Raw genomic sequence first — 71,095 nt, 5'->3', positions numbered from 1 at the left:
TGTCGCATTTTTATCCATTTTTTACCGAATTCATACGCGCCTAGGCCGTGGGGGCAGGGCCGTAGCCAGACCGCAGAGCAAGGGGGGGGGGGCAACTTTTTTTAGGGTGGGAGAAAAAATTTAAATGGGCAAATTCAGTATAATTGTAGCTGTTGCTCGAGAATGTTGAGATTTTGCCAAGAAGGGGCAAAATTTTTTTCAGGGGGGGCGAGGCCCCTGGCCCCCGGCTGGCTACGGGCCTGCGTGGGGGCCAGGCCCCCACGCATATTTCTGTGTGGGGGCAACTTTTTATGATGTATTGATACTTAAAACAATAGATGAACTAGCAATCGGCAGCAGGAAAACACTTTTTGAATGCAAACCGCAACAGCTTCGCGATAAATAATCACGAGAACGAGTTGCGATGCTACAATCCAACACCAGACAACAAAATCTGTCATTTTTACATTGATTTAATGTCTGCAGATGTTGAATCAATGTAAAAATGACTGATTTTGCTGCCTGGGACATAGCAAAAATCTACCATTTTGTGTCGATTCAATGTCATCAGATGTTGAATGCACCCAAAAATAACATAATTTGCTACGTAGACATAGCGTGCGTTTAGCTTTATGCGCTTGAAAACATACTCGATGTCGCTTTCGAGTCAAAACCTCTGCACTCTGCAGTGAATCGCTCGCTGTGAAAATGAACTTGAAGTGTTTGGGAATCCCAACGACCTCGGCTCCAGCGGAGCAAAAGCTGGCCTGACCGTCACGAAGCTGAGATCCCGACTGACGGGTGACCATGTTGATCAGCTTGTGTTCATAAACACCAACATGGGGAGCAAGTCTTTTAGGCGCTGGTCTAATAGGCGCGCACACTGTGGCGTCTGGATATTTAGGTGCGGAGCACTATGGCGCCCGGTCATTTAAGTGCTATTCCTAGTAAAGTCTGTAGATTGTATCAGCTTGGCAGCTTGCCAGAAAATTATATCATGGCTTTCGTGAGTGAAGCTGCTTAAACTGGCAATGCTTTTCACACAAAATGTTATATTGAACAGAAAAATATGTTGTTGTTTTATTGATTTATTATTGTTTTATTTGTTGTTAGTCCAAGTTTGCGTTGGTGAAAGCTTTATCAATAAATTATTCAAGCTTCCGAACATTATTGAGTTCATTTTTAGTTAACTCTTTCGCGACCACGAACGTATACACACGTCTTGGGATTTTTGCCATGATGACCAAGGAAGTATCCCTACGTCCAAGGTTAAAAAGTAGCCTATTTCAAGCAAAAAAAATGTAAATGATGGCAGATCCATAGTCTTTGCCTGTCCTTTTTTGGCTAATTAAAAAAAAATATTTTGGCGGCGCAGTTATCAGATGAGGACTTCTTAAAGATGGGGACGCAGTGGATTTTTTTTCTTTCACTCATTGGAATTGGCAATCAAAACTGACTAGGCAACCCCTTACTTCGGAATTTCTCGATCAAAAAGACTGTAGGCTAAATTACGTAAACTTTTTGCTTAAAATTATAATATAACGTTTTGTGTGAAAAAGCATTGCCGGTTTAAGCAGCTTCACTCACTGAAGCCATGACCAACAACGCACACGCATTAACAAAACAACGTATTTTTCTGTTCAATATAACATTTTGTGTGAAAAAGCATTGCCGGTTTCGGAAAAAGCGTTCAAAAAAATAACATTTTGTGTGAAAAAGCATTGCCGGTTTAAGCAGCTTCACTCACTGAAGCCATGACCAACAACGCACACGCATTAACAAAACAATATATTTTCCTGTTCAATATAATATTTTGTGTGAAAAGCATTGTCCTACGCCCCTCCCTGCCAAGCTGATACAATCTACAGACTTCACTAGGAATAGCACTTAAATGACCGGACGCCACAGTGCTCCGCACCTAAATATCCAGACGCCACAGTGTGCGCGCCTATTAGACCAGCGTCTAACTGTCAGCGCCTAAAAGACGTGGACCCCCAACATGGGCCTGGAGCTGTAGACGTTATTTTGTGTTCTTTTTTCGCAAATTTTCATGGCTTTTGTTCGCGTTTTCTAGCGAATTTTCATGTCGTTTCTTTCAATAAAATCAAATTTTGTAGTGTGGTGAATAGTTGTGATATTCGAAATCGAAATTCGGAAATCGAAAATAAATTGAATTTCGAATATTCAAATAATTGAAATTGAACACCCCTAGCTCAGACCATTTGGATCAGCTCTTGTTGGATATTATGATTATAGAACATTGTTTAGGGATGCTTAACAAAACTGGAGTAATAACAAAACAAATTGTCAAAATTGAATGAAATGTAATTTTAAAATATTTAGATATTATGCTTGCCTAAACTACAATATTAAATCCCCAAACATTTTCTGTTTTCAGCACTTTAAAAAGCAAAAGCGATTGATCCCTGAAAGAACAGTGTGGAAGTACTTTGTACAGCTTGCATCTGCAGTTGCTCATATGCATTCAAGAAGGTAAGGATTAAAAACAATGAAAACTATTAATACTACAAAAAGTGCTCAATGCTTAGCAAAAAGGCAAAGCAGAGCGAATTAAATCAAATATAGTTATTACTATCTGAAGCCTTTACAAATTGTTTCACCTAACGAATCATCAGAAGGTCTTATTCAAATAGAATTCAAAAAGATTCTATTTGAATAAGACCTTCTGATGATCCGTTAGGTGAAACAATTTGTAAAGGCTTCAGATAGTAATATATATTTCTTAAATATTTAAGCAATTATTTTGTGCTGTTTACTTTTTTTCATAATTGTATGTTACTGTATACACTACAGTAAGTAGAGAGATTCTTTCACTGCATGGTTACTGGTTATATTGTACATAACGTTTGCACAGCAATCAATCCATCTTTAACAAAATTTTCATATATGTAATGGTTAATCTTAAATTTTATGTAACACAATCTACTTATAGTACTTAATAACTCTTTTTTGTTCTCTGCTGTAGAATGTAGATATATGACAAGTTGTTGCTAACTTCATTTCCAGGGTCATGCATCGTGACATCAAACCTGCCAATGTGTTCATCACAGCGCAGGGAATTGTTAAACTTGGAGATCTTGGACTGGGTCGATACTTTTCATCAAAGACCAGTTTTGCACAAAGTTTGGGTGAGTACAGATTTGAAGATCTTCTTTATATTATTGTTTCTTGGCTGCAGTTCTCTGGAAAACTATTTTTTCTCATTCAATAATGGTTGGCCGCTGCTGTTACAATATATCTAGATGCTTTTGAAGTTAGCAGGGCCAAATGACCGTCGCAATTTTCTCCCTCACTGAGCTTACCGTGATACATCAAAGTAGAAATGATTTACGTTTCTATTAAAATTTGTGTTGGAAAGATGAAGCGGTATCTCGACGTTAGGATATATCAATTCGAAACATTTTGATTGCTAATGTACTTTGCAATAAATATGAAAATAATTTGATTTTGATATTTTTAAAGTTATCGGTGTAACTTTATATCTTTAACAGTTGGCACTCCTTATTATATGTCTCCGGAACGGATCCATGAGAATGGTTACAATTTTCGCTCTGATATTTGGTCTCTGGGTTGCTTGCTCTATGAGATGGCTGCCCTTCAATCGCCTTTCTACGGAGACAAAATGAACCTGTACGCACTCTGCAAGAAGATTGAAAGTTGCGAGTACCCACCACTGCCAGCAGATATTTACTCGCAAGAGGTGAGTTTTTTCACTTGTGTATAGTTTGTGTTACACACGCTATACAAACCCATAATCAGAACAGAAGTGCAGTAGACAAGAACAGATCTACTGCCACCTTAGAATATATGAGAAAGTATGTTTACACGAACAACGCCAAATAAACAAAAAACCTTGGTCAAGCAGTTTGTTTTATTTCTCTTCAAACTGTAACTGAACCATTTTTTCTCAGCTTCGCAGCCTAGTGGCTATGTGCATCAACCCCGACCCTGAAAAACGGCCTGACATTCAGTACATACTTCACGTCGCTAACCAGATGTACGAAGCCACCAAGACACAAGCCCATTGATCTTGACAACTCGGCAACACTTTCTTCAACTTCTAAACTGTCTTTTTTTCCACTCAGCTCTCGTCATGCTTGTTTAGCTTTTTCTAACTAACAGGAATACTAATCACTTTTTTAAAGCAAGTATTATCGTTACTATATGTTTTTATTGAAGTGAAAGTAGCAGGCTCAGTGCTATAAAGAGCTTTTCAGTATAGACGATACTAAGCAATCCCCCTTCCATAGATCATGTTACAAAAGAAAAAAGCACTGAGAACGCTTTCGGCTATACGTTATCTGGCCATTATCAATTTTCTTTTATTGTTCGACAATACTAGTCCAGGATATTTCCCATATCCTGGACTAATTCGCAATGTTTTTACTTTCGTTAAATCTCTGTTGTTCCGAAGATAAGTTTACCCTATCAGCTTTTTTCGTGACAGAATCTGTGCATTCATCTTGCTTGTGCTCATATCCTCCCTCGATAGAAGTAATTTATCCCTTATCAATTATTGCACACTCCTGTTCCGAGTGAAAGACAAATATTTTTGTATCCCCCAGCCAGCAAATCAATCACTTTTTACCTTGATTCAACTTCTGCAGCCGTTGAAATGTTGAATTTATCTAAAAAGTCATTGATTATCTGACCCGGTCTGGGTTGTCTAATGTGGTGTCGTTAGTCACGTTATGTTGTTTTCTATAAATACGTTTTGTTGTGACAGTTTTTACACATATTTTTGTATCGTGCGACAGTTGATCGCTATTAGTACTATTTCTAGGGTATTAGCTCTTTAGAAGATTATTGTGTTGTCATAGTATTCCCCGACCTTGTTAACATTGTTCCTTTTACATTGATTTCACGTCGCCAGACATTGAATTTTTGTAAAAAGCGCAAACCTTGTTAGCTGGGATACCTGTTGGTGCTTTAATGAAATTTATGTCCGCGTAAATCCTATTTCAAGGTACCGGTAACGCATTGAATGGATGTTATAGCAACTGAACCAATTTAAATGATTGTTTCTGTTAGTATAACGTAATCGAGACGATGCCAGTGGTCGATTAGACTACACAGCACATTCAATTTATTGTGATTTTTACGACATATAGATTTTATTTTGTAACGCTCATATGCTTTTTTTACTTTCAATAGCGCTTGGATACGCTTTACTAGCTAATTACACCGATGTAATCCGCACGAGTTCTGTCTTTGAAGGAGAAGTCCTAGATGATAAAGCCAGTGCTTTTTCCATAAATTATTTGAATATTTGCATGCGTTGCATGAATTTAAAAAGACTTAGAGGGACCTACAAAAACGAATCCAGAAAATCTTATTAATTTTCCATAGTTCTTTTTCAACACACTTTCAAAGTTTTTTTGTAAAGTATCCTTTACGCCTATATTTCATTTCTCTGTTCTTATATTTTTTGTTTTCTTCAAATGAAATGATTTTTTCCCACGCAATTCATATCTTTCTGTTTTTAGACCATAATGTACAAGGATACATTTTCACTTAAGAAGGGGTTGAATGTTTTTTAAATGCAACGACAGTTGCTTAAAACGACATCGATAGTGTGTAGATTTCTACGTCTAGTCTAGAATGATGTACACTGCACATTTGATGACTACGTATCGATTTACTTACTTGAAGGATATGTCTGTTTATCCCAGTTTTGGGTCGGTTACCTTAGGTCGGTTACCTAAGAACATACATCTTCTTCTGGATTTGCCTGTCATTGTGGATGGTGCTGACTTGTTTTTATACTAATTCAATGTTCGTTACGTTCACGTATACATGTAAATAATTTAGATTGTATGGGAACCTATTATTGTCAGTGGTGCGTTTTCAAAACCTTCTCAAGCTTGATATTCAAACTCAAGTTGATGACGGTTTGGATTAAATTGCGCGATTCAACTTGCAAATAAATTGTTTCGCACTTGTCACAAACTACCTTTGTTTCAGTAAAATTTACCAATAAATCACAGCCCAGTCGGGTTTTTAATTGCAGACTTGAGCCAATCAACTACAATCTTTTGTCAACGAACCAGACACCATTTCAATTTGTAGCCTACTTTGAAAGCACAGCTGATTATTTTCTGTAAACAAGTACAGCATAGGCTAACAGTGAAGTGTCGTTGTCGGCTCTTGCTCGTGTGCGTGAATTAGTTTTGTCTTCAACATGGGTGGCTTTGGAGGCCCAGTCAGTGGCTAATGGTAATACTGTTATCGCCAGCAGTGGCCGAGTGGTTAGCGCGTTGGGCTCGCAGTCGAGAGCCTGCATGTTCGACTCCAGCCACCCGCACTTGCTGTTGTTTCTCTGGGCAAGAAACTTTACGATAATTGCCTCTACCCAGTGATCGATTTCGAGTAATGGGTAGTACCAAATTTAAGTCATAAGTAGAGTAGACAACAGGAAACAGACATTACAGTCGGCTGCAGCGTGGGTCAGGTGTACGTCGGAAGGCGTACACCGATGCATAGCGGTCAAGTCCGCTTTCCCGCAATGCAGGATAAAGATAATAAAACAAACAAACTGTGAATAGAATATTTTCTCGGCAACAACTATGGGATTTCACTATTTAACCGGCCCTGCGTCAGTGGTTTAAACTTTTTACAACGCGAAACCAGGAATAACTTATCAGAGGCTTTGTCAGTCCGAGGATAACGATTCGAAACATCGCATGGAACGTGTATTATTTGTCTTTTTCTTTCATAGCCTTTTGGTTTCGAAACCTTTTTGCCATCCCTAGTTTTCTTCCTCCAGAATAACTTATCACTGGCAAGTTGTTACTACGATGACAGATCAATAGTAGCTTCGTTTATGGGGATTTTTAATTGATTTTGATATCAGAGTTTTCGTCTTCCAAGCTGTCTTTTTCCAGCCACCAGTTTCCAGAAGAGCATTATTTGAGGAAGCCTTGATTCCCTTTCACCTTCCCTTCAACCACAAAGATAAGTTACTTTCATTACCTCTGAACTCGAATTTTTTTGGATTGAGTTTCAGTGGCGCATCTGTCTGTGATCCAGATTACAAAGAACATCAGTTCACCGCTCGAAGGCGTTTTTTTTTAACATTTTCAAACTGGGCTTCCTATAGTTAGATAGCAACGTCCGAATCAGAAATCGAAGACAGATTTATAAATTAGTTTATCAGAGCATATCATGAAAAGGACTGTCCAAAGAGAGGTATCCACGTAGCCTATAGCATAGTCTAATTAAAGTTTACAAAGTTAGAATTAATTAGCAATTACGATTTTAGCCAATTTCTGCTTTTAAACACGAGGGCTTCAATAAAGCAAATATATAAAAAATATGCAGGAAACAATTAGAATCAACACTGGATCTCTACATGTTGATAGGCAACCTACCAGGAGAACTTTGTAGGACCACGTTTAGCATTGTATCAACATTAACACTGGCAGCAGTGGCCGAGTGGTTAGCGCGTTGGGCTAGCAGTCGAGAGCCTGCATGTTCGACTCCAGCCACCCGCACTTGCTGTTGTTTCTCTGGGCAAGAAACTTTACGATAATTGCCTCTACCCAGTGATCGATTTCGAGCAATAGGTAGTACCAAAGTTAAGCCATAGCCTAAGTAGAGTAGACAACCGGAAACAGACATTACAGTCGGCTGCAGCGTGGGTCAGGTGTACGTCGGAAGGCGTACACCGATGCATAGCGGTCAAGTCCGCTTTCCCACAATGCAGGATAAAGATAATAAAACAAAACAAACAAAAATTTATGTGCGTAACAGTATCATTTGACAGAGTTTTCGCCACAGAGGTTTTAGCCCACATAAATTAATATTAATTTATACACTCAAGGGTCAAGGCAACTCTTAGAATGCTCAATTTCAAGAGTTTTTTTTTCGAGAAGTTACCAAGACATAACACGTTCCACAAACTCGCAAACAACATGTTGACGATACACCCAGCAGCATAAAAAAAAAACGAACAGTTGTCTCAGTAAAATAGGCTACGGTCACGGTACCCACCTTGGTGTTTCACATGAGTTGGTAGGCTAAAACATGGCCACTCCAACGCATTCCACCTCGCTGCGCTTCCTGCACAACATATTTTGAAATTGCATCGAAACAAGACCAGGCATGGAGGAACCACGTGGGCCTATGGACCCACCTACTGCTGTTAAATTTTCAGCTTAAACCCAATCCAAAGCCATACTAAGGCCTACTTAGGTTTAGCCAAAGATGTAAGTTACGTATACGCCGCAAACTCTACGCCGTAGACTCAGTGGCGTAGCTAGGGAATGTGCCAGAATGTGCCGCCAGGGGCATATTCAGATTTTGCCGCCCTCTCAAGAAGAAGCATGTGAAAATGAAATGCGTTTTTTTTTATCAGATTATAATCAAAATCAAAAATCGTAGTCTGAAAGTGCCGCCCCCAGACGTGCCGCCCGAAGCGGTCCGCCAACCCTCCCCCCCTAGCTACGCCACTGCGTAGGCTTGCGGCGTAGACTTTTTGTTTACGCTAACGCTTGCGGCCACATTTTTTTGGATAGTTGTCACTTGAGGCTACGCCGTAAAGTTTTTTCGGTTTTTTAGCGTATAGCGTCAATAACGCATACTTTTTAATGCCTTAGCTGTTGTTTGCATTATTTTTTTATCAAACTTTCCAAATTTTGAATAAGTTGAAAGAATGTTTTTAATGGGCAAAGACATATTGAAAGAATGCTTTCAATGGTCGTTGGTTAATTCTTGGTCGCTGGTTTGAATCTTCATCCTCGGCTTACTCAGTCTGAGAATGCATATTCAAACCAACAGCAGTTGTTTTTCAATCTCAGTGGCGAACCTTTTTTATTCAATGAAGTAGTGTGCCTGCCTCTGCACACTAGTGTGTATGAATGTGTAGTTAGATTTACTGTGATGGGGTGGTGGCTGACTAGATGACTGCTTATGGTCTTTCGCTACCATCCTGATTGCGCCATAATCTAACCAACAGTTGTACAATGCATTGTTTTGACAATTACATTTTACTCTGATTGTTTGTTAATATAGCCTATGGCGCTGTTAAAACAAAACAAATTGACTTGACTATTGAAACCAAAACGCAGCAAAATGTCAGATGAACAGTGTCAGATGCTTGTGTTTCTTCGTGGAAATTCAAAATAAAACTTGTTTGTTTCGAGTGGTTTATACCGTGTGAATGTTTGGCACCTAGCAAACAAAATAAGTTTACGCTATTGTAGCCTATGCGCTGACGCCGCCAATTTTTTTACAAGTTACGTTGACGCATACGGCGTAGGCTATGGTTTTTCGAACGTTTGCGTTTAAGCTGATGGCGTCAATATTTTTTGTATGCGCGTACATCACTGGGTTTAGCCTACTTAGGCCTAAGTGGTATCCTACAATTAAAGAAGTCATAAAATTTGCACATAGGCTACAAGATAAAAAAAATTCGAAATCGTACGCAAAGATTTCTATAAGGCGAGATTCACACCGAACATACAAAACCGTCTTCAGCATACAAAAACGTCGCACGAAAAATGGCGCAAGTTTGTGTCTTTTTTTAAGGGAAAGTGGTGTAACTTGGACCAGTGTGTAATTTGGACCAGTCCCCTAACTCAAAAAATAAAAATCGTTTTGTCAATATTTTTGAACAGCTTAAAAGAAAAAATAATAATAGCCCGGATGTAAAAAAACTCAGCGCATTTGGTTTAGAAACGTGGATGGGAGATTGAAATTTGTGGTTTTGGGTATGCTGATGTTATTTTGGGGAGTTGGTTGCTTAGCGCTCAGATGTTATTGGCATGACGTTTGAGACTGATATGATGTTGGTATTATCTTTAACCTATAAGGAGATGTTGTGATCAATTACAAGACTTATAAACAAGTATGGAAGTCATAGTTGGTAATTTTTAACAGTGCGTAATTTGGACCAGTCATCTCACCAATGCAGCATCGCGTCAGTTCAAAATTCCCAAAGCTACATTGTTAAGACATGTTGTTCCCGACAATTATTCACCAAATCAAACGTCATATAAAACCTATATGGTCTACTTAACCTAGCTGGCATCTTACGTCATGGAAATTGCTTGAAAATGTCCAAATATTGCACCATCGTTCGTAAGACCTGATGAAACATTGCATCACCACCTTTGAACACCTGTTTGAATTGCGTGACAATGTCTTTCATTATTGCGTCACAGTTACTGTTTAAGTGAGTTTGAGATATCGCAAATCATTCTAGTCATTCGTAAAATGGTTGCTTGGAAGTTGGAGGCATATTTAACTGTTTGCTTAGTGCTTGCCAGCTGGACGAAAATTCCGTCTTTTATCTAAGTAATTTGGATTGTAGTGACAAGTTTTTAGTGGTGTATCGCGTTGCTCCCCATTTTCGACAGCTTTGAGGCTATTTTTACAGAAATACACTTTTTGAATAGACGTTTCAAAGGAGTGTTTCTTTTTCGGTCATTACATACAGACGAACGGATCCGAGAATCTTATGTTACAATTTTCCCACGAAGAGATTATGGTTTACCGCTGTGACCACATGTCAATAATAGGCTAAAATAAATATGCTACACAAGGGTCAAAAAACATTGGTCGACAACTTGATCTTTCCGAAAATATTGAAGATCAACTGGTCAAACATGTTTTGGGAATGTAGTCAAGATTTTATGGTTTAAGGGCCACAGACTTAAGAAAGCTTGCGTATGACATTTCGTCTGCCAATAATATCACCTACCCGCTTCAACAGTGAAAAGAGTTTGGCTGGAAAAAGTTGGATGAGGGGATTCTTGAGAACCGCCATCCAAATATTTCATTGTGAAGACCTCAAGCAACTACTCGAATGGTCCAAAATACACATCCCAATGGTCCAAAATACACACCATATGTGTAATTTGGACCATTTTTGAATATTTTTTATTGCTTAATTATTCTGTATATTTTTTATTGTAGGGGAGATGTTCCACCAACGGACAGGGTACGACCAATGGACCACCCTTCTATTTCTTAAAATAAAAGTTAGAAGCACGAAAAATGTTATTGTGGTATCGAGATTAACCTTTTTGGTTTTAGAAATCTTCCTTGCGGGGACCTGTGATTTTTTTTCATATTGTTATGAAGGAAAGTATGTTTTACAAGGTAGAAAGTAAATTTTGAACATTTTTCTTCTGCAATTTTTTTCACTCATCGATTTATTTTTTCAAGACTATTTTTTGTTTGCTGATTGCTTATTCATTGATTAATGAAATTGCAATGAGATAAATGTTTAAATTTTATCCATCATTAAACTAGGCCATAAAATCCAAGAACTATCGTGTATCTGACCAACGGACCACCCACCTGTTTGACCAGTGGGTCACTAGCTAATTGTTAAACAATGTCTTCCTTTATGTATTCAGACTAAAGATGTCAGAAATTAAAACAACTAGCAATAAAACAGGGTTGTTTAGTTCTGAAAATCTCAACAAAGCTGTCGAAGATGTTTTGAAACAAAATATTTTTGTTCGAAACTCGGCGACCTATATGAAATAGGCTACCACGAACAACGTTGGCTCGTTATGTTAAAGAATGAATCAATGGATAGTGAGAAAACTACTGCACCAACAACCGTGGCATCTACAAAACACCTGTCTGGTATCTTAAAGTTTTCTGCAACTTTAGAAAAATATGAGATTTAAAAAGAGTATAGTAAACACCAAAAACACTTGAATCTCATATTATGAAATTGAATTGAATATGAAAATATGAAATGAAATTTCATAATAAAAGCATATTTATAGTGCTTGTTGCTTATGTTGTTGTGTTGTTTGTATGTTGTTCGTGTATTAAATAGTCCAAAATAAGCACTAGTGCATCAGCTTTTTGCCAAGTAGAAGTGACCCGTTGGTCGAGTAGCAGTGGCCCGTTGGTCGTATAGGGGTTTGACCAACGGGGCACTTTTTATTATCATTTAAAAGTTATTTTTCGGCAGTTAGTAGTTGGAAAATTAAAAAACTTTTTTGGCTGAATATACCAGGGTATGTGACCTACTGTTATGCCAAAAAAGAAGGACTCATAACCTTTGTATGGACAAAAAATAACAAATATTTGAAAAATGACCCGTTGGTGACACATCTCCCCTACGTAGTTTATATTTTCTACATTGGTTTGCAAGTACCTTGACTGTATCTGGGTGAAAAATAATACACATTGACCGGAAGTTGGCTGAGTTGTGCTTATTTTTCTTTAAGGGTTCAAAATACACACACCATTCAAACCAAGAATAGCCTACAGTTGTGAATCTCGCCTTATGGAATGAACAAAAACCTCAAGATGGAAAATGTAATGAACGTTTTTTATACCATCTCATTTTCATAAGCTACCATGCTGATTAAGCAGTCATCCCCTTACTCAAGCTTTATCATCATCATTATGTATTTTTTTTTAATTTCTGACCATCAAAGCAAAAATAAATATCACCTGCTATAGCATAGCAAGAGTCTGGAAAAAAAGTAGAAGCGGCAAAACGCGAAATTTAAAGCTTCAGTTCTGTTGTTTTTATTCATAAACATCACAGTGAAAACAATAAATGTCAACATAGCAAATGGGTAGGAAGAGGTAGAAGCAACAAAACGCAAACTCCATAATCAACACGCCACGTCGCAAAAGGGGATGAGAGCTTCATCAACACCATCAGGACATCATCATCTACCAGCTCATCCATTCCATCACCTACCAAGACAAGAATTCGGCTAAACAATAACTTATATTGGATCTCAAACCTCAATCGTCTTAGGCTACTGTGTGATGTGCAGTCTGACCATAGAAAGAGCTCAACACCTGCTCTCCTGGGCCCCAGCGAAACGAGCTTTTGCCTGAAGATGGGTTTCTTTTATGTCCCTTTTTTTTCTCCATCCTATTATTATTATTATTATGACTGCTCATCCACATCAGTATTGGAACTGTCAAATTCAATCCGTAGCGTAACACTTTTCGTTAGGCAGTCATTCATTACTACATGTGTGCTTCTCTCTGTTTTTGTTTTATTTTTTGCTATTTGTTTTTTTGGGGTCTTGTGGCCGTGCTGTAACTACTGATATATGGCCTACCAGCCTACATGATTTTCCATTCAGGCACATTTTACACTTTTCAAAGTTTTTCAACCTTTTCCCGTTCATTAACGTGCTAGTAGGTCTATATCGATTTTTGTAGTTGGTATCTTTTTCGTCCCGGAGGTATTAATGACGAAAAATAAAGTGATCGATTGATTGAAACTTTAAAAAGTGCTTAAGACCTAAATACGTTACCGGTACTAGGTTAAAAAAATGGCACGACCACAACACCTTCGGAAATATTTCAGATAAAAGAATTGAAAAAAGTTATAAAAAACACTGAACGGGCAATATAGGCAAGCCTATATATCGAAAACAAATATTTTCAAGATTTATGCGGTATAGATAGACTAGACACTTGCTGTGCAAATCGAGTGGTGATGGTCGTGAGGAGAAACACTAAAGATATGATTTGAAACACTTTTTGCTCAAATAAAAAGATAAAAAATCCAAAGATGATAAACTCACTTTCCCGCAAAAACATAGACTGTTTAATTTTTGTGCTATTAAATGAACTTGTATTAATTTATATTACATTTCTTTTTTGTTTAACTTTAAGAACTCTTGCTCCCTCTCAAAAACTAAACAATGAGACAGAAATTATGAGAAAAACATGCGGAAGTCATCCTGTTAAATTTTCATGAGTTTCTTTTCCAATGTTGGCCCCAAGACCGTAGCTACCTGTTAAGTTTAATCGTATGGTACGTCGAAATTCGACAAAATTATGGTACGTACTGAATGTGCTTGGTTATAGCTGTGTTTTTCGTTTGAACTCTTTATTTTTGCATGAGAAAATCATCCTTGAATTAGTCGATTAACTTGGATTTTTTTGTCAGCATCTGGAAAAACTTCCTTTTCACATCATAATCTTTGTGACAGATAAGCTCTCCTACACTAATCTTAACTTCATCTTTATTTGAGTGTGACATTACTAAAGCACTAATCTAAATAACCTTCTTAAGTGACATCCTTCAGCCTTCCTTTTTAAGTGACATCTGTTGATCATAGTAAAAGTAAACTGTGTTTGTTCATGTTTTGATACAAGATATTTGCACTACCATACTAAGTAGCCATTTCTTGTCAGTATGTTGCTCTTATTGTGCATGTGCGTGATCATGCACACATTCAAAACAATGACTTTACGTAGTTAAACTTAGCCAAAATTTGGCATGTTATCTGATACAAAGATCATTTTATAAGTCTTGTAATTATGTTGAAATTGTTGCTAATTTTGCATCTCCTAGTGCCCTTAATGCTGTCACCATAGTGGCTGCTATGTGCTTGGTTCAGTAATAATTAAACTTCAATGTTTTACAGGGATTTGTCAAAGTTGTAAAAAACAAGGCTTACTTCAAGCGATATCAAGTTAAGTTCAAGCGAAGGAGAGAAGGAAAAACTGATTACTATGCACGTAAACGGTTGGTTGTCCAAGACAAAAATAAGTACAACACTCCTAAATATCGCATGATCGTGAGGTTTACAAACAAGGATATTATTACTCAGGTACACTTTATTTTAACGTAAATCTATAGCTAACTGCAAACGATGTATGTAGGTTAGCCTGTACAAGTTTTTGGGAGCTGGTATAGGCTACAAATCCCCCCCCCCCTCCCCTTGGTAACTCATGACAAAGAGGAATTCACCAAAACATGTGGATTGAAGTGTGTGAACAGTAAAGCAAAGGTAAAGTAGTTTCACCCTATATGTTTGGTCGATTGTCATGTCTTTGTCATGAGTTACCAAGAGGGGGGACTTGTATACCAGCTCTGTTTTTTGTGAAAAAATTTTTTCTTGTAACCGTAGGCTAGACATTTACAAGTTCTTGTTTTTTCTTGTAGGTACAAATCACTGAACTTTTTGAATTGGAAATGTTAATGCTCTTAAAATTGTTGATTTGCAGTGCTCAATTAGCTGTGTCGTCATATGTCTACTTGCATTCTAATTTGGTAATCATAAAGTTATGGCAGTGGCTATTTGACCGGCTCCGGTCTTTGAATCTGAAACACTATTTGACCGGTCATGACGTCACTACATAAGCACTTTTTTCTTTCAAAGCAAAAGACGATAAGCGCCTTAAGTTTTAAATTCAACACGTTTTCGTCAACTGAGTCCGTGGCGCATGCGTAATGTCTCGGGCTGCCATTCTAGAGGGAATGAGTTCCAAGAGTTTTCGTTTGTTTGCAGAAAATTTTAAAATGTTTGCGGAAACTGCGATCACCGACTTCGGCTTTTTTATTTCGATCTTTTCAAGGTACAAACTGACGGTACGAATTAGGTTGCATCCGTTTTGTATAACCTGTGGTTATTACATCGGCCAATCAGTTCTTATTTCTAGTTTTAGTTTACCTATGTTTATGGCTCTAAACTGTCACACTATGTTTAAAAATCAATTTACTTTTAGATAGCGTATGCTCGTATTGAGGGAGACGTGGTCGTGTGCTCTGCATATGCCCATGAACTACCTCGATATGGAGTGAAGGTCGGGTTAACAAACTATGCTGCTGCTTATTGCACTGGACTTCTACTTGCCAGAAGAGTAAGTCTTGCTTTATATTTCAAATAATAGTTTGAAAAAGCTTTGGTAGAGAGTTTGCTTTGTTGAACCATAGACAAACAAAACAAAGTAGCCTTAGCGGGTTTAACATAATGTATCAGGAATTACTTAAATCTGGGCAACACTAAAAGGCGGAAACACGGAAATAAGCCGAAATAACTTTAGAATTAAAACAGTCATAGTATTTAATGATCTCACAATTGCTTCTAAATAATATCTTTCAATGATATTTCAACATAAGAAAATGTTTGGTATTGAGTTGTGGCTAAAAATCGCATTTCCGCCTTTTTCCTATTTCAATAAATTCCATTAAATTTCGAAATTTACTCCAACAACTGTGGAATTAAAACAGTCAAAGTATTTAATGACCTCACAATTACTTCTAAACAATATCTTTCAATGATATTTCAACATAAAAGTAGGTTCGGTGGTGAGTTGTTGTTAAAAATCGCATTTCCGCCTTTTTCCTGTTTAAATAAATTCCTTTCAATTTTCGAAATTTACACCAATAACTGTGGAATTAAAACAGTCAAAGTATTTAATGACCTCACAATTGCTTCTAAACAATATCTTTCAATGATATTTCAACATAAAAGTAGGTTTGGTGGTGAGTTGTTGTTAAAAATCGCATTTCCGCCTTTTTCCATGTTGCAACATTTCATTCTTTTATGATGAAGTTATCGCCATGTTAAACAATATGGACGCCAAGATCGTATTTCCGCGTTTGCTACATCGGCATTAAATCGCTACTTCTGCGGACAATACGCCATTTCACGCCCGGCTTATTTCCGCTTTCCGCATTTCCGCCTTTTAGTGTTGCCCCTTAAATCTGCTATATACAAAAAATGAAATTGTAAGATACATTTGAGTTTTGCACTGTAACGTGTAACGACACTCCAGACTGAAATGCACAAACTGAACAGGTGATACAAGAATGATTACAAGTCAATTATACGGCGAGAGACAGATCACATGAGGTGTAAACTACAGGCATTGGACAAACAATTAGAACACACACAAAAGGAACGATGAGCCACAGGCAAATAACTGTCAGTTGAGGGACGGATTAATATGTTAATTTACTCATAACATTTTTGTTTTTTGTGTGTAATACATTATGTTAAGCCCGCTAAGGTTGCTTTGTTTTGTTTGTCTAAATCAGTGGTTTTCAACCTTCAAACCCGATGAAACATTAAATGTGCGTGCGTGTTTCACAGTGCGGTCACAATTTTACAATATGCTAATGACTCCACGTTAAAATAAGAAGCTTTGCAGAAAGTAAGATCTTCTGCGGACCGGAAAAAAAATTACACGGACCGGCGGTTGAGAACCACTTGTCTAAATAATAGTTTATTACACAAATTGTCACTTCTCAATGTTTCTGTGATAACAAACGACGCAAGTGAAAGTTTATTTGATTATGGGTGAGTATAATGTTCAGAAACTCCCATTGCTATACGTAACTGCAGACCTTGAATTCAACTAATTAATGCTTCGGTATATTTATTACGGTGAATTATAACAAAGTGTAATAGTTATGTATATGTGCTAGTAAGTTAACTACTTTTATTTCTGTAAATTTTTGTCTGTAACATGTACCATAGGACATTTTAGCCATTACCTGAACCACTACATTACATGTTACAGCTTGTCAACAAAACATATGTAGGAGGATGAAAATGTCATGTGATATTTGAATGGCCTTGCAGCTTTCAAGTACATCTGTTGATAAATATAGTTGAGTCAGAAAGAGTTTGTTATGTAATCAAAAAAACAAAGAGCCCAGAATGTAGGTACTAAACTCATGTTCAGCAAACGTTTTGAAAACTATATTGTCTTCAACTTCGGTGCTATAAATGTTGGCAATCCCTGACGCCACTTGGTTTTAAATTAAATTGCTGCTGATGTCACAAGGAATAAATCAACAATCCAGATTAGTTTAACCAGGTGTTCTAACCATTTTGCTCCTAAGTTTTTTTATGTTTGTTTTGTTGTTTTCTTTTTCTGAATTTTTGTTCACGTCAACAATTACTTTTTCAGCTTTTAAACAAGTTTGGTTTGGACAAGATATACGAAGGCCAGACTGAAGTTGATGGTGACGAATACTATGTGGAAGACATTGATGGAAAGCCTGGTGCTTTCAGGTTAGATTAAAAAATTATGAACTATTCATAAAGTACTGCAGTAGACAACTTTTCAAAAACTATTTTTTTGAATATTTATGGTGTTTTGTTGGTTCCAATTGTTCTTGTAACCTTTTAGATCTGAATGCTGTTTTTAGTTGTATTGAAATTAGTTGTAGCATCTAGACAAGCAGACTTCATTCCATATTTATCTTTGTACGGCACAAGTTTTAACAGACAAAATGATTGTCCAGTGTTTGTTGCATTGTCCATCAAACTCCGGTAGATAAATTTTCAAACTGCTTCTTGATTTCAGAGCATTCTTGGATGTGGGACTCGCCCGTACCACCACTGGTGCACGAGTATTTGGAGCGATGAAGGGAGCTGCAGATGGTGGCCTTGACGTCCCGCATTCAGTGAAAAGATTTCCAGGCATATTTCTACATCTAGTTTCTGACTAGAAAGAGAGAGAGCAGGGTCCACATTCTGTGTTTTTAATATGAAACACTCTACACTCACCTGTTCGGTTTTTTTACTGTAGCATCACAATTACATGACTTAATCGACGATAATTTTAAAATGCACGTTTCCATGTTTTTTACGACTTAAATAAGTGCTATTTTAATATTGCTTTGCAGTCAAAGTTGTAAATTTTTGCTCTATATGTCCATACGATGTAGTTAACTTATATTTATAACTTTATTTAAATGCAATTTAGCAAAATTTTGAGGCCAATCTGGCAAAAGTGAAGCTTTGTTACTACGTTTACTGAAGTTCAAACTTTCAAACCAAGTTTCATCAAAGGAAATTTTTGCTACTGTACAAAGCGACCACTTTATTTTGCCTGAAGGTTACGACCCGGAGTCCAAGGACTTTAGCGCCGAAGTCCATCGCGAGCACATTTTCGGCCAACATGTAAGCAAGTACATGCAAACTCTTGAAGAGGAAGATGAAGACGCTTTCAGGAAGCAGGTACCTTACCAAAATGGTGTTTAATATTGTAAAGATGTGCCCTTTTTTTGCTAAACGTCAGACCAGTATCATGATATTATACTCCAGGTAATTCTCAACGTGTTTGCTTCAACCAAGTATGTCTGATTAGGTACATTTCTGTGGTGCATCTGACACTTATCAACCCATGCATCAGTTAAAACTCATTGTTCTTATTTTAGACTTACTGCTTTCTGGGATGTGCAATTTTTTATGCTTTTTTTGCGTCACAGTTTTCTCAATACCTGAAGAATGGAATCACTGCTGATGACATCGAGAACATGTACATGAAAGCCCACGCTGCTATTCGAGAAGACCCAACACCTAAAGCCAAGGTTGAAAAGAAGGTTACAGCAAGAAGGTAAAGATCACTTTCACGTTTCTACTTTTAGTATTATGCAATTTTTCTACTGTATTTTACCACACTCTTAGTTTCTGTTGCGTATAACATCAATTTCGTTGCCTTTTATTTTTGTACACCTATTTTTTGCCAGTCTGGAGATCTACTTGACAATGGTTATATGTCGTGGCACTGGTTGGGGCATTTAATTACCTTTCGTTAATTCTTGTTCGCTGTCTCTGCTTACAGCCAAACGTGGCTTAGAATAAAATCGTAGTAACTTCGGAAAGTTTGTTTCAAAGACATTTTGGTATTTAAATTCACCTGCTATAATATAACATTGTCTTCTTTACAGATGGAACAGAAAGAAGATGTCACTTGCCCAGAAGAGGGATCGTGTCAAGCAGAAGAAGGCTTCATTCCTCCGCGCCCTGCAAGCTGGAGATGCCTAAACTCTGTTTCCGTTCAAATTGCGTATTTTCGCAAATCTCAAATATCACCGAAAAAAATCGCGTGTTGTTGTGTGTGAGTGGATTATTCAGATAGTTGTGGCTACCATCATGTAGCGTTATGCTTGCCAGGTAATGTCATATGATGCTCAAACAGCATTAGAAGCTGAGCAATAGCACATGGTCGCCGAAGTCGTTTTGCTGACAAACCAGAAGCTTTTTTCGAAAGGTCATTAGAATGACCTCCCCTTTCGCCTGGTAGCATTCTTTAGATACGGTTCCCCAGCCAGGTGGATCAATTAGCTAAGAAAAGACGCAGGCAGCGGCGATGACATGCTATCCATGAATATCGCGATGATATTCTCGGGCCCTGAATCTAGACAGTTCCAAGAGAAACGCACTACAGTAGAACTCGATTAATCCGGATGGAATCTCCGGTCAAATCGAATCCGGATTAACCGAGTTCTACTGTATATCCAAAAAGTATGCCGTTGTCTCTAAAAGTATTGTACCCCATGTCAACGCTACTGGTCATGTCTGAGGTGCTATTCTGAAAATTGTTCATTTCTCAATGGATAGAGAGAGAATTATGTGTCCGAAACAAGGCAAAACTCGTTAGGTACAAAGATCATTAATCATCATCATCAACAGTATCATAGCCGATGCGGCCTTTGATGAACTAGATGCTCAGTTCGTAAATTTTTCCAGTGTTCCCTTTGTCGCGCAGTGTCCCAAAGTGTTCTTGGTTGGCTGATTGATGTATTGAAATTGGATATAAATGTTGTTCTTTGTCTGCCACGAGCACGTTTCCCGAGAAGGCGGCCGCTTAGACAGAGATTTTCGAAATCTTCCTTTCTGATAATGTGACCGAGAAATTTGAGTTGCCTTTGAGTTATGTTGTTCAATAGTTCCTTATCTTGATGTACTTGGTTCAAAACTTCTGCATTTGTGATGTGATCAGTATATGAAATCCTGAGCATTCTTCTGTAAAACCACATTTCTGCTGCTTCAATGTTACGCCTAGTTTCTGTGTTGAAAGTCCATGTTTCACAACCATACTGGAGAACAGACCACACTAACACTTTGAGAAGTCGCACCTTCAGAAGAATAGAAAGCTTGCGATCCAATAGAATAGGTCGTAGTCTATTAAAAGCGTCTTTAGCTAGGCCTATTCTTCTTCGTATCTCTTTCTTACATCGTGCGTCCGCTGTTAAGAGAGAACCAAGATAGTTGAAAGAAGACACTTGTTCAATTGTGTTGCCTCCCTGGTGAAGTACAAAGTGGGGTTCAGGACTTTGTTTGGAGATAGTCATGCATTTTGTTTTTTTGTCATTAATTTCAATTCCATATTTTGCACTGATGTCTGAAGTTTTGTTAATTAGTGTTTGTAAACCATCCGGGGATGTCGCTATGAGCACAGTGTCATCAGCATAGCGATGACACTGTGCTCATAGCGACATCCCCGGATGGTCATTAATAGAAGGGAAGATAAACGGTGAAAGAAATAAAGGCAGACCAAGAATGATTTGGACAAAAATAACTTATGAAAGTGCAGTACGCACAGGTGCTCATGGTCGAGAACAATGGCGCCTTATATGCAACCCTCAATACGAGGAAGAAACAAAATGATGATGAGAGAGAATTGCATCGATGCAAAAGTGATCCGACAGCTCGATTAGCTAGGCGCCTGATTTTACGACTGCAAGATCCAGCGTCGCTGGTTCAACGCTCCGGGTGTACGTTTGATCAACGCATTCCAAGGACACTTCTCTATTCAGAAGCATCTAGCCTAATGGGTAAAATAATTTACATACCACAATAGAAAACTTCACTCTGTTACCGGGCCTCGAATTTTTTTCCCACGACTTTATGTCTCATTTACATATTTCGGTAGGCCTAAGTGTTTTTGCGGTTCACAAAAGCCTTTCAAAAAAAGTAAGCTAGGATTTAGGGTAATTTTAAATCAATTCAGAAAATCTTACTTTTAGAGTGACCACAATCAATTTCTTTTCCAAATTTTTTTAAACTTGACTTGGTGTGTCTCCAGGCTTCGTTTATTTTTTCAAGTTCAATGTTTAGATTTGGACCTGGAGGGCGAAAATCGGCTGCTTACTTTGAAAACCGCACGAAAAAATGAATTGGTAAAAAGCAGTTACCGTACGCGCGCTGCGTTGTAACCAGTAATGGCTACACTTACAGAAGTATGCAAATGAGACAAAAAGATCGTGGGAAAAAAATTTGCGACAGGCCTGCGTCAGTGGTATAAAGCCTTTACAAGTAGGCTATGCGAAACTGCACTGATTAAGCTTCTCTGCTCGAGGGTGAAAATTTAATCAAAAGTTGATTAGCCTAGAAGGTTAGCGGGAGATAGGCTACCGACATGTGGCAAGCGAAATGTGACTAAGGAACGAGGATTGTGATGAAGGTTTTTATCATAATACTGTGACAGACAGGGAATGGGATGGAAGACAGATTTTGGGATAGAAGATGGAAAATGTCAAGGATGGAAGATCTTGATGATGGGATGGAGGACAAGACAATCTTCCATTCCAATTCCATCATTAACTTTCTAACGCTTTATCAAGACATGTAAAACATTACTTTGCTTGCTGAAATAATTCGAACGGTAGGCTACGTTCAAACAATAATTCAAACAGTATGTAATCCTTAGGAAAATACTGTTGTTAAATTTTTAGCTTAAATTTAGCCTATGGTTTCTAGGTTTATTTGTGGCATATTCAACGCGGAGATCACAAAATGTGAAGATGGAATGGAAGATTTCTAAGATGGAATGGAAGAAAATCTCAGGATGGAAGATGGAAAAAAACGTCTTCCATTCCATACCCTGGTGACAGACTTCTGTTTTATCTGGGTAATCAGATAAATGAATGTGGAACAGGTGCGAGAAGATTGGGTTGGGCATTGTAGGCTACGTGTTTATTCTCCTTGTAGTAGGCCTAGGCTAGTGTATCTTGACGTTGAACCAACGTAGTTAGCAGTTTGCGCCGGCAAACGCAGCTTGTAGGCTACCTTTTTGAGTATGACGCTATCATTCGAATCATTTCTCTTTTCGTACTATTATGACGTCTGTTCTTAGCGAAATCCATAATTTTAATGTTACTACAGTACATGAACGTACCAATTCTGTTGAGAATCGATTTAGTAGTTATAAGGATCGCCCAACAAAATTTCGGTGAGAGTGTATTGCTATTTCATTATTGTTTTTTAATTATTGATCAACTGAGTACATTTCGATAAAAATATCACGTGTCGAGTCACATGACTGAAATCAGCTGAATCGCGAATGAACATGTCACGCATGATTGCGTACCTTTTCGACGAGTGGGTAATGTTAAAGTGCCTACCGTAATTCTAAGCGCAATTATTTCATGTTAGTAGCCAAGGTCTTTTCGTTTACAGAAAGACCGTGATCAACGATAGAAGATAACGACACGGAGGGTCGGACTGTCTTGCTATTTTCACGCGTCCACGATATACTGGGTGGTATCGTTTGTACATTAAGGCTATCATTTGTTTTATACTTCTCATCTATGGGTGTGAGTTTACGGGCGGAACTAAGAATTCATTTTCAACACAACAGACATATTGAAACCAAAACGCAGCAAAACGTCAGATGAACACTTTCAGATGCTTGTGTTTCTTCGTGGAAATAATAAAACTTGTTTATTTGTTTATCTTTATCCTGCATTGCGGGAAAGCGGACTTGAGCGCTATGCATCGGTGTACGCCTTCCGACATACACCTGACCCACGCTGCAGCCGACAGCAATGTCTGTTTCCGGTTGTCTACTTTACTTATGACTTAAATTTGGTACTACCCATTACTCGAAATCGATCACTAGGTAGAGGCAATTATCGTAAAGTTTCTTGCCCAGAGAAACAACAGCAAGTGCGAGTGGCTGGAGTCGAACATGCAGGCTCTCGAATGCGAGCCCAACGCGCTAACCACTCGGCCACGGCTGCCGACTTGTTTGTTTCGAGTGGTTTATTCCTAACGTAAGTAACGTAACGCGATCCCATTAGAAGCGAAGGAAGGTTTCGGCCAAAAATATTCCAGTCCCTTTTTAGTCCGCCCCGATAGCTCAGTTGATTAGCGAGTGACTTCTGAAACGAAGAAGCTTCAAGATCAAGCGCGCTGGTTCGACTCTCGGGGTGTGCGCTTGAGCAACGCACGTTAAGGACTGCTCACCATTCAGCGGCATCTATTGGATGGAATAATTTCCTGGCATCAAGACTTCAACAATCGGAAACTTCACTCTGTCAATCTCGGTGACCGGGCCTGTGTCAGTGATTCAAAGCCTCTACAAGTATGCGAAACTGCCAGGATAAGCTCTGCAAGAAACTTTCCTAGTCCGAGGATAAAGATTCAATCAGTTTGCTGATAAGTGAAGAAGATTTTGTTTTTCTACGGTAACACGAAAGAAAACATTGATCGGCAGCCGTGGCCGAGTGGTTAGCGCGTTGGGCTCGCAGTCGAGAGCCTGCATGTTCGACTCCAGCTACCCGCACTTGCTGTTGTTTCTCTGGGCAAGAAACTTTACGATAATTGCCTCTACCTAGTGATCGATTTCGAGTAATGGGTAGTACCAAATTTAAGTCATAAGTAGAGTAGACAACCGGAAACAGTCATTGCCGTCGGCTGCAGCGTGGGTCAGGTGTACGTCGGAAGGCGTACACCGATGCATAGCGCTCAAGTCCGCTTTCCCGCAATGCAGGATAAAGATAAACAAACAAACAAACAAACAAACAAGACCTAGGATCTGCTTTAATTTTTGGGTCTATTTAACAATTTACATAAGACACGAAATTTTCTTGAATTTGTTTTTTTATGCACAAACTTTTTGAAATCTGCTTGTCAACAGCATCAATGCAATAGTAGCCTACGTTTGGAGCATAAGCCAACGAGTCCTTCACTTCACCACTTTTCTGTTTCGAACAAACTTACTGCCACTTTATTAAAAAGAAATCTGTAGGGGAAGGTGGGATTAGTTGAGTCAGTGGGTTAGTTGAGTCACCATTGTTTTCTGACTAACCAAGCATGACTTCGTGAAGATTAATTGCTAGAAACAATAAGCATTATGGGTAACTGCGTCCATCTTGCTTTAGCAGCCGTGCAAGTTATACAGGTTATACAGTCAGCAAAATGCCATTTTTTGGACTAAAAAGTAAATGTTTTCAGCTCAAAGTTGATTGGGATGCTGAAGCTATGCTAGGCGTAAGCGAACATAGCGTCAAAGTTTCATATAGTTTATAGCTATCTTAAGCACAGTACATTTGTGTAAGACCGATAAAGCTTTACGTATAGATAATATGTTCAATAATTGTCACGAGGAAGGATTGGGGTTGGTTGAGTCAATAGCTGCAGGGCTAGTTGAGGCAGTGACTCAACTAACCCTACCTCAAGTTGCAGGCTGCTGAAATCTTACTTCTGAATTTGAATGGCTAAACGTGCATTATTAAATCAGTTACTTGGACAAAATGAGCTATTACCGTATTTGATTAAAATTATCCATTAGGCCTACTTTTCTGTTTAGTTTTACACCCTCTCACATCTCATAAATTACAGCCTTTGAACAGGGCTGTGTATGGCCCGTTTAAGGCTTACTACAACAGAGTATTGAGTTCCTGGCAAATAAATAATCCTGGAAAGGTTTGTAGTATATATGATGTGGCTGGCATTACTAACCAAGCCTATAAAAATGCTTTTTCCCACAAAAATATTGCTGCCGGTTTTGAGACAACAGGGATATATCCTGTGTTCCTGTGTACAGAGACATTTTCACTGACATAGATTTGCTCCATCAGAAATGACCAACCGACCTTTAGAGTTACGTGTTGGGATTCAAGCTGAAAACCGTGCTTCAGAAATCAATGAACACACGGATCAGTTGTCCGCAACCTTCGAAACACCCAACATTAGTGCTGCACATCAAGCTTGTTCCAACGTAACTCCTGCTCGGAATTCAGCTAGTTCAGAGACCACTTACTGTATGTGTCTGCAATGGAAATACTTCCAATTTTGCCAAATTTGGTTCGCAAAGCAACACAATGTGGCCCGCGGGAAAAGCATGAAAAGTATTAGATTTCACGTCACTTTCGATAGAATGTGTGAAATTTGGGTCTAGGCGGTATGAAGACTTTTTTTAGAGAAATGGCATGAAGTCGGGCGAAATCGAGGGAAATTAGGGCCTGGTTGCGGTGAAGACCTATTTTTATTTTCTTAGAGAAACGACAATAAAGACGGGTAAAATAAACAAGGAAAATTTGGGTCTGGTTGCAGTGAAGACTCTTTTTTCAGGGAAAGACTGTGGAAACGGGGGAATTTGGGGTCATGTGGCCCGCCTGGTATTGTTAATAATTCTTGTGGCCAACAGTACAAAGTAGGTTATTTCCCACTGCTGAATACAATAAACGTTCATTGATGGTATAGATCAGAGGTGCCAGATGGGGGCGGTGCCCAATATAGCCCCAAAAAGTTATGCATCTTATGAATGCCATTGCGTCTCAACTAACCCCACCCACTGACTCAACTAACCCTGCCTGCGGGGTTGGTTGAGTCAAACGGTGCTCTGTGTTCAAGATAATAAAAATGGCAATTAAACGTGAGATAGCATTTTGATAAATGGGTAGCAGCAAGCATACTTCATTACCTTTGTTTCACTTAGAGTTTCATAGGTGTATCTACAATAGGTAATAAAATATAAGGAAAAATCTGAAACATGACTCAACTAACCCCACCTTCCCCTACATTGTGCAAAACAGGGAAAAGTAGGAAACGGAAGGAGATAATGACACTCAAAGGCAGGGGCGGGCAACTTCTTCAGTCGGCGGGCCTGATACGGAAAATAAAATACTTGGCGGGCCGGATTCATAAATCGCGTATTTATCTACCTAGACAAGGAATAAATCGTATGTAATGTAAACTTTAAGTTTAAAGCATAGTGACCAAAAACAGTATTTAATGAATTTATTAACAATTAACGTAATGTACTTCAATAGCTGCTGAAGTCAAATGAGACATCTGTGGTCGATCAAGGTTGTCAAGTTTTTTGAACTCTGGCTGCATGTCGGACGTAGAAACCCTCAGTAAAGACTGCACGTGAACATCAGTGAGATTGGGTCGCAGCTTTGTCTTGTTAATGTTCATGGTCGAAAACGTTTGCTAGCAAATTTATGTAGACCCGAACGGAACAAATAGTTTCATGGCCATCTTTCTCAGGTTGGCAAACTTGGACTCATTCGGTGACTCATAAAATTTGTCAATGCTTTTAGATTGGAATATCTCTTTCAGGGTAGAGTCACACTGCAAATCAATCAATTCCAGTTGTAGAGCAAAAAACTAAAGAATAACTGACAGTCACTATTATTTTACGTAGTAAGCAAGTAGTGGAAATTTGCGGCAGAGTGTGGCCACGGGCCACATTATCATGTAAAGACCGGAAACTGTCTGCGGGCCGCTCATAATCCTGTCGCGGACCGGGTCCGGCCGTATGTTGCCCGCCCCTGCTCAAAGGGTTTTTCGATCTTCACGACTTATTCCAGCGATCAAGACTGTGGAGTCGGAGGAATTTTGGCGTATCCGGAGTCAGCCAGTTGTAAACCCGCAAAGTCCGAGCCTACATTATTCGCCCAACTCCGCAGTCCACATCCCTGCAAACGATGGAGCGGATAAAGCAAAGTACAATGAGTCGATGTTCATTCCAAGACACTGGAAATCTCTCCGATTAACACATTTATCTAAGATATTATAATCAAGTTTCAGTATTCTGAGCATTTTCATTATTCTCATTCAATACAAAATTCAGCTTGTCGCAAAATTCATACACACGTCACCAAATTCTGCATGCATTATGGTCACTGGTCAGCCATCACACCCGCCGCACAGAAACGAAATGCTTTATGTTGTGGCCTTGTTTTCATCATACATTTTAAACAAATATTAATGAACACATTTCACAAAGTGCTTCACTATTCAGTGTAGTTCTATGATACCCTCATGTCGCCAAGAGTGCTCATATAATTATTGTATAGTTCCGATTAGCGTAGCCTACGGTTATTCAATTAAGTTGACTTATTCGGGGTTTGAGCCGAGTTTATTGTGCAAATTGTTCGTGAGTCCTGATCGTTGCCTTGACTTAACTTTTCTGGACAAGACCACAGCACTAGTTACATTATACATTGATTATATATTAATGTAATGGAACAATATGAACACTTTTCTCGTTTGAAACAAAAACAAGTGACCACTAACCAGGGACAGTTTTCTGGAAACCAACTTTCGGTGGTGACTCATAGGTTGGGAACCACTGCATTAAACAAAACTATTAAAACTGGGCTAGGGTGCAAAATAGCCTTGCTCTGACCCTGCAGGTGACGAATACAATTTTGGAAAAGCGACCTCCTTCGGAGTGCGGATTTTCCTCTGGGATCGATGTTTTTGTGACTTACTCCAACCTTGTTTGATGTGCTCAAATACAACGTTATGACAATATATGCCGATGACCCAGTTAGACAAGCGAGCAACTTTGTAACCAAAAAAATGGCAAGGTCGAGCAACGCTGGTTGAATTGTCGGTGTAAGATGCCCATGAGCAACGCAGTTCAAAGACTGCTCTCCATTCAGTAGCAATCAGTGGATGAAATTACTCACAAACAACATTTCTGCAGTCGGAAACTTCAATTTGTCAACTTTGACCGGGCTTGCGTCAGTGGCTCAGTCAAAGCCTATGAAAGCTTTCTCATTCTCAGGATTAACATGCTCACAATTAAACAAAAGATGCGCTACCGTCCAAATCTGCCTGCAAGCTTCTCTGCACAGTGAAAATATTAAGGTTTAGAGTCTGCCTTTGGTATTGTGCATGGTGTCTTGCACTATCTGCAGTTTGGCATTGTCAATGTAGACAATTGGTCGTCCTTGGGATGAAGACCAGAAGCTTCTTTGAATGAAAATGAATGAAAGATAAGCCTCGTGTTGTGCCACCAGCATGGAGACCCACCAATGAGATCACAGCCATTGTGACACGTGACCAACATCTGATGGCAACAGCGACTTGTCAAGCGCAAGATTGTAGCAACTGGTGCAAAACCTTCATGGACTCCAATCCCTTCGAAAATAAGGATCGTTGGCGAAATGCCATGTAAACATGGAAGCAACTTCTTTAATTCATCAATTACTGTGCACTTGTTTTCTTCTGGCCATTGGAAGAACATTAAAAACTCCCTGCATCATTCGATGATATACTACAGTGGATGAGGTTCCAACCTGAGAATAAAGAAAAATTACGTTAATTAACAGCAAGACAAAGCTTTGTAAAGTAATTGTAAGCAAAACAATTACCAATAAATGACTAAGACATTTTCAGTTAAGGTTATTGATATCACTGAAACTGCTACAAAAATGCTAATTTTTAAAATTTGTACCATGTGTAACTACCAGTAATCCAGTATGTTTATAATACCAGTTAATGGTGAACAATTGTATCACAATTTCATGAAACAAACCAGTAGGATTTTTTGGATATGTTGATGTAAAGAAATTGAATTTAAGCATACAGTGAGGTTCAATCACCATTAAAACACCATATAAAAAAATCAACTTTTAGATACTACATGACAAAGTACTAACAATTGCCAACAAAATTCCATGTTCAAACGTTTCCAATTCACCAGGGGGAGACAAAGAGTTGAACAAACATTGCAACCTGCAATATTCACAAAGCTAATTTCAACTATACTGTCATACTCTTAGAACGTCCTGTATGACATTTCAATACACTGCATTGGCTAACAATATTCCATGCCACTCAATAAGATCTAAAAAAATGCAAAAGTTGTTTTTGTGCCATTTCCACGCTCTTACTGAAAAAGTAATAAAGTGCTTCCAATGCTTTTTCAATCTTTGTTCTGGTTTTTCGATGTTAGGAGAAGTGAGGAACATAAATTTTATTAGGATCCATGTGTTGGGGGATGCAATCACATGAATAATATCAGTATAATAAAACAATTAGGTTCGGTTACTAAATAAAAAAAAAAATTGTAGAGCATTTGCCGCAGTAAAGGTGGCTTCATCAGTACTATAATTCTAATAGAAACATAACTACTTGATTCTATTTGAATAAGATTACTGATAAAGCTGCCATTATGGTGGCAATAGCAATATAAAGATGTTTATTTAATTACCTGACCTGACTGTTTGTATTTACTGATTTTATAATAATAGGTTGGACCTTTAGATTAAGTGGATGGGAAGCAAGAAAGTATATCATCATGTCCATCTTCAAGCCTGTCATGAAGTGTCTTACTGCGATCACATATGTACTGTTGTAAGGTTCTGGACCTACACTGTTCTAAGTATTACGCATGCACAGTTCCATCATGCATTGAATTCATCTTCATTAATGTTTACTTTTTAATATTCCAATATAAAAGAAATACAATATTAAACCACACAGTATATATACAAAAATAAACTCACAAAGATAACAAACCCACTCAAAATGTGAAATTTCATCTTGTAAATCACGAGCATATACAATCGATTTCAAAGAATCTTCACTTTCTTGAGCGATTATGTATGAAACATTGAGTTCTTTATTGTGGCATACAGTCACTTCATGCCAATGCTAAATGAAATACACTTCACATTAAAATATTAGTTTTGAGCCAATTTAACTATTTTGGACTGCATGATTGGCAGAACTTTTGACTGCAAAGGGAATGAAGTGATGGACAGTGCTGCTTTGACCTTTGGGCCACCATTACCAAGCTTATGCTAACAACATATCTATGTTAAATATTAATAATAATGCATACAGACTGGGTCTAGTTGTGTTTTGAGTTAGATACAATATTTGTATCGAAATACATATATATTTCCATTATGGTATGTGAGCCAATTTCAGCTGTACTTGCCTCCACAATAGTACAACCTTCCCTTACATTACTCTATTCATTTATTTCAAACTCTTATTAATCACTTTTAGCATGGTAAGTAAGGTGTTTGATTAAGAGAATATTTATTCTCAAACTGAGAAAGATTCTTTGAGAGCTTAATCCTTGCAGTTTCACATACTTGTAGAAGCTTTCAACAACTGATGCAGGCTTGGTCACTGAGATTGACAGAATAAAGTTTCTGATAGTTGTTGAACACAATGAACAGCCCTTAAAATGTGTTGCTTAAGCACGCACCCCGAGAGCTAAATCAGGTTGCTTATTCTTGCAGTTTCTTTGTGAACAGTCATCAATCAAAATTTATATCGATTTTTGTAGTTAGTATCTTTTTCGTCCCGGATGCGTTAATGACAAAAAATAAAATGATTGATGATTGATTGATTTACCATAATAAAGATCATACCTGGCAACCAGATAGATCCCTAAAAACTTTGTTGGTAGCTGAATCCATGATGGCACAAAAACTGAAAGTGTGGCTTGATTTACAAATCTATTTGCTAAACACAGGCCTACAATTCAACAATACTTTGAGCAACGGTTAGTCTTTTGTCTGTAAGAAAAGCCATATTTATACTTTGTGCAACAAATAGCAGCACATAAAAAAAGAAGATTGTAGTTTAGAGTCACGTCATTTGCAAGCTCTCCTTTAGCTATAAAGTCTGCTGCTTGACTGGCAGGTGTGACCGCAGGCGCAAAGGTAATATGTAAGCCTTGAAAAAAACATCAGCCAAATGAGCTGGTGTATGGAAACTGTCATATATCTGTTTGCTCAAATCAAGATTATAATATAACCATTTCAATAAATATACAAATAAATATAACCACTTAAATGAACTATCGTATTTCGACAAATAAAACTAAATCTAATAACCAGGCTTGATTTAGGCTACTTCAATTTAGGTGTATAACCTACAATAGTAATTGAATAAACTGAGTTTCACTTTTAGAAACATCACTGTTGTTTATTTTAAAAGCGTAGAAACAAATCTCTGTTTCAGCCAAACGCTGCGAGTTTGTTGTGTTAGACTGTTAGTATCCTAGCAAATTGTCGTAAGCTTTTAGAACACAGGTTGTGACAAATCGTCACTACCGTACTACAGTGAACCTGCAGCATCAAGAAAAAACAGGTCGTTTGTATCTACAAGTCATTGAACCAAACAGTTTAGGTCTTTGTCTTTGAACCAGGGCTGCCACTCTCAAAATTAAAAAACCACTAGATTGGACAAAAAAAACCACTAGATCAGGAAAAAAAACCACTAGATTGTTATCGCAACAACAAATGGCCATTTTTGTATCGCCAGACCTTTAATCAACGAAAAAATAGATGATTTTTATGTCTGTGTGCCATAATTGCTTTCATAAAGCCACTATTTGCTAAATATATACATTATAATCGCAATATGGAAAGTCCACATAGCATTGTTTTTACTCCGCTGCTGTTTCTAATTCATTTCACTCAATGACGACTTCATCCAAAAATAGTTCTAACATAGATTATTACACCAACACTTTAAATATGTCAACATGTTCAATCCTACTTCATTTGCTGCAACAAAAAGTCAGTGTGAAAACTTAATAGGCTACTGGGCAAAGCATAACAAGCACTTGAAAACATTATTACAAAGTGTGATAATTCACAAAACCTTTACTACACTGCCCTTGGCTGCGTAAATTGCACAACATCACAACATTTTGACAAGTTGCTATCATAAACAATATTTACGAATTAGCAATAAATAAATGATTCACAAAGTCTATTACAAAAGCTTGTCTGGCTCGGTGTAAATGTCATAAGCAGCATCACAACCTCCATTTTCTGGAAAAGACTTGACATATCGTTGATGAGGCTTGTGTGACTTTGCATCAGCTATCAAATTCTTCGTTGGTTTCCAAGAATAACACTCTGTATTATTCCTTGTAATTGCTTGCTTAGCAAGAAGTCTGTTGGCAACAGTTGATGCATGCATACTATTGGTTAACTTTGTTTTTACAATGTTAACTTGAGAAAATAGTCTTTCAACACATGCAGTAGAATGTGGTAATGCTAACAGACAGCACATCATTTTTGCCAAAGTTTTAAAACTTGACCATTTCCATTTTTAACCATTTTTAGTTTTAACCAAAACTCTGGTGGGTTAAGGTTATCAATATCATGGAGAGCATTGCATGCTTGAGGCAAAGCTTCCCATTCTTCTTGCAAATCATCTAAATCCTCTTCGTTAACAACAGAAGGAAAGTTGATAGCCAATGCTACCAACGATTTCACCTTTCTAGAACGAGATGTAGCAATTTTTGGGTCAACTGCTCGCAGCTGGGTCAAAATACTGTTGTCAGAGAATGAAAATCTCATTTTAATTTGGTTACATAATTCCACCAAAAATGACAAAATGTCCGTACGGAACTTCTCTTCTTTTCTTCCCAAAGGTTCTTGCAGCAACATGGCTTCACATCGCCCACCAACAGTAATCTCGTCATACCGTTTGTAATTATTTGGATTCGCAGGGTTAATGTCACCCAGTTGTGAAGAATCCATAATATTTTCTTTCATGAACAAGCTCAAAATGCAATGATATTCATCAGCAACCGTATTGAAGACTTGATGCAATCGAAATTCTTCAGATTGAAATTCTAAGTTCATGTTGTCAACTTTTTTTAAAACAAAATGCAGAAACAAAAGCATATGCTTTGTACCTGGAGTGTTCATGGTTTCATAAATAGACGAAGCACCATCAACCTTATCTGTCTTGGATTCTTCCAAAAAAAAGCACTTTAATGGCTCCCATTGTTCCAATACTCTTGCAATTACTTGCCGACGTGACAGCCACCTAGTTTGACTCAGTTTTAACATTTTATGTTTGACTGCTCCACACATTTCTTGTAGGCGAATAAAAGCGTGTTTTCTTTTGCTACTACGACAGAAGTAAAAACACACATTTTTAAGAAAACTTTCTAGCCAAGAAGGTAGGCGACTGCATGCATGGTTGGCACATAATGCAAAAGAATGGCAAACACACCCAACTACAAAAACTGAAGGAACGTCTTCTTTTAACTTGGCCTGAAAACCACTACGAGATCCGGTCATGGTAGCACAATTGTCACTTGCAAATCCAATTATGTTGGAAAGAGGAATACCTCTTTCCAACAGCAACTGCTTCACAAGGTTGTACAGTCCTTGACCTGAAGCATCAACCACCTCCACAACATCCAAAAGAGCATCAACAACTGTTGCAGAGTTTTCATCCAAATAGCGTACAATTATACCCAAAACTTGTTCAACTGCTATGTCCGTAGTTTCATCGATCAGGAGAGAAAAAAACTTTTTTTTGCAAATATTGTCAATGTCATGTCTTTCACTCCAAGCTATGCCATGTTGCATAAGATATGATGCTTTACTCTTTCCAAAAGTTATCTTTTGTGCAATTACGCTATCAGGAAAAGCAGCTTTTATTGTTTTCACAAGATGGTCACTTTACCGAAACGGTGTGTGATGCTCAGCCATAAATCCAGCTAACAAAAGCTCTGCTTTTATCACCTTTTCTTGTTGAGATATTTCTTGGGCACTTTTAAAAAATGTAGAAACATCAGCGGTTTTGAGTTTGGCAGCATTATTTTTTTTATGCTTAACACTGTCTTTGTGCATTAAAAGGCCACTTTTGTTTGGTTGTTTTAACTTTATATCGCAGACTTGGCATATTGCTGTATATCGATCAGTCTTGTCCGGTTTCAGCCAAGCTTTAAAATTGTCATCATTCAACCAATTCAGGTTAAAAGGTTGGCGATAAAAACTTTTTTTTTTTCGTGGTGGAGTTCTGTCACCACTTGCAACATCCTCACATATTTCTATATCTGACATAGCCTATGACAACAATCGAACTGTTAAGTAGAATAAAAGGGTCGGGCCTAGTTCACAAAATTGGGTTTGGGCCTCGGGGGGGGGAAGTTCTATTGACTATAAATAATTACCGTATAACTGACCCTGGGGGTCCTAGTCAGAGATTTCCAAAAATTTCTCCAAAGAGGCCGACTTTTTGGAAAGGCAGTTTTTATTTTGCCTCCTAATTCGCCAGCATTAACTGCACCCTAGACCTGCTCCTTCCTCTCATTTCCCTCTTCTCCCTTTAGTTGACCAGCGGTGGCTAAATAGGCCTACACCCTACAGATTTCGTGCAGCACTGCAGCTGTAGCAATTTCTAGATAAAGCCTACTGCCTGACAATGAGTCACTGACACTACTGACAGTAACCAGTATAACAACTTGTCTTGCCAATTGTCATTAACAAGCATCCAGCTCCAGCCATCAACGATCACCAAACATGAACAGGGTTTCCACATTTGGTTTGAAAAAGGGAATTTCTCATTCAGCAACCATTTTTAACAATGGTATCCAGGAAATAACTTAAAAAATATTATGCGATTTCAAGATTATAAAAAAACACTAGATTCTCCAAGAAAACCACTAGACCACTAGATTATTTCAAAAACCACTAGATCTAGCGGAAAACCACTAGGAGTGGCAGCCCTGCTTTGAACCCAAGAAGAATTCTGCAAGCCACGGAAGCTGGTCCAAAAGTGAAGACTGCCAGCTGTGGAGTGTGAAGTTTTTCACTGAAATTTAGATAATTTATCATATTTCCATGAAAAATAATTTTATTTTTAAGAAACGGTTCCTCCTGCAAAATCTCTTAGTTTCTCACAAATTTTCTTTTTCGTAAAATTAGAACTCAAATTTCCTCAGTTGAAGAAATTACCTCACAAAAAGTAAGTTAAGTTCAGGACATAGACTGGGCTTAACCACTGGCGTCTTCCAATTTTCCATGCTTCTCAAAGTTGCGTTTGCTTCAATAGAGCCACACGTAAACAAACAAACAGAATAAATAAAAAGTAAAAACAGTGCATTTAAGTTACAGCTGTTTGTTAGATTATGACACTATCAGGATGGTATCGTAGCTGAAAAGTATCCCAATTGTCACAAATGATGAAAAAAATCCCAAAATATGACAAAACTTGTTCAAAAAAGATTCAAAATCAAATCATTTCGGGAAATTTAAACAAAACTAAAGAAAAAAATTTTTAAATACTAAAATTTTGAAGCAACTCTAAAAATAGCCCAATTACGCAGGAATACTGTGAAACTGGCAACTCTGATGTTGCTTTGGAAAGGAACATATAAAATGATGACACAGCAGATTTTCTCTTGCTGACAATTTTCTCGCTAGAGCAAATTTTATTTTTCGACATGTTGCATTTTTCTGGCAATTTCAATATTTTGGCTAGGCCAGTCCATTGACTGTGTACTTTTATTATTCGAAGTGACTATTTTTCCACGCTAGTTGCCATGGTTGCGATCAAAATGCATTGTTTTGTTGCAGGTGTTGCAAGAGTTGGGGTTAGGGCTAGGATGAAGATGAACTTGACTGGTTGAAGTTATCTAAACTGCTAATCGATCAATGATTGTGGATAGAAATGTGATGAGATTGCGGTTTTAATTTCGGTTTGTTTTTGTTTCTGTCTATCACAGTGAGAAAACTATTTTATAATTAGCAGAGGTTTAAAAAAGGTAGTAGTGACAAAGTGCAATTGTTAAGATATGCTTGATATTAAACTAAGTAGGCCTATGCCATAGCCGATCAAGTCAAGAGATTAGTTGTTTATCATGCGTAGTAATCATTTCAAGTAGAAGTGTTATAAGATTTTTTATTTTTTATTGTCTTCTGTAGAGATGTACATTTATTAAATTAAATCTATAGATTTAATATTTGTGGTATTCAGTGTGATTAGAATGTTCCAAGCAATGCAGCATGTGGCAGATGAACAATGCTAAAAAAACATATTGACACTGTCTGCTTTGTAAAGCGCTGAGGAGCAACGCATTCTGCGATGGATACAGCGCTATATAAAAACTAACATTATTATTATTATTATTTGTTAGGCTATTATTTATTTGTTATTTATATATTTGTGGTAGACCACAAATATTAAATATCGTGTGGTTGCTTGGTTTTGGTTGTATATGTCTGTAGTTGAAGAAAGTGACCTCTTTACCAAAATTGTATCACAAATATTAAGACAATTAATTTCTCTCTAATGTTTAATTTTTAAAATGACATCAAATATCTTAAAATTTTTAGTATGTAATCCCAATGAGGATTAATGCAGCGTTTGTGGCTTTTCTTATGCTTCCTTGCACCTTATTGCCATTGTAAATGTGTTTGTTAGTAATTTGAAACGCTGGCTGGAATTTTGGCGTTTCTTTAAGAATTTGTACCGTTTATTAGGGATTTGAAGCGCCAACAATATCATAATTGTGCGTTCTCTTGCAATCGGCAGTTTGATATACATATTTGTAATTTTATGTTTTTTTAGCATTGTTCATCTGCCGCATGCTGCATTGCTTGGAACATTCTAATCACACTGAGTTTCGCTTAAATCAACCATCTATTGTGAAACTAAAATCAGTATTATATGGTTTTTCTCAGTCATTGGATGATGTGTTAATTTCAGTCAGTTCACCACGGATTTTTTTTCTTGAAAGTCACAGTGTCAGTTCAGTTATGGTTGTAGTTTAATTTCATGTTCTGAATCATAATTTCAACTCAGTTCATTTCATTCTGATTGTCATCAAGATAGACATTATTTAGCTGCAACGTTTTCGATGTGGAAATTTGTTGTTTTCATTGCAATAAACTTATATATACTCGGGTGCAACCTAGTTCGTACCTTGAACCATTCGTACAGTCAGTTCGTACCCTGAAAAGATCAAGAAAAAAATTTAAAAAAGCCGAAGTTGCTGATCGCAGTTTAATCATATTAATAGCACAAAGCCGAAGTCGCTGATCGGAGTTTCCCCAAACAATTTGAAACAAACTCGAGGGTTAGAGTTAACGGAAACTGCGGTTAGCGGAAACTGCAGAAAAATGTTTGCGGAAACTGCGATCAGCGAAGGTTAGGGTTGGAGCATAGATTACTCTATGGTTAGAGTTAGGGTAAAGGTTAACTGCGATCAACGACTTCAGCTTTTTTTAATTTTTTTTCTCGATCTTTTCAAGGTACGAACTGTTCATGGTACGAACTAGGTTGCATCCTATATACTCGCAGAAAACGAAGGTATCATTCTCAGATCATGCCCACTACCATGCGTGTACTCGGGATGTTGATGTAGCAGTTACAGCTAGTTATGGGCGTACGCTACAGACAGTTCGACATCCGCTACAATTAACTTTTATTATTTTCATTTCAGCAATGCATTGTATAAAGCAAGCTTTACTTATTAAGGCATCTGATAAAAATTTTTGCACTAAATTATGATTTGCAAAACTGATGGTTCCACTGAAGTCTATTCTTGGGCTGGGGTCTATATTTGGAATATGTACATTATGGATGTACTTCTTGTCAAAGCAGTTTCAAAGCAACACTGAAATACACTTTCCAAAAGATTTTGAAGATTTAAAACATTTGTCAAATTCATTAAAAGAAAGTCAAAAAAACAATTATGGCCTTGTGATTATTTGGTTTTGCTCAGCATACTTATATAAACAAACTTTTGCCATTCCAGGGTCTCTATTGGCTAACACACTAGGTGGTGCAATATTTGGCAGTTGGGTTGCTTTTCCTCTAGCTTGCTTTTTGTCGTCAACTGGTGCTACTTTTTGTTTCTTGCTGTCTAAATATTTTGGATATGATTTGCTCATCCATAGTTTTTCTTCGCAAATTGCATCAATGCAGCAAAAAGTCAATGAAAATGAAGGCAATTTGTTCTACTTTTTGCTTTCAATTCGTTTATTCCCAGTCACCCCAAATTGGTTTCTAAATGTTACTTCACCAATCATTGGAATACCAATTCTTCCTTTTTATTTTTCAGTTTTATTTGGTCTTATTCCTTACAACTTTGTTTGTGTGCATGCTGGTGACGTTATATCCACAGTCTCTTCAACTGATGACATTTTTTCTTTTTCAACATTGTTTGGAATGTGTCTGATTGCCCTTGTTGCTTTTCTTCCTGGAATGATCATCAGAAATCAAAGATTTACAGATGAAACAGTATAACTAAATGCAACACTTTCTTGCCCAAATATTTATTTGAAGTTTTGTATTGCATTACCTGTACTTTCCTCTGCTTTTGTTTGTTTCTTAACACTGTGTAGTTTGTATTATTTATTTCCTTAAAAATATAACATACTGTTTGATAACCGGATATTTCTACGAAGATTTTTATTGAAAACAATAAAAATGGTAAATTGAGAAGGTTGTGCAAATATTGTTTTGTATTTTATTGTATATTGTTTTTTATGTTTACCCAATAATAAGGCAGACAAAACAAACGTGATATTTTCATTTTATTCTTAGATATGATTTAAATGTCAATGCTACAGCTTCAAAAGCTGAAAGCCTTTAGTTTCAATTCATCTAGTTTAAATTTTGTCTTGACGTCAAAGTTCTTAAGCACTACAGTGACAAAAAATAAACAGTCTACAACATTAACGGAATTAGATAATGAAATTATTTTTCGACATGACAAGGCAGTAAGAGAAAACCAGCCGTTCTACGAAGATCCAGAAACTAAGTACATTGTTTGGACTGAAGTAAAGCACTTAAAAAGAGGAAAGTGTTGTGGATCTGCCTGCCGTCATGTTAGTAGTTTGTTTCGGTTCGACTGGTGTTGTTTAACATGTACTGGCTGTGCAGCTGTTGCAATCCCTACTCTAACTTGGTCAGATACTAACTTAGGCTAGAAAAAGCTAATAAATTAAATGAATGCATATCGATGTAAGTGGCATGTTTACAATTTTTCTACAGCCAACCAACGGAACATTTATGTATGTTCATTTATTAAGAAAAATTGTTCTGCATTTTGATATTTAAGTTCAGAATAGACATCTTGTTTAATCATGGGCTCTTTGGATACAAAATATTAGTTTTGGACATGTCAGGGAAATGACATTCAAATTCTATTGATATATATATACAAGGATAAACTAAGATGTTTCAGCTTTCCTGGTTGAAATATTTTTATTGTAACTACATTACCATAATTCTAGTGTTTTTTTAACATATTTTTTAATTGTTTTAGTGTCCTTATCAACACACAGGAGTGAAAGATTCCTTGAAAACTAAAGTTTACAACGGGTTCTTTTACAAATAATTCGGTAAGAGTAGCTGAAAAGTAGCCTACATAAATGCATATAGATTGATTTGGGTAAGCGCCTAACATATCTAAAACTTACACTCATTGATTTTAGCCATCTGGACTCAATATGGATAAACGTTATTCACTGTTGGTTTTGTATGGAAGTCAGACAGGCACAGCCGAAGAAATAAGCGAAAGGATTGTCACGCAAAGCAGAGGTTCTATATTCAAGTAACTTGCAGCTCTTGATCATGTTCTGGTTGTAAAATAAGCTTGCGCTCATTTGCTCTGCTTGCAAAAGTGGGTTGTCGCATGGGCATGAAACAAGGTTTGCTTGCTTAGTGATTGTGCAATACTGTACTGACAAGTCATGCTATTCTGACAAAAAAATGAAAAAAAATTACAATAAATTAAAGCATTGACAGGTATTCTTGATTAAACAATTCTACATCTTTTGAATTTTTTTATGAGTAACATGTGTTATTGAGAAGCCTTAAAAGAAGATTATAACATCATAGGCACATAGTACAGTACTTTTGAACAAACTCCACTCTAATATTATGTTTAATGTGAATCGCTACTGTTGTGTTCACAAATTATGTCCTAACAAAAGGTTTAAAAGGAAAATTGTGACATGTGATTGAAAGTTTCTGTTTTGCAACTGAAGCAGAATAATCTGAATCCTTGACTTGGAATGCCAATTATGTTTCTTGTAGATGCACATGTTCAGCTATTGATGACTATAACATTGACAATTTGGTGAATGAAAAACTCATCATTTTTGTCTGCTCCACCACTGGCCAAGGGGAACCACCCGATAATATGAAGGTATGGCAGGACTTGCACAATAGGCTACTTCGTATAACAAAGCACAATTGTATCTAGTTTGCGTTGTTTCATATAGAGGTAGAGATTGATTATATTGCTCTACTTGCACTGTAAGCGATACTTCTACACAGTGAACCCTTAACATCAAATACAAGAATTAACCTAGACTCACGTCATTCGCGTTGAAGCCATTCGAATCTCGTCATAAAGACGTGATCTAGCAGCGTCAAGGTTGTTCGAACTGCGTCATAAATAGTATAGCATTCAATAGTTTAAAAATTTACAAGAAAAGTGGCTTTTTCAACTATGCTTAGCCCATGCTAAGGTTGGTATAACCATTTAGCAAAATATAGAAATACTTTTTATGCAATCATTATGCCTATAATTAGACTTTCAGTTGTAATTGTGTATTTTCAGAGATTTTGGCGATTTATAATGCGAAAGAATCTTCCTGGGTCCTGTCTCGCTGACGTCCGATTTTCAGTTTTGGGTCTTGGCGATTCCTCCTATCCAAAATACAATTTTATAGGAAAAAAGTTATTCAAAAGGCTGCAGAACTTAGGTAAGCATGTAATGGGGTTGAAATCTTTTTTTGTCATCTTGGGCAAAGGTATCTTTAACCAAAAAAGGAGCAGCTGCTTCAAAGAAACAATTTTTATTCGCATGTTTGGGATGTAGGTTATGGTAAGTCCCATCCTTGAATCTAAACATCCGGAGATGTGAAGGTTAGGTCAACACTAGCGAGAGCAGTACTAACCTTCAACAACTGCGCCCACCCATTGAATTACGCCCTAAATAGAGGAGAACAGTGTTTTTCAACAACCAGCGCCAGGAGTCGAACCAGGATTGCACAATTGGAAAGCGAACGCCCACCGCCGATGGGATGTATGCTTGCATTTGATTTCCTCATTTTATATTTTCAGGAGGACAAGCGTTCTTAAATTTAGGATTAGCTGATGATCAACATGACTGGGGTCCGGATGCTGTGGTTGATCCTTGGATCACTGACATGTGGAAAACGTTGATAGACTTATTTCCATCCGAAGAGGAAAAGGTGTGTTTTTTAGCGTCAATCTCCATTGTTGTGTTTCAATCTCCATTGTTGTGTTTCAATCTCCATTGTTGTGTTTCATGTTTTCAAATGAAAGTTTCATATTTGTGAATATAGAGGAACTTGTATTTCATCCGAGGTGAGTTCGGAACTTACGTACATCACCAATTATGAACAATAAAGTCACCCTGTCTATTAGACAGTGTCTAGGCGTATTGAATGAGCAGGCGCAGCCGTGCGATATGCCGCACTTGAAGGATTACAGACAAAATAACCATTAACCGGATAACAATTTTTTCAAAATATGCCAATAAATTTACAAATGTTTGGTTTCAAGTGTACTCCAACAATTATCCAGTCCGAATGAAGCCTCCGGGCACTCTGGTGTCACGCCAGGAGTCAGAAAACATGAACCGTGATAATTCGAAATAGCAGCCTTCCATTATCCCTTAGCCCAACCCCTGGTTTTGTATTAACAACAGTTATTTTTTTCAGTTGATCAGTCCTTTGGGAAGTTCTTTACCCCCACCAAGGTTTCGTGTGTACTCATGCGAAACGACTGCTCCTCATGACAATAAACGGCAAAAGGGTTTGTGTAGTTCTTTGGTTTTATGACTTTTTGCAACTGCGGTTTGAGTTGCAGTGAATGTAGGTTCGATACCATGTCGGGTCAAATCATTAATTTTTTTTTAAATGACAATGAATTTCAATCCTACAGTGTGTCACTCAGCTTTGAGAGTATAAATTCCGTTCCGCATTTGCTTTCCACATACAATTTCACCTTTCAACACACTTTTAAAGCTTAATTTTAAAATATATTAATTGTTCTTAAAAATCTACTTCTTTCTATAAAAAGATACTCATTTACCTTAAAATCATGTAATTTGCTCGCCTTGTTTTTTAATGGCGGTTGTACTTGCCGACAATGTCACAATAGAGTTTGATCCTTAGTAGATTCGAAGTTTGCATGCAGTTTGTATTTCCCAACTCTACGTACTGTATATGTCAGTTATGAAGTACCGCTGTACTACAACATTTATTAAGAGAGCCGAGAGCGTTATGCAAAATAGGTCTCGTTTGCAATGGTTTGTGTTTTAATGGGCAGTCTATGCTTTATTCTTTCAGATGATGTTAAAGATGCACACTACAATAGAAAGAACCCCTTCCTTGCGTCTGTTAAACAAAACGTTTGTGTTACAAGTCCATCCCACTTCCAAGTAAGAAGACCATAATGTTACTTTGTGTTGCGATCATAATATTGCTCGACTATCAGGAAGAACGCTCCTTTCTAGTTGAGGTTTTGTTTGTTACCGCGTTTTATGTGATAAAACCGTAAAATCGAAATCCATATTTGCGATATTAGAATTTGCAACTGATGCTTGCAATCACGATTCCACACTTTTGTTATTGTTGACTGAAAGAAATTGTTATGTCTTCAACTCTTTATTATCTTTTGTTATTTTGTGTTTATTTACTTTCAGTTTGACCAAGACGTTTTTTGATGTTATGTTTAATTTCCAAGGAAACGAGGTTGTTGAAATTTGACATCTCCTCAGCTGAAGAGAAGATGAAATATGACCCTGGAGATGTTGCGATGGTGATGCCATCCAACATCGATGAAGATGTGGAAGAGTTTTTAGGTAAAATAGGGTTTTGCATCGTTATATTACAACACTTTACAATACGAGGAGCTGTAGTATTGTGTTCAAAGCGGTCGATTCTCAATTGAAAATTCTTGGGCAGAAAAAAGCATTCAGAATTCAATCCAGGCAGTTCCGCATGCTTACGGAGTTTTTGAACCACTTATACAGGCCCCGTTAACGAGGTTTACCGTTGTTCCATTTGCTAATGCTCATCAACGCAAATCATTACATTTTATTTGCACTTCTTCGTTTGAGCTTCTGGGCAGAGGGTTTATCTGTTTACCACTCAGGTTCACGATGTTCCTGGACTACTGGAAGGCTACTAGAGAGCAACCAGTGTTTGGTTTCATCCTCTAATACACCCAGACGTTCATTGCTGTGTTAAGATTAATTTAAAAGCAACTAAGATTTTGAAATCTTGAAAACCGACTTCGTTTTGTTGTCACCGGCAAGTTGTCTTCACTAATATTGTAGCGATTTCTTCATCATCTGCTTCCATTGTTTTCAGATATTGTCCCGTTTGAAGCGGACGTCCCTTATGTCTTCCAGCCGACTGACGATAGTGACGTTATGGTATCTGTTAACAGGCCTGTTACTTTGAGAGAGTTGGCCAAGAAGTGTTTTGACTTCATGTCGGTACCCAGGTAATAAACCCAGGACTTTCAGCGATTGATGGTGACGGTCTGAATATTCATCCGCATAGTATGAAAGCTTTTTTAGACAATTATTTAGCAGTGTTTAACCTTACTCACTTTGGTAAAAGTAGCATCCACATTAAAACAGCCTGGGAGACGGGCACGTAGAAATCAGAGGTGTTTGGAGTCATCATTGAATCTAAACTCTAATCCGATTCCAAACGCAAAACATTAACCACAATCCAGATTTTTTTTCCTGGCCGTCTACTTATACTGCTTGGGAAATAAAACCATAGAAATACACAAAAATATCAACTATACGCCAAGTACAGCGTAAATATTTGCATGTTAAAAATATCATCTAGCATAATAATAGTCAGACTCCGGCACCTAAATACTGCAAAACTCCGGCTCCTGTACGTGTACAGTTGTACACCTCCGGTGGAAATACTGAGTTTTGAAATTCTTTGTGCTTTTAGTTGAAGTTCCCCCACCCCTTTTTTTGACTCCGGTTTGATTTCCATGTTGTCTAAACTTTTCAGGAGGAACTTTTTTCAGTTGCTTTCGCACTTCTCTACCGACGAAAACGAAAAAGAAAAACTACACGATTTCGGAACACCAGAGGGCACTGAAGATCGGTATAGTTACGCCAATCGACCTCGGCGAAATATTTTGGAAGTTTTGCAAGTGAACGAATGTTTACATTTTTTTCTGTTTTGCCCAGCAAAAAGTATTGCTAAATATCTTCGCACTGTACTGATATATCATGTTACCTTTGGCTTAGAATTAGCAACTTTTGCAAGAGCTTTCAATTGACATTAGCTTTGTTTTTTGAAGAATGATTATTTTTAAAACCGATTGATAGCGCACAATGTCATGTCCTTAGTTGCCTATTTAAAAACACGCTGGAGTTTAGATTTGTTTTAAAAATCTGAACATTAGAAGTACAAAAGCACGTCGACTAACCCAGCCTCAACATCTATGTCTTTTACACATTGATTAAATATTTATAGAATGGAATAATCAATTTGTGATCAACAATATTTCATTAAGACTCTTTCCTTTGTCAACGTGATGTTATTTCTGTTCAATAAACTACCACCATCGACAGGATTTTCATCTCACATGCAAGGATATTCCGCTAGAGAGGATATTTGATTTATTTCCTTTGATCCGGCCAAGAGCGTTTTCTATCGCGTCATCACCTACCTGCCACAAGGGGGAGCTACATCTTCTAGTCGCTGTTGTCAAGTATGTTCAATTGATATGCACTGTCGGCAGAAAACCTCATCAAAAGGCCTTTTTTCAACTAGAAATCGAAGAGCGACTATGCTGCAATGCTACGGAGAGCAAACAAGAAGCGTTTTGCATTAACTGAAAGGAGAGTGATCTTTCCGAGCATAACCTCACGAAATTAAGAGTGTTTCCAACTTCAGTGTAAAGAGTAATAATAAAAAATAATTAACAAGTTATCGCAATGTTTGCTAAAGAAATGCACCTTTTATAAATGTACTCCCAGGGATATCTAAACAAGAGGATACGAAGGCTTTTATTACGTCTGACAATAGAAGGGCTTTTGTTTATCGTAAATAATCTCTGTTCATTGTAAAATGACAATTTGCACCAATAGTAGTTTAATAAATCTTGTTATGATAACCTACATTGCACTATTAGCATCAGGCCTGGATACTCACCGCAAGTTCATGGTTACTTGTTAATTCAATGACCCATACTTGCTTTACATCCAGCCTACTGCAAAGGCTTTGTTAAGAAAAACAGCTTACTGGTAGGTTTTCAACTGTCTTTCCAAACAAGTATTCTTTAAATATGTTCTACGTAACATTTGCTAACTGTCTTCTGTAGCTGACTGTACCAGCTGCACTGGTGTCGTGAAAATATGACAATCGCTGCGAGCCTTCGTATCCCCTTCTCTAGATATCCCTGTGTACCCAGCCTTGTTCAAGTTATCAAAGACAGCAAGACAAGTTTATTTCTCAGCAGCAGGAATTGACAGTGATAGACACGTGTTTCGCCTATTGCAAAAGTTGAAAGTAATTTCTTCAAATTTCAACATGCTAACCGTCTTTGGCTAATTTTTTAAGGGAATTTCTACAAGTATCTCGATCTAACCTTTGATTGGATTTTATTTGTTCAATTTTCATATTTTAAATATTTTGCTAGATACAAAACCAGATTGCACAAACATAGAAAAGGACTTTGCTCTACCTGGATGGCTTCGTTGCAAACCGGGTCAAAAATACCGCTGTGGGTTAAAAAAGGGGGGATAAATTTCCCATCTCATAAGCCGTGTATTCTGGTGGGTCCTGGCACTGGAATTGCCCCATTTCGGGCTGCTGCTCACGAAAGGTCCCGAGATAACAAGAATGGTAAGACTTCATGCATTTAATAATGATAAAAAACGACTTTTTTTCTTCTGATAAATAAATATTAAAGTACACAGAATGACTGTTTTGTAGGTGTATTTTCTTCCACTTAATAACTCTATGTGTTTATGCCTTTGAGACGGAATTTTTGTTTGTAGAATTTTCTCTTTTGTGCAGTTTTTATCGAGAGAACATTTAACTTTACGTGTTGACGCAATAGCCCACCAGCGGTTAGCACGTTTATTTTCTATTCTGGAGACTTGGGTTCGATTCTTGGGTCGATCACACACCACTGCTCTTTGAATTGAATATGCGATTATGCATGTGTTTTGTTAAAGTTACGGCAACTGGTCATTTTACATTTCTACCGTTCATTCAACCTTCTGGTCTATATGTCCGTCAAGTTAATTCCTTTAATTTCTTTAGTTCACACTTTGATCAGCTATAGAGTTTATCAATAAAAATTATTTTAGTTGTTTTTTTGTTTTTTTTTTGCAGAATTTGATCAATTTTAACGTTGTATTTTCCATTTCAGAGACTGTCGTATTTTTTGGTTGTCGTAACAAAAATCACGATTTTTACTTCGAAGACGAATGGGATAAACTTCCAATCAAGTTTTACCCGGCTTTCTCAAGAGACCAAGACAAGAAAATCTATGTCCAAGACAAGATTCGTGAAAATTCCGCGTACTTGTGGAGCCTAATCAATGATAAACAAGCCAGTGTATTTATTGCCGGGTACACCAATTGTGAACTTTTCTCTAGCCTAGGGCTGCCAAGTTTTCACAGTTTTCACTCTTTTTAAAGACCGAAATGACAAAGACGATGTACTCGTTTGAACCAATATAAACTGCATGATTGTAAGGTTAAAAATTTTGGCTACCCCACGAGCTGCATAAGATTATGGGATTTGTTGTATGAGGCTGTTAAATGTGTCATAAATCTCACTCGTTAACTTATTGCTTCTATCAGAGAGAGGTGTTGCTTCAAATCATATCTTTCTTTGTTTTCTAGAGTTATCTTGGTCATTTTTTTTACTGTTAGTGATAAAATCTTTCAATATAATGAATGATAGTTACGTTTCACAATAGAATGTACAATGGCAAAATTTCTGACCAAAATTTTTTCAACACGCCAAACAAGGTGTTTCTTTAACAATTTGATTTCCTTATCCAATAGTTAAACTTAGTTAAAGTTAAACTATTTTTCTATTACAGCAATTCGAAGAACATGCCCGATGACGTCAAAGCGGCTTTTCTTGACGTTTTTCGTCGTCATGGTAACATGACGTCAGAAAATGCCAACGAGTTTCAAGAAAAGCTTCAGCAGAAAAAACGATACCAGCAAGAAACTTGGTCCTAGTCAACTTTTGGCGTTAATTAGACGTAAAACTGATGCGATTTAATATATATCTGAAGTTTTTTTCGATGTGTCATTTATATTTTAGATTTGTACTGTCATATGAGTTTTTCGTAAATATATTCAATGAATACAATTTTTGGTGGAATATCTATCTCCCAAAGTTATTTAATTATATCCGGTAAATGTCTGCAGAGCAGGCTTTAAATCCATTCATCGTACACAATGTGCAGGCTGCAGCCGATATGATTGTGGAGTCCCGTTGTGCATTAAGCACCTGTTTTTTTTATTAGGATTATATTTTGCGTTGAAGTATTATACAACTCTCAGTGTGTAAGGTTAACACAGGGACATTTCAATGACAATTTCCATTCCAGCAGCTCGTCCCATCGTGTGGGTCGTTTATTGATCTGTGGTTGAAGATACAGTAGTTCAGTTTGTTTTTATTTCTAAACATCACAACGAAAAAACAATATATGACAAACATAGCAGAGGTCTAGAAAAAGGTAGAAGCGACAAAACGCGGACGTTATGACGTGCATGATACCAAAGCAGGACAATCAGTTTAAAATGTACGGTCGCAACACCTCAGCAGACAGTGACCAAGGAAGCCAATCTTCGTGTCCACTTGCAGGCATACCATTAAGTGCCCTGCCACCTGTTCTTGAGCGTCGTAACCCCAAAAGGCTCTGACCATTCTTCTATGCGATTTAGTTTTAGAAGCATCATACCTCCAACGAAGCAGAGTTTGTTGAAAGAAATGGGGTATACCTACCTATAGGCCATGCGTCCAAAAAGACAAAGCTTTTATTAGGAGTTATCCCCAGAAAAAAATTGTTTCAGTTTTACGTTTTATTTCTGACCATCAAAGCAAAACATAATAGGCTACTATTTGCCGTAACATAGCAGAGGTTTGGAAAAAGGTAGAAGTGATAAAACGCGAACGTTAAATCGAGATCGAAATGATTCACTAAATGCAGTAATTTGGCTCCGTCTCAACACCTTAAAACAATTTTTAAATGTGACAAAAATCTCAAAAACAGGTGTCGGAGAAAAAAATTGTAGTAGGCTAGGCCAGGGGTCCCTGACCACCGGGTCGCGAGAACACACGTTCAAAATGGCCGACAAGAGTGCGAGTTGTTTGAAAGTAGGCTAGTGCTTGATCATGATGGAAACAATTTATTGCAGCCATGCACTAAATAAGTAGGCTACAAGTGAATATTGCCTGTTGTAGGCTACTGTATATCTGTTAAAGCAGTAACGCATCTAAGAAAGACCACTACTAGTGGGCCACTAGGTCACGTACCTCCCTCACAAAGTCGAAAAAACACTTAAATTATCTACAGTTTTGCACCATTTTCTCACAAGCTCTATCCCATATGTGTTATTAACCTGATGGATGGCATTGGGTACTTATGGTTTCAGCAGTGAACTAAAAAAATAGCACTGGTAAAGTTTTAAAGACCCCTTAAAAACCAAAACACTAATGAAATATTCAGAAGTAAACACCTTGTTAACTAACTACCTAACAATTCAATAGTCCTATTTCAGGTAGGCCAAAGGGCTGAAATCTGTTTTCTACAAGATATAGGCCTATACGAAAAGTGGGTGCACCTAAGATGGATTTTAGAAATTTTACTAGCACAACCAATGCTATACATACCTTCAACTAATATTATTGAAATCTTTTTTCTTTATATTATTTTCTTATTATATTATACATTATATTATATTATTTTCTTGAATTAACCATCAAGACTGGGCTAACCTATTTTGTGGTTTTCAACGATAAACACGTGAGAGTTTTTCGACTTGTTGCGCAGTAGACCGTGTCTAATACGACTCTAATACATCGAGCGACACTTGGCCGGGAAAAGGCTCTTAATTTTCAGCGGGGAGTCGTTTTTCGTCTCGAAGTAAATTCATAATGTTAAATCATGTAGATAATACTCTCAGCATGCTTTCGCATACGACAATTGAAAGGTCGTGTTTGTGCTGTTCCAGTAAGGATTAAATCATTGTAACAGAAAATTTATTATGAGGTGTTCTCGCCCCACTGAATCCGTTTGAATTTTCTTTACGGTCAAAAATAGGTTTCTAGTAGCTGTTTTACCTTAGCAAAATACCGATTTCATTGTTTAAATTTTGCTTCGAATGTTTGCTCAATTGTTTACTCAATACAAACACGACGACAAAAACAACAGCCCACAACAATGCAAACAAAATGAAAAAGTTGTTGAAACCAAAACAGTTTAAAAGGTGTCTTTACATTAATTGCTCTAAAATTCACCAATACAACTTTGCAACGAAGTTTTGTTGGCTCTTGAGTCTTGGATCACCTAATTTATAGCTTTGATTAAAGGAGATAAATATCATGAAGCAATCAATTACATTTAAAATCAACAGCTCACTATCACTCTCAGAGGTTATTTTACAAACGTGCAATCAGATGACAAGCCAGCAGTCTCAAATCCGAAGTGGCTGCAGTATTTTACCCAAGCTTTATATCTCGGAATCATGATTCGTTTTGGTCAAACGTAAAATTAGCTAAAGTGGGCTTACTTTCAAGACTTTTTCAAGCAATCGTAATACTTGTAATCGTTATGACCAGGTAGTTCATGCAATTGCCAGATGGGATACAATTGATTTCTTAATAAAGTTTAATTTTCAGATTTATGAATGCATTTTTAAACTTTGTTTGAATCACTTCCTCAGTGACGAAACTTTATTTTGGAATTTGTTGTTTGGGTTCGAAGTTTGATGTGTTTAGTACATAACTGAAAGCGAAACGAAAGGTGCTGCTCCCAAACCAGGATAATGGAAGAAAGTTTGAGGTAGAAAGGACCTTTGTCCATACAATTCAATGCCACAAAATATGATGATATTGAAGAATGTAAAGAAGATAGTACCGGTAGCTAGAACGTCCTCAGTGGAAAAGACAAAAGAGGCAAAGCTTTCTTTTCTATGTAAGAAGATGGAGAGACCGGAAAAAAAGATATAGCCTACTGTATAAGTTTTGGGATCGCAAGACAAGAATGCACATCATCCCAGAAATTGAAAACTCATAGTGGCAACTACACATCATGGAATTGAAAGTAGAATATGAAAAAGAAATACGTATTTTTTAAATTTTGCGTAATAAGCTTAAATCCTACAGCTACTGCAATGCCCGTTTCACTCCAGTCTAAAACAAAAAACATCAGAACTTGTTGAAAGCAGAAAATAGTTATCAATGCACCATCAAAAGGGGACATTTTTACCTACTTTTAGCAGCCGCATTTTTGATTTCTACAAAGCATAGATTTCTTTTACCAGCAAAAGTTGCAATTGATGTGTCAATGCGCAAGTAGTGTTGATCATGATATAATAATCAATAGCCTACTGAAGTTTAATGAATCGTTTTCGCGTTGGTAATATTGACAAATATTAAATGCATATATGTTTGTCATCTGCATAACAGTTTACACGGTGGAAATCGTTATTGCAATCTTTCAACACGTGATGACCATGTTGATTCGTCATGGCACGCCCAAGCTGTTTGACAATGGCTCACATTTATTTTGGACCAATTTCAAAAAGACTCCGGAATTCACAAGTTTACACAATCAATCTGTTCATTTTGAAACATTCCCCAAAGATTGTGTAAATGCTAATTGTTGTTAACATGGTTACTGGTTTGAGATTGCACCACAGACTGCATGTTGATTGCCAGCAAACTCTGCCTTTTTTGTACCACACACAAAGCGCAACACAATTTACAAATGAAGCTGATGTTGGTCAAGCTTAGAGGGTTTGTGCTCTGCAAAGCTGTGCGAAAAAAACTTAGTAATGCTACATTCCCATAATTATCATATATTGTGCGAATAACCTATTTAAGAATAGTTTTTTGTCATCTTCATGTTCAAAATTGATCAGAAGCGAACATTGAGATGCAATTTTACCAAAAATTGATGTTCAGACGAGGAAACTTCGATTGGCTCCTTACTGACGGCATTTATTATGCAACTCTTTTAATTTCAACGTAAGACATAATATTAGCACAGAGAGGCCAGGTTTTAACATTCAGGTTGTCAGGACCGTCGGCCAGGGTTTCGATCCATCCGCTAGATGTCGTAATTGTTTTAATCAAAAAGTAGTTTGCAGGGTATTTTTTGTTGCGTTCATTTCTCTATTTCTTGATGCCCAATAAAAGCTAGTTAAGCGTCAAACGTCAAACGTAATAGGACCTCTTGATGCTCGACATTTTCCTCTTTATCTAGCCGTTCTTGCTTCTAATTGCAGAATATAAATCTAATCTTAACCTTGTTAGGCCTACGTGATAAAGATGTAGCCTAATTAAGAGTAAATGGCTAAGCAAATTGCATTTGTAGGCTTAAATTCTAAAAACTGTGTAGCATAATGTGAATTTTCAGACAATAATAGCTAATCTGCGCTAAAATTGCTCCAAACGACCAACCCAGATAGTTTGCCCCTGATACACAATACAACAGCTTCGTCATAAATATGTAGTGTACTGTATGGATGAGTATTCATAGCATTGCAGATTAGATATTCTGTTTCAGTAGTTAAAGACAGGGCTTGACATGTTTCAATCAGATTTAATTCGGAATTCTAAGTAATATGATACCTGCAATTTTGTGACGAGAATTTCATTTTTATTATTTATTACGATTGTTGCAATTGTCTAAATTAATTTAACCTTGGTTATAACTTATCATATAAAAAAAAATTGGAAACTCTTTGCATTGAACTTGGTTAGAATACTTCGAATACTGATAGACAAGAGTTGCGAAAGTTGAAAGTTATGTAGGCCTATTCAAGGTTATACGTTGCGCCAAGGTCATTGCTAGCCTCTTGTTATAAAATATTTCTTGTGTTATAACTTACAGACATTATGTCATTGCATTGTTGAATCTGTATCAGAAAAAAACTAAACTTATCACAATTTATATAAAAAAATGTCAAAATGTTTTCATTTTGACTGACAGTTATGACAAACACGGACACGTCATAATCAGCGGACGAATGTTTTCAAATTCAAAAGTGCTTTTCTTTTGAAGATATGGACCAAACTCCTTGGACCACAAGTCTGTGTGATATATTTGGAGACCACCCAAAATCTCAATGTAACAGTTTCTATAAATTCCCTTTGTTGATTCATCATCAACAGACGTTGCATTAATGAAGAAATGGCCCCATTTTGCAATAGTTAGACATTTTATATAAGTTTTAAACTATTGAAACTTGTTGCATCAGGTGCCATGACTTTATGTCCAATAAAAATATACTGAAAAAAGCCAACTGGCAACACCTGTGTCCTTTTTTTTATAAATTTATCGCAAGCAGATGTAAAACCAATGTAAAAAGGTAAAATTTTGCCGGCAGGAAGAAAATTGAATAAAGGTGGATCCTTTGAATTTGGGTGTCAAGTTGAAAAATAAAAGTTCTTGACAAAATTTTTCATGCATTTGACCAACGATTTCGTAAGCTACATCGAGTAGTTGTAAAGAAAAAATGCCGTTTCTTTAAATTACATAGTAGCCTAAGTAATTTAACAATTACGAAAAAAATAGTAAATCAAGATAATCAAAATAGTAAATCAATATAAATGACCAAGCAACGATTTCATCTGACAAAAAAAACAAGAGTCTATTTGTTTTTGCTTTTCCTAAAGGAAAATGTAAACCAAAGCAACAACTCTACTGTTTGATTCATATAAAATCATGTTGTGTCCTATTATGTAGCTCTTCAATGTTTTTCTTAATTTCTGCTTGTGTATTTTATATTTGTATCATACTTAGGCTACAAGGTGGCTGCATGATCACACCAATTTATTTACATTGTTTCCAGAAAAAAAATGAACTTTTCGAAACCAATTTTACAGTCGTTGTTATGACCTCCCCTGGAATCTTACCAAGACAAACTAAAAGCGCAGGAAAAAACACAATCAACTACTGAGTTAGTAAATTTTCGGCAGTAGGCTACAACACCCCATGCCTTGTTATAAGTTAATTTTGTGCTTTCTGTAATTACATATCGACATAATACTCCGCGTTTTAAAATAAATCTGGAGGATTGGCTTAATGAAGAATCTAAGCTCAAACTATGTCAATAATATTGATTGATTGATTTGGTTCAACCTGTCACCTGCTCTCTCGGGGCTAATTAAGCAGAAATCTATGAATCGAAAGGTATAAAAAAAGAAAATAATACGATTAACACACGTTAATTTTTGTTTTCGAAAAATTAAAGCGGCAAAAAGATATTCCTTCACTCTTGCAGACGAAATCAAGTTTTTTCGATAAAAATGTGTTTTGTGAATTGTATTTTTTTTTAATTTTTTTTTTTTAATTTACTTAAATATTTGCTGTTTTAAGCACTTCAAAACAATAAAGAGCTTTATAACTTAGGCTACTTGTATCATCAAACAACAATAGAGTACAAGCAGAAAGTGTAACCATTTTAAGTGGGAGGGTCAAACAACATTAGCACTTTAAGATAACTCTTCACAATCACTATCGGCAGAAGTTCCAATGGCTCAATACCGTTTCTTGAATGAAGGAAGACTTGAAGAGAATCGGTGAGTCCACTTTGGCGGGCTGATAAAACATTTATACATTGAACATGCTACTTCATTTAATTGTTAATCCTTTTGAGTAGACACCATACAGAAGCCCTTGTCTCTTGTGTTCTACTGACACTTTTCTCTTCCAGTGTGTACTTAGTGCAATGAATCGGAAAAATGTCTTGTTTTCCATTGAATTGAGTACACAATGCTGTCTACCAAGACTATCCAGTTTTGACAACCTTATTCTTAACACTTAAGCATCCTTTGCCCTTGTTCAAGCAAAGTGAAACCGTGCTTACTTTTCATAAGTTGCGATAACAGATAGCTGTACTTCGAGTCCTCCATAAGGTGTAAAGAATACGATAGGATTAAGTTGTTATACAAATATCTTACAGTATGTTGGACAAAGCATGCACAACAACAAACACTTGCTCGACAACTTTGACACTTGCTTTGCCGTTGCTCCTTTTACAGTAAATACATTTTGTTCAAAATATGGACATGCACTTAAAAATTTATCCATGCATGTCAAAGCTAAGCTCAAATATCATTCCTGCTCTCACATTGCCTGACAAATATTTTCAAGCTAGAAAGGAATTAAGAAAATAGTTTTAGATATAAAAGTTGTAAATTTTACAAAATTCCTTCAGGTGTATGCTGCTTTTACATTGCCAATTCGCGATGCTGCTTTTACATTGCCAATAGCAATCTTCTTGATCAGCACTAGAAGCGTTTCTTGTTTATGAAAATTGTTTATCTAAAACCATGAAAGCAAATCCTGAAAACAAACACAAACAACAAAACTAAACTCAAATCTTTAAATTTTCAATACCATGGAGATAAATTACTTACTAAAAGTTCTTTTCAACAAATTCATAAAGCTTTTACGGTTTAACAGTTTTCGTGAAAGAATAGAGATATCTTCTCGCGGGTTGCAAGCTTGTTGTGCATAGCCTATTTCTAAGGTTAGAAACTTGGGGAAAATATACAAACGACAAGAGGATCCACAAACGCCATGTTGATATACAAGTTTTTCTTCTTTTTGAAATGTCTGATATTTTTCTTGTTTTCTGATTCATACTTTTACAGATCCTCATATCTTCTTTTTCTTGTAAGATAGTTTACAAAAATGAAAATAAAGGAAATGACATATATCGCAGGTAACTTCGCCAACTGTCCATCATAATAACCTATTTTGTTGCTATAATAAATGTATGGGCATAGCTGCATTTGTGATTTATTAATTTAGTTTGTAGGACTTTTCCTTAAAAAGTCACTACGTGTTAAAATTTTTAAAATTGCCGAAAACATGAAAACAAAATATGATTGGGTAAGCTAAACTATTTGTAGCTGACAATGAAAGCTGCGTGACACTGGCAAACTACTCAATTGTTTTTATCAAATAATGCACAAACACAACCAACAAGTGCATTGAGAATATAGACCCCCATCACTTGCGGTCCTGATTGTAGAAGAAATTAATCATTCAAGTTGTTTGAGTAAGAACGACTGAAGCCTTTAATTACTGTAGTTTTGATATTTTTTATTTAATAATAATATGCAGTAATGTTGAAGCAGTATCAAACGAGTAATTGCTGTTGCTTGTGACAAACATAAACTGCATTTTTAAGTTACCACGTTCAAGTTTGAATAGCCTACTTTAAAAGGTGCAATTGAAAAATGTTTTCAAACGCTATGAAAGCATTTTTTGCCTTTTTTATGTTAATTGAAATGTTGATAGCAGGTGTTTAAACTCTTGGACATGTTTTTCGAAATGACAAAGATCAAATTATATTTTTAACAAAATAATCTGTTCAAATGTTCATATTAGGATAACAGCTCATAGTTTACCATGAGCACAAATCAACATGAAGACTGCGAGCTTTTGTCAAAAATATTTCTTTCTCTAGTTATTGTAACGTTTTGTTGCATTTAATTTACATTGTGTAGCTCACGGTTTTGACCCGGTGTGTGGCAATGCCGAGAACAGGGAGGTTTGTAACTCAACCTGATCACGTGACATTCTTGGCAATGAAGCGTGACGAAGGTTTGCAGGCATAAATTCGACGATTTTTAAAAGTCGCATTTCTTAGTGTTTGTATAATTTTACGTTGCTTTTTCAAAAATTACGGAATTCTGACAGTAAAATGTTAACTTTCGGCAAATCGTGGCCGAAAAGTCAATTTTTCACCCAACTCGCCCCTGAGCAAGGGTCATGCCAACTTGAAAGACTTGATCTCATAAGCTTGAGTTTTCAGGAACCGGCAAATACGACTTAATACTTACGATTGGTAATCCGTCGCGAACGCTGTTGGCTTTTGCTTTGTCAATCAAAAGCTTTTTTGTATGGCTCGGAGTAAACAACAAAATACACTTCTTTCCCACATATTGTTGAGACAAGTCCAAATTAAACCGAGCTCTTGCAGTCAGTTGTTTTCCAGTTAGTATTCGCATAGTTACTTTGCAAATAGAATTGGCATAGCCTATAGAAAGTAAATAGTCAAGCTTTTGTAGCCGTCAGCAAGAGAATATTAATAGAATGCATTTGCAAGAAATGTTTAGTTGTAATGAAGTAGCCCATGTACTGTTTACAAAGTCTTCTCATAGGTTACGTTGTGAGGATTCAATCTTTTTCAAGTCTCTGCAAACAGGGAGTTGATCTGTTTGTTGACAAATAAGACTTGATTTAACAGTTGCGGGTGCTTTGCAACAACTGTGAAAGGTTACAATATTTACGAAAACGGACACCTTCAAAAACAGGCCAACAAAGAGTGAAATAACTTTATGTTTATTATCGACCAGCTGCTGCTCTGTAAGAAAATTCTTCGATTAATGATTTACACTTGAAAGTAAAATAAGTGACTTTGTTTGCTAGTGCAGTAGGTAATAGCCTGTGCAAGTGATCACAGCGATTAGAAAAATAGGTTTTGACGTTTTCTTGAAGCTTGCGGTTGCCTACTTGAGTGATGAAACATCATACAGTCTTCATTTTACTTAACCTACGTTTAATATAAGTTGTAGTTGTAGACAGGGCCGTGAGAGCACCATCTTGGCCCTCTTCCCGAAATCCACTAGTGGACCCCTATGTTTAGTATGACGGCTCTCAAAGATATAGTAAGAAAGCGTTAGGTAATGGCCGCAAACTCGTTTAATGCAGAAAAAAAATTTACATTCATCATTTCAGCAAAGAGTAAATAACTCTAAGATTTTTTAGAAAAAAAGTAAGTAGGCCAACAATGCAATAGCTAATTTGGTAAAAAGTTGGGGAAAGACCAGAGCTTTAACAAAGCAAAAATTATAAGATTAATGTACTTTATAGGCTACAATGCAAAACTAAATGTCTAAAAACGTAACGTTGAGATAAAGGGTGTTGGAGCAATAATGTTTTTTCTTTCTTTTTTTTTATTACGATGCACACTTTGTATGTAACCATACGTCGTTTTGTAGGCTAAGCAATCAAATTCATCAAATTAAAATTAGATGTGAGTAGAAGGTTTAAAATTTAAGTTAGCATAACATTTAAAACAAAATTCATTTACGACCACAGAAGGAATTCAATAATTTAATTTTTGAAAATTTGTGTAGCCTAGTGTGGTGTAGCCTTTCAGCAGGCTAAAACTTTGAAAATCCATCTGCGGTGTCCTCATCTTTGTTTCACTTATAGTATTTTCACGGTGCATTCTACTTTATAGCCTATCTCCATTAACAAAAATTTATCAATTTGATTGTTAATTAACTAGTACTAGGCTATTTGAGTGAGCAGTGTTTACTTTGCAATATTGCATTATTTGTTAGTTGTTTTGTGGGACACAATTTTTTTTGCTTTTTTAATCCACTTTTTGAAACTATGCATGTCCAAAGTCGCTATAGTTGAGCGAATAGAATGGTTGAGCGAGAAAGGCGAGTGAGAAAATTTAAAAAAAATGAAAAAAATACATGCTACATATAAAATTACAAGCCTAAACACGCTGCACAAACTAAATATGCGTGGACTCCTAGATGGAGGTGGGCAGTGGGCACCCAGCCGGGTACTCTTATGATTTAAGCTATTGATGTCGAACTTTCGTAGCAGTGTTTTTCTTTTTTAAACAGACAAAAAACATTAAATAGACTAAAATGAGTGGGCCCCCAAACAGCCGTGCCTCCCCGGTCTGGGAGCGCGGGGGTGGTTTAGACGGCCTGGGTTTAGGTTTGCCCAGTAGCGTTGGTAGGGAGATTCAAGAGATATTTTTGAATCCTAATCGAGTATAAATGATTTTAGAGGCCTTCAAAAACCCAGAATTTTTTCAGATGTGTCGGAAAGTTGTAGAAAGCGGAGTATATATTTTTGTTATAATGCACTATTAACGTTGCCTTGTTTTGGAGACCGATAAACACCATTAGTACCGACCTCAAGTTATCTTCTCAACGACCATGGGTTTAACCAATGATGTTTGTTAGCTTCATATGTGAATGTACAGGTGGAAACACATTTTAGCGATATTAGGTGTTTCGTAAAACAGATGTTTTCCAGACAGTCACTTTATCTGGTTCGGATCTTTACCCGGTTGGGTACGGATCTGACCAGATTTTTACCAGATCTGGACTAGATAAAGTGGCTGACTGGGTTGTTATTTTATTGGAAGTAGGATACCTTCAGCAAACGAGATGCTCAACTGAAAGGGAAAGTTGGTTACTTTTTAACTTATTGATAAGGAGAAGTCAAAATTAGAATAAATCTAATTCATTTACCTATTGTTACAAAAACAACAACATTGCAATAACGTTTGTCACTATTTACAAAATTTGAATGAGAACAAGCAGTAGCAGTTTATTTGAGTTTCTCACATATCACAAATATTATGAAATTAGGTTAGAAAAGCTAGCTCAGTGGTTGCGCGCCCGACTCAAGATCAAGGGGCGCTGGTTTGACTCTCGGGGTGTACGCTTGAGCAACGCATTTTAAGAACTGCTCTCTATTCAGCGGCACCTTGTAGATGGAATAATTCCCCGGCAACAACATTGCAACAACTATCGGAAACTCCACTCTGTCAATCTCAGTGACCGGGCCTGCGTCAGTGGTTCAAAGCCTCCACATGTATACGAAACTGCCAGGATTAAGTTCTCAAAAAAGCTTTCCTAGTGCGATGAGAAAGATCAAATCAATCAAATGTTTAGAAAGTTGAAAACAGCTTGTTAGGTTATGAAGTCTATATGCTCTAAAATATTGTTCTAGAATTAACAATCATAAAAAACATCAAAAATTTTTGATATAGCGATGAGATTCAAAATTGTTAGTGAAAAATTTAACACAGTAAAATCAACAAATATTTAAAAACTGAGTGTTTCCGTCATGTAGAACAGAAGTATGTAAGTTCTGCACGGTCACTGCAAAGCACATTATTGCCCGTATCTAAACTTACGTTTTATCTCTCTCGGCAAACAGTTTCCCGTTTTTCGAACCTTTTGCCTTGATGTCAAATTGACATTTGAAGACGTCAAATTTAAGAAAACCCCGCGTTAGGCACTTGAGAATTGGAATTTGACATGGTTCTGTCTTGTTTGAAATTTGAGACCTTTCCCTAAAACCTTTGCGCCGTGAAATTTTTAAGGTTCCATCTAGGGTTAAGCACTCGTCGGATTTTATGACTTATATCAAGCACTGCGTTGTCTTAGTCGTGAGACACAAATCAAACGTGAAATGCCACCTACTGTAAAAGAAGTCTTTGCACGTAACCTTGGCCTTACTTTTATCAAAACATGTTGCGAAAAATAATCGTGGCGTGTTCAATTGTTTAAAGGTTATACTGTGTAGCCTATGCCGTACTTTTTTTGTTACATTGGTTCATTTGTAGTTCTGGTATAACAAATTTAACCTTTGGCGACTAAAAAAATAATGTAGCAGATTTGTTATCAATTTTTTTTAGCTTTGTCATTAAAATCGACCGAAAGTTTATATTTCGCTGTGGTACTAAAAAGGTTCGCTCGATCCGGTCCGCAGATTATAAAAGTTACGAAATTTTTTTTTTATATCAGAAAAAAGCTTTCAGTTTACACCTTTGTTGAACGGAGCATCAATCTTTTCAGTAACACGGTGTCACTGTCATTTCCAAGACTGCATTGAAAAGCATTAAATATCAGTCGATTTTTGGCCTCGACATTTAACATAATTATGAAGCTTTCTGAGTTTCTGCTGTATTTGGTGTAGTTTACAAAGGTTAGCACAGTAGTTGGTGATATGGTTTGTTGTACCTTCCTTTGGGCCATGCTAGCTAGAGGAAAATGCAACACTTTCCAGTCCCAATGATGCACGAATGAGCGTAAAAACTGAAACTAAACCACGACTCCTTCTCCAGTGACATGAGGATGAAATGAATGTCGGCATCAGAGATCAAAAGACGGAGCCTGGTGGGATTTAGCCTACTCATTTTTTGTCGTATTCAGGGTTATGCTGTGCAGTCGAAGGTTTAGATTTAGTGGGCGAGAAAGCAAGGGAGCCAATCTTCGTGTCCACTTTCAGGTATGCTTTCAAGAGTCTTGTCAAAGACACAGCTGCATGCTTTTAAGCGGTGTCGAACCACTGCCCTTAAGAATTTCGAGACAGAGCTCTTATGTTTCGATTATGAAGCCCACTCATAATAATCGTTCAACTTCTTGTCATCATCGATAAACGATATGTCAACGAAAAGTCAAATAAGGGCCCTAGGTGTATCGTCTTTCGAGGTATTCTTAAATTGAAAATAACACCATCAATAAACCAATGAAGCAATGGAAATGTAGCGCTTAAATATTTATTTGAAAGTAGCTGCACAAATCTGCAAATAATTCAATGCAATGTTTCAAGCCTGTTTCAAAGTTAAACCCAAAATAGAGTTGGCCAGGTCATTGGCGTGTGCGTAGGTTAGGATTTATCCTTATTCTTAAGTCGGTGCATGGTGCATATAAGTAACATTTTCAAACTGCTGCCAATAGTCTTATGAGAAAATAGAGATTTAAATAGGCCAAAGCCCTAACTGAAACAAATTTGGTATTTCGACTGATGTGGTTTCTAATATTTATAAGGTAGTGAAGTAATAAAAACAAAAACTTGAAGAGAAATTGACAATGTTTTTAATTGAAATAAACAAAAATAAAAATGTTCTTGGCCAAGACATTTTTCTTTAAGAAAAAAAAAATATTTGTTAAGATTTTTATTAGCAAAAGCAAAGCTGATAATTTTTGATGTTAGATTGATAATTTCTTTTATACAGTACGTATTAACATTCTACGATTCATTGTTATTTGTAGGTGAACCATTTTGTAATTTCTTTATCGTGAATTATACAACAGCTTGACGGGAAAGATATCTTTCTGGTGCGGTGATATGTTTGACGCTTTTCCGATCCCAACAAAAAGTTTTAACTGACTATCTGGATGTAGGTTTTTGCTTCTGTATTCTTTTTCCAACAATTCTCTATCGCGTGGACGTTAAATTGCGCCCTTTGAACACCAGCTTGCAATGCAGCATTTTCTGCACTGGATTTCTAGTCATCATGTCAAACTTTCACAACCGGTTGAATTTGATCACATGAAAGTCGCATTGTCTAAATTGGCACTTAGCGTTGAATATTCATTAACAGCTATGCTCCGATGCGTTGCTTACGTTATGAATTGTATGCAATCAAAATGGTTTAATATACCAACCAAATTATTGCAAAATGAAAATCTCTTATTTCAATATCTATCTATTTCAATAAAAATGAAAAGGAAAGATCATGTTGTGAATTTGACATTGTGTGGCCTTCCGTCATTGCCATGGGATGTTTATAAATTAATTGGACATTACTGCGTTTAAAACAAAACATTCTCAAATGAAAACTTTTTGAAATATTTAATGTAATGATCTTATATATAAAATCAATCAAATTCGCATTTTATTATAGCCTAGTTGTTTTGTCTCATACTTACCCGACAGCAAAATATGTCATTTTTACATTGATTCAACGTCTGCATACGTTGAATCAATGTAAAAATGACGGATTTTGTTGCTTGGGTACTGCTTTCGCGCTCCCATAATATAGGCTACTTTTGATTTTAGCTTGAGTATTTTTTGTTTTTTAATATTGACAATGGTAGGCTACAATAAACAGTGAAATAATAATGCAAATCGAAGGGGTCGCTATGAGTGAAACAGACCTAATTGAAGAAAACAACCAAACCAAACTCGTTTCTCATCCCAGTTTTTGTCCCAATGAAGATTCTCCTATGGTTCCACCTTATCCAATGGTGAGTTAAGTGTGTTTGTGAAGTCTAATAGTGCTTTTTCAACTTTTGACTTAAAAGTAGCTGCTGTAATCACATGATATATTCAGGCAATGTGTAGTAGGCCGCAACACATGGTTCATACAGGTTTAGCCTACAGGCCTATAATCGAAGTGCACATTTTTGCAAGAGTTTTATGGCAGCGTTAGAAACAACTTTACTTTCTCATAATTTCGTACCCTTTGCAGCAAAAGTGTCATAAAATTCATTATTCTAATTTTTTTTAAAGCTTAAAAGCTACAGTTGGCGAAATTAGTCTTATCCTTGAAGTAAAAATAATTAAGTTAAACCACTGTCGGTCTCATCTGCAAAGCAATGATGTCACCACCCTCCAATCAGTATTCAGTGAGTTAATAAACAAACAAATTATTTTTTCGTTTTCCTTCCTTCTCCAAAACTGAAATTATTTCAGGTTAAGTAGAGTTTAGTCATAAAATAACGTATACCATGTTTAAACAATAAATCGACGCATTCGGAAACTGCGTGAAAACCAAAACAATTAAATTCATTCAAAGTTATCTAAAACAAAAGACGAAGTTCCAAACTGTTTTAAATTAAGCATGAAGCCTGACAAAAATTTTTTGTGATTACGATCTAAATTTTTCTTTATTTGTAGTTTTAATTTAATTTTCCTGTGAGGGTGAAATAACAACTCGGTGCATAAAACCCGCTGCTTTCGCATTGATTTAACGTCTGCAAACGTTAAACCAATGTGAAAAGGGTAGATTTGCTGGTTAGGAATAAATTATCATTGCAAAATGAGTGACATGTGCACAATACTTCGACCTCGTTTTCAAAGTAGCGCTTTGCCCTTTCGGAAAAAGTTTTAACACTATGGACGTATATGTATTGTTCGCGCAAAGACGCTGCCATCGCAATTAAGTGTAACAGAGTTAGGCCTATAATGTTAATCTAAGCTCGACTTTGATCCCAAGCATTTTTCTGGTTAAAGCTTGAACCTGAAAACTTCAGAACTTCTTGAGCAACCTTCGTCCAAATAATAGTGGATTTTGTCTCAATTAGCGACTTGTCTGACAGCACGGTGGCAACTGCCCCCTCCCCTGGCTCGTACATCTATGCTTTAAACTGTAGCTGCAAAGTTGTCGTATTTCAATTTGTGTTTACAGCCTGACACCTGTAAAGGATGCGGAAAGTTGTTGGAAGAAAGTGAATTTTTGAAAGTGGATACCGACGTTTGGCACGTGACTTGCTTACGCTGTTGCGCATGCGCACAACCACTAGAAAATTTTAAGACATGCTTTCTCAAAAATGGAAACTATTATTGCCATCATCACTATAGAGAGTACGTAAGTCTTGGACTGATCATAAAGTTCATATTTTGTGAGAAATACATTTTTAATGAATGGTTCTGCTTGCGATTCTAAACATAATGCAACTTCCATTGCTATTCAAATTGCCAAGCATTTGGTGAACGCAAAAAATTTCAGATGATAAAACATGCCACTTAAGATAAAGTAAAATTAGGCGTTACCAGTGGCGGATGTTAAAAAAGTTTAGGAGCAAGATAATTTTAACGAAGCAAAAATTCTAAGAGAGAAGGGACAATGTGAAAGTTGTGATTCAAACACGCATATGCCTTGGAGGTCCAGGATAGGCTACTTAAAAAATAGGTAGCCTATATTTTAACTCAACCTCTTTTTTACCAACGCAAAACAATAATTTAACTGTTAACTATATATAGTCGAGTAAGCAATGATTTTTCTTTAAAACATGGCATTTTTCTCAGATTTTAAAGACCCACGACCAAATATTTACCCCTCGAATTTGCTGACGATTCAAAAGCACAAGCCATACGCTGGTTCGATTAACCGTAGTCCTTGAACGAGCAAAGTGAACAAGAATTTAAAAAATAAAATATAGAATACTTACATGTGATTAAGTCCCTACGCCCAGTGCCGTTGACAGAGAGGCCCAGGATGTATTTAGATCCAGACCTGGATAAATTTGGGGGCCCTGGGAATGGCATTGGTACCGAGTCCAATGTAGTCTCTCGTAGGGTCTTCAGCTACCCCCATTAAATTCGCTTACTGTGCTCGTCTACTTAAAAAATGTATAAACTAACTGCGCAAATGGATGAACACATCAATAGAGTTCCATATTATTCAAAATATAAAAGTAGGATAACCTGAATACCTTTTTAATAACATGAAATCTGTCAATTAACTAGATAGTTAATCAGCGTAAACATGGTGTTTGTTATACAAACACCATGTCACTATTCATTCTCGTTCTTACACGTAAAGAGACTTTGGAAAGATTGCTGACGTAGTTTTGTAGGATATCAAAGATTAAACAGTCAAATAAATGGTCGAATAGTTTTACTTGTGAGATGACAGATGAAATGCTTGAACTGACGAATGGTTTATCACTTCCAACACGTAAAGAAAAATTCTTGAATAGCAAATGTCTTCGTCGATTTCAGAATAAATATACACTACTAGGCTACTTGCATCAGCTACTTTACAAATGGCAATAACTTCTACTTTTAAAATCTATTCAATATCTGCTGGAACTCTACAACCGTCTTTCTATACTTTTCATAACAACTTCTAATCCCCATAATACACAATACTAAACACAACTCTCAACACAACTTTAATAAAACCTGTAATCAAATCACGCGGCTATTTATAACAGGTGTACTTGAACTGGAAGCGTCCAGAGACTAGGGTAATATTACATTACAAGAATTTATTCTTCTGGTCAACAAGTCAAAAAAGTTTCCAAAATTACACGTACACAAAACTTTTCTGGAAGTATTGCGTAACTAAAGATTACTATAGGTCAGTGCTCGACGAAACACCACACCAGAATCACACAATGAAATAGTTTACCAATTCCAGAACAAGAAGGTATCCTACAGTGGGACTACGCATATTGATTGTGACACACCAGAACTTTCGATTCGGAGACGAATTCGTTGCCGTTGGGCTTAGACGGCGCTTTACAGCAAAGTCACTGAAAGCACGTTATTTTTTTGTTCATTTTTTGCTTCAGTTATTCAAAGCATGCGTATCCAGAATGCATGGCAAAGTTTTTCAACATAATTTACAAGGCCTATAAAAAAAGTCAATTCATGACAACAAAAAAACAACTGAATATCTATGGTTAGTGATTGTTGCAATTCCAATAAACAAAGTTTAATCAAGTGTTTTTACTCTTTGACTAGGTTGACTCAAGCTTGTTCGCATTGTCTCAAATACATATCTCCGCAAGAATTTGTCATGCGCGTCCGCGGAAAAATATATCATTACAATCACACTTGCTTTGCCTGTCGTCTTTGCTTCAAACCTTTTGAACAGGGGCAAGGACTTTTCATTGATGGGAGCAGACTTTTTTGCGTTGACTGCGCTTTTGCTCAGGTAATTGTGAATAGCCTATTTTCAAGCAAACTTCTTTAATTTTGATGATTCAATACGCATATTTTAAAAATGATAATTCTCAATAGATCAACATAAAAATGTAATTGGTTTTCATCAAATTTCAAGGATTGACAATATCAATGGTATGCTGCCATCGGATAGAGCCACCATTCGTCATGGCAAAACAAAGTTTACTTTTCTACATCAGCATGTTAAATTGACATACGCAATAGCCTATGCATTATTTTGAACCAAAATAAATTGTCAGTTGTTTTTTTATAACGTTTGTTTGGATTTCAAATACGCAGCTTTTTTTCTCAGCACTCAAAAGGTTTTGCAACTGAGTTTACAAATTCATTGGTTGTCTGTATTTTTTCAAACATAAACAAAAAAGCACACTATTCCCAGACTTAAAATTAAGTGCCTTTATCAGCGGCGGAACTAAGATAGAGGGGGGCGATCACCATTCCTAAAACACAGAAACGGTATATCTGCAAAGTCGGATTAATGTACATCTACATACCATTGTATTTTGTTAAAATCGCCCTCCCTCTAAGCAGGCCCGGATTTAGGGGGGCAGAGGGTGCAGGTGCCCCAGGTGCCCCAGGTGCCCCAGGTGCCCCAGAGGGTGCAGGTGCCCCTAAGTGGAAAAAATGTGATTTTGTGTCATTTTTTTCCTTTCAGCCTTTAAAGTTTGTGCAAAATGCTGTGCAGTGCTGGATTAATGCTACTGTAGACGTAGAGGTGGTTTTTAGCGCCGTAGGCGCAAAAAATTTTTTTGCACGGGGGCCCCCCGACCTGAAAGTGCCCCTGGCCCTCTATCAGCTAAATCCGGCCCTGCCTCTAAGGCTACTTGCTTGATCTGCCTCTGGTCTTTTATGATTATGTTGTCTACCATAGCCTGTAGACCTAAGCTTGTTGCGCAGACAATCTGACGTAAAAATCGTTTACCTTTTCTTCTAGCTGTTGAGTTGTTATAAGCCTACATGTCACAAATATTTAACTAGTTGCTGTTCTTGTTCGAAGTTCTTATTTTGGTGTTTGTTTTAGTCTTGTTCAAGAAAAAGCGAGTGTTTAGGAATCACTCCCAACAAACCCGGGAGACCAAGGAAGAAAAAGCATACTGTGACTTCCAGACATCTCAATTCTATTGCGGAATTTTCAATGAATTTTTCAACAAGTAGGCAATGTTATATGCATTTTGTAGAAACACTAGTTGGCATTATGAAGCAAATGTTGAATGAAAGATGTAGGCTTACAGCCGAGTCTGGGTGTTTGCTTGGTACAGGGCCCTGCTTTCTTTCAATCCGGTAGCGCATGGTTTAATAATTTCCTATCTCTCATTTTTCACGATATCTAGATAGTTGAGACAAAACGCTTTCAAATATTTTCATGTTACTAATCAAGCCGCAGACCTTTGTGTTTCACTGATAAATATCTCCAGATAAGCTCACAAGCTCCACCGAGCGGACGAGTTATCATCATCCGAAAACGAAGCGCATAAGAACCAGTTTTAGACATGATCAACTAAACATAATGAAAGAATACTTCGAAGATAATCATAATCCTGATGCAAAAGAGCTGCTGAAGCTAGAGCAAAGAACTGGGTTGAAGAAGCGTGTCTTACAGGTAAAGACGATGCATTGAATTTAGCTAGAACTAGGGCAAAGTGGGGCGTGTTGTCACAATTTTTACAAATCAGCATATATCTCGTTCTGTACCAATGGTATCGAAATGCTAGATAGTGCAATTGAAAGAGGTATCATTCGGCTTCTTTTAGCTACAGTTAAAGTTTTTCTGGATTATTTCGTTTTTACATAAATACATGTTTAATGCAAGTGAATGGACTGTGACAACACGCCCCACCGCGGGGCGTGTTGTCACAGAGCATGGGGCGTGTTGTCACAAAATTTCTGCACATGCTTTATGACTAAAATATGACAGAAACCAACAAAAAATTGTTTTAATAGAGGCTGAACGAATACAAAATATGCGAAATGCAAAAAATTTAATTTACAACATATTGGTAAAAATTTTATGCCCATTATCAAAAACAATAAAAATGTCATCTTGAGAATTATGTATCACTATCGAATATATGTGTGTATCATTATCTAATATTAATTTTTATTTCCTAAAAAAGCGTTGTATTTTAACAAATACGCATATTACCTCGTTGTATAAGCATAAATAATTTTTTATGTTTCTTAATATTAAAAATGCACACCTCGGGGCGTGTAGTCACAGCTGTGACAACACGCCCCGTGGTATGAAATCAGGTGGTTTCAACAACCATGTGTACATCTCTACTTACATGTCTTATCTGTTTGGTATGATGAAAAGAGCAGGCTTAAAGGTAACGAATGGTATCTTTCCTGATCAGTTATGATCATACCTTAGTTTGCCAGACCATTTTTTAGTTTAGTTATAAACCTGATTTTGCCCAAAATTCAATGGCACTCCTCATAATTTCTGCTGTGGTGACAAATTTATTAATCTTCACTGCTTGTAAGAAAGAGAACTGAAAACTATGCCTTCCATTGAAAACTCGTGGTTATACGCTTGGGTTATCACATGGAAATCGTGCTGTGACAACACGCCCCTGTGACAACACGCCCCACTTTGCCCTACTACATTTTCTTGCCTTGATAGATTCTAGATTATGCTGATCAATGATCATGTCTAGCTTGTCTTGCTAGCAATTACAAAAAAGGTTAAAACTGGTAATTCATGTCGTATACATCAATATGTATCAACAAAAGTTGTGAAATACTACAACTTAGATCCTTGCAGTAGTTTGTTCTTGTGGTAGCTTATAGTCGTGGCCTACGCTTATACTGATAGCAGATTTCCCGTTAGCTCAGTGGTTACGCGCCAGGCTCAAGATGACGCGGCGCTGGTTCGACTCTCGGGGTGTGCGCTTGAGCAACGCATTTCAGGACTGCTCTCCATTCAGCGGCACCTAGTGAATGGAATAATTACCCGGCAAGAACACTTCAGCAATCGGAAATTTCACTCTGTCAATCTCGGTAACCGTCCCTGCGTCAAAAGTCTTTACAAATATGCGAAACTGCGAAACTACCAGGAATAACCAATCAAGGCGTTGTCAGTCCGAAGATAAAGATTCAAAACCAACCAACTAGATTCGACTCTGTGTAACAAAAGTTGTGTTTCTGAAACAATAAACATTCAAAGTACCTCTTTATTCGCACTGCTTCAAAAAGTTGTTGCTACAACACACAATTTTTAAAACCATCAAGATCTCTTTTGTTTGATTTTACATTGTTTTTGTAACAATCTTTCTTGCCTGGTTTCAGGTGTGGTTTCAAAACGCCCGAGCAAAACAAAGAAGACACAAATTGCAACGTCACGAAAGCGTCAACAAAACTGGTGAAACTGACAGTAAAGATAACGAAATGAATCTAGAACCTTCTTTGAGTTCTAATTATTCCGATTCATTATGCTCCAACATCGGGACATCTCCAGAGTCCGACGGGATCTTCCAAGACTCGACCGGCTTTGAAGATTTTAAAGAATCTGTCTTGTCGTATGATGATTTCTCTTCAGCGTTTGGAAGTTCATCTGAGGTTTCCGATTATAGCTTTTCCACTTATGTGGGCACGATGACAACATTACAAAGCGCGTCATCGCCGACGTCGCCGATTACACCATCGGTTAAAACTACTCGTGTAATTACCCCCGAATAGATTTTAAAAAAACACAACCATGTATCTAGTGGTGAAAAATTCCAGATTAAGTGAATGAGAAAGTAAACAAGTAGATTTTCTGTCCCAGTGGCCGATCTAAGGGGGAGGAGGCGATTGGCCCGATCATCTCCACTAAAATACAGAAAGTTAACTTTATTTATGATGCGTTTGCAAAGGTGGATTAATGTAGACCAACACTTCGTTGTGTTTTTTTGAAATCGCTCCCTCTACGGTCACCTGCTGGATCCACCCCTGTTCATCTTCAGCCATATGACCAAGCGTCTTGCCAAGCCATAACCGTGTGCTCTCTCCCCTCTGGCTGCACGACCAGCAGCCTTTCAATTATGCTCAGCAACTCGGCTGATAAAGCACAACTGGTACGGTGTTACCATAGTATTTTGACACATTTTACGCACAATTTGTTTGAATTTAGGAAAAGGCAGTTACACCGCATTGTTATATTCATCCAGAACGTAGACTTTCCTTAGCTATATAGATTATGGCAACAAAGGTCTCATGATCTTTCCGTTTTTTTTTACCCTACAAGCTGTTAACGTTACTGCTGATACACAATGTTGTGTTTTATCACTTTTTCACTGTTAGATGTCTCTATACTCATGCTTTGTGTAGTCGTGTTTATTGTTTCAATGATGACAAGATGTCGAAGATAAAATGAAATATGTCAATCAATCTGTTATCCGTCTACTCTACAGTATATTCGTAAACTGCCTATTTAATTCTAAAGCAGTTTCATCGAAGTCTTGGTCTACAAGACGCACAAGAATAGAAAAAAATAGTAGTTGCGTTTTTTACACGAAGATTATGGCACGATGTGCCTGTGGCATAAAAGTCAATAAAGTTGCTTGCAGTGACCTAGATTTGAAAAACATATTTTCACAATTTTTTTTTATTCTATAACCCATCTTGTAGAAAACAAAATAATTTTCTGTTATTAGTCAGCATTCCTTGACAGCTCCTTTGTCACTGCTGCATTTTCTTTAAGACGTCCACTTAGGTTTTTCCAAAAAAATCAACCAGTGATTAAGGTTGGAAATTTTAATGACTGTGATAGGGAGTGATGCGACAGATTAATTTTTGAAGTATCAATCAATAGGTAAAATTTTGTTAATTTCTCACATTCGATCGATTGTACAACAAATAGCGATAATTCACCTTCGAAACAACGATGCACGAAAAAAAACAACTTTAGTTTACTTCGCAAGGCTAAGGCAAAGCTAGACTTCTGTAGCACAAAGTTTAACATTAAAATTGAAGTCACGTTTTCGCATTGTGAAGGCGAGAGTCGTGAAATGTTACAAGAGCGTTCTTTTCAAGATTGCAGTAATAACTCAACCAGCAAATCATTTGTTGTTTTATATTGATTCAACGTTCGCAGGCTTAAAAAATGACTTGTTTCCAGGCTAGAAATGTGTTTTTAATATGGTACTAATGACTTATGCCACGTGGATACGCTTTGGTCTTGGCGCAGTAGATGGTTTCTGCTTGGCAGTGACCTAAGTTGACCGTGACATATGTAGCCAACAAAATTTAGTGCCAACTTTTCTTCCTCAGATCTTTGGTATGATCCAACGAGTTGTACCCATAAGCGGCTCAATACCCACTGGAGCTCGGAGACCAGCAAGCTTCAGTTATGT

At 37.0% G+C, this 71,095-nt stretch overlaps 6 protein-coding genes and 1 pseudogene across 7 annotated transcripts in view; 5 read left to right on the top strand and 2 right to left on the bottom strand.

Annotated features, from left to right (window-relative positions):
* Nucleotides 1–5,943, top strand: part of LOC145768424 (serine/threonine-protein kinase Nek7-like) — a 9,191-nt gene extending 3,248 nt beyond the window's left edge. The window contains exons 4-7 of the mRNA XM_082579914.1: nt 2,378–2,472; nt 3,007–3,128; nt 3,492–3,700; nt 3,912–5,943. Coding sequence (XP_082436040.1) covers nt 2,378–2,472; nt 3,007–3,128; nt 3,492–3,700; nt 3,912–4,028 — 543 coding nt within the window. The 3' untranslated portion in view covers nt 4,029–5,943. The remainder of the gene's footprint in view (nt 1–2,377; nt 2,473–3,006; nt 3,129–3,491; nt 3,701–3,911) is intronic.
* Nucleotides 5,944–13,651: 7,708 nt separating this feature from the next.
* Nucleotides 13,652–19,576, top strand: LOC145768539 (large ribosomal subunit protein uL18). The gene is made up of 8 exons (XM_082580048.1): nt 13,652–13,782; nt 14,373–14,558; nt 15,457–15,591; nt 17,650–17,753; nt 18,049–18,164; nt 18,583–18,704; nt 18,956–19,083; nt 19,418–19,576. Exons 1-8 carry the CDS (start codon nt 13,780–13,782, stop codon nt 19,512–19,514), a joined length of 891 nt encoding a protein of 296 aa, XP_082436174.1. The 5' UTR covers nt 13,652–13,779; the 3' UTR covers nt 19,515–19,576.
* A 7,941-nt stretch (nt 19,577–27,517) lies between these two features.
* Nucleotides 27,518–31,023, bottom strand: LOC145769473 (uncharacterized). Its single transcript, XM_082581118.1, has 4 exons — nt 30,884–31,023; nt 30,022–30,152; nt 29,156–29,231; nt 27,518–28,792 (listed from the first exon to the last, which is right to left on the bottom strand). The coding sequence occupies exons 1-4, from the start codon at nt 30,929–30,931 to the stop codon at nt 28,697–28,699; spliced, it is 351 nt and encodes a 116-aa protein (XP_082437244.1). The 5' UTR covers nt 30,932–31,023; the 3' UTR covers nt 27,518–28,696.
* A 1,214-nt stretch (nt 31,024–32,237) lies between these two features.
* LOC145768874 (zinc finger MYM-type protein 1-like) lies at nt 32,238–33,856 on the bottom strand. Its single transcript, XM_082580480.1, has 2 exons — nt 32,607–33,856; nt 32,238–32,562 (listed from the first exon to the last, which is right to left on the bottom strand). Exons 1-2 carry the CDS (start codon nt 33,854–33,856, stop codon nt 32,238–32,240), a joined length of 1,575 nt encoding a protein of 524 aa, XP_082436606.1.
* A 3,864-nt stretch (nt 33,857–37,720) lies between these two features.
* On the top strand, nt 37,721–38,823 carry LOC145768438 (transmembrane protein 41A pseudogene; annotated as a pseudogene).
* A 218-nt stretch (nt 38,824–39,041) lies between these two features.
* LOC145768437 (NADPH-dependent diflavin oxidoreductase 1-like) lies at nt 39,042–47,632 on the top strand. Of its 2 annotated transcripts, XM_082579929.1 has the most exons (15): nt 39,042–39,106; nt 39,547–39,622; nt 39,716–39,834; nt 40,320–40,431; nt 40,849–40,993; nt 41,355–41,485; nt 41,978–42,071; nt 42,608–42,699; nt 43,005–43,122; nt 43,634–43,769; nt 44,303–44,447; nt 44,872–45,011; nt 45,942–46,147; nt 46,680–46,881; nt 47,361–47,632. In XM_082579929.1, exons 3-15 carry the CDS (start codon nt 39,731–39,733, stop codon nt 47,503–47,505), a joined length of 1,770 nt encoding a protein of 589 aa, XP_082436055.1. In that variant the 5' UTR covers nt 39,042–39,106; nt 39,547–39,622; nt 39,716–39,730; the 3' UTR covers nt 47,506–47,632. The 2 variants fall into 2 exon arrangements, with proteins under 2 accessions (XP_082436055.1, XP_082436058.1); XM_082579932.1 differs by lacking the exons at nt 39,042–39,106; nt 39,547–39,622 and having other exon boundaries at nt 39,815–39,931.
* Nucleotides 47,633–62,184: 14,552 nt separating this feature from the next.
* Nucleotides 62,185–70,031, top strand: LOC145769586 (LIM/homeobox protein Lhx9-like). Its single transcript, XM_082581243.1, has 6 exons — nt 62,185–62,314; nt 63,478–63,653; nt 65,541–65,733; nt 66,784–66,913; nt 67,178–67,362; nt 69,051–70,031. The coding sequence occupies exons 1-6, from the start codon at nt 62,189–62,191 to the stop codon at nt 69,438–69,440; spliced, it is 1,200 nt and encodes a 399-aa protein (XP_082437369.1). The 5' UTR covers nt 62,185–62,188; the 3' UTR covers nt 69,441–70,031.
* The last annotated feature ends 1,064 nt before the right edge of the window (nt 70,032–71,095 follow it).

This window comes from Aplidium turbinatum, chromosome 4 (assembly GCF_918807975.1).
Source record: "Aplidium turbinatum chromosome 4, kaAplTurb1.1, whole genome shotgun sequence".
NCBI classification, from domain to species: domain Eukaryota; kingdom Metazoa; phylum Chordata; class Ascidiacea; order Aplousobranchia; family Polyclinidae; genus Aplidium; species Aplidium turbinatum.
This window is presented reverse-complemented; position numbering and strand designations above follow the sequence as displayed.

Bases quoted from the DNA above. Each gene is read 5' to 3' on its own strand.
- LOC145768539 (XM_082580048.1), top strand. The intron at 15,592-17,649 runs GTAAGTCTTGCT...TTACTTTTTCAG, and splicing joins GACTTCTACTTGCCAGAAGA to CTTTTAAACAAGTTTGGTTT. The intron at 19,084-19,417 runs GTAAAGATCACT...TCTTCTTTACAG, and splicing joins AAGAAGGTTACAGCAAGAAG to ATGGAACAGAAAGAAGATGT.
- LOC145769473 (XM_082581118.1), bottom strand. From the start codon at position 30,931: ATGGATTCAGCTACCAACAAAGTTTTTAGGGATCTATCTGGTTGCCAG. The intron at 30,153-30,883 runs GTATGATCTTTA...TATTTCATTTAG, and splicing joins GGGATCTATCTGGTTGCCAG to CATTGGCATGAAGTGACTGT. The intron at 28,793-29,155 runs GTTAGTACTTTG...CTTTATTCTCAG, and splicing joins ATGGAATTTTGTTGGCAATT to GTTGGAACCTCATCCACTGT.
- LOC145768874 (XM_082580480.1), bottom strand. From the start codon at position 33,856: ATGCAACATGGCATAGCTTGGAGTGAAAGACATGACATTGACAATATT. The intron at 32,563-32,606 runs GTTTTGGTTAAA...GAAATGGTCAAG, and splicing joins GATAACCTTAACCCACCAGA to TTTTAAAACTTTGGCAAAAA.
- LOC145768437 (XM_082579929.1), top strand. From the start codon at position 39,731: ATGGATAAACGTTATTCACTGTTGGTTTTGTATGGAAGTCAGACAGGC. The intron at 42,072-42,607 runs GTTTGTGTAGTT...TTATTCTTTCAG, and splicing joins TGACAATAAACGGCAAAAGG to ATGATGTTAAAGATGCACAC. The intron at 42,700-43,004 runs GTAAGAAGACCA...TTAATTTCCAAG, and splicing joins CAAGTCCATCCCACTTCCAA to GAAACGAGGTTGTTGAAATT.
- LOC145769586 (XM_082581243.1), top strand. From the start codon at position 62,189: ATGCAAATCGAAGGGGTCGCTATGAGTGAAACAGACCTAATTGAAGAA. The intron at 65,734-66,783 runs GTAATTGTGAAT...TGTTTGTTTTAG, and splicing joins TTGACTGCGCTTTTGCTCAG to TCTTGTTCAAGAAAAAGCGA. The intron at 67,363-69,050 runs GTAAAGACGATG...GCCTGGTTTCAG, and splicing joins TGAAGAAGCGTGTCTTACAG to GTGTGGTTTCAAAACGCCCG.